The 72,089-nt window shown below is 40.4% G+C and overlaps 4 protein-coding genes across 4 annotated transcripts in view; 3 read left to right on the top strand and 1 right to left on the bottom strand.

Annotated features, from left to right (window-relative positions):
• rnf38 (ring finger protein 38) overlaps positions 1–20,739 on the bottom strand; it is a 25,053-nt gene extending 4,314 nt beyond the window's left edge. Inside the window, exons 1-6 of the mRNA XM_085410704.1 lie at positions 20,605–20,739; positions 18,955–19,658; positions 7,372–7,433; positions 885–1,087; positions 399–771; positions 63–227 (exon numbers count right to left, since the gene is read on the bottom strand). Of these exons, the coding sequence (XP_085266830.1) occupies positions 63–227; positions 399–771; positions 885–1,087; positions 7,372–7,433; positions 18,955–19,570 (1,419 nt within the window). The 5' untranslated portion in view covers positions 19,571–19,658; positions 20,605–20,739. The remainder of the gene's footprint in view (positions 1–62; positions 228–398; positions 772–884; positions 1,088–7,371; positions 7,434–18,954; positions 19,659–20,604) is intronic.
• Positions 20,740–29,294: 8,555 nt separating this feature from the next.
• On the top strand, positions 29,295–31,580 carry LOC146668702 (cysteine-rich protein 1). Its single transcript, XM_085408730.1, has 4 exons — positions 29,295–29,986; positions 30,856–30,950; positions 31,063–31,117; positions 31,216–31,580. Exons 1-4 carry the CDS (start codon positions 29,944–29,946, stop codon positions 31,224–31,226), a joined length of 204 nt encoding a protein of 67 aa, XP_085264856.1. The 5' UTR covers positions 29,295–29,943; the 3' UTR covers positions 31,227–31,580.
• A 1,963-nt stretch (positions 31,581–33,543) lies between these two features.
• Positions 33,544–45,911, top strand: pi4k2b (phosphatidylinositol 4-kinase type 2 beta). The gene is made up of 11 exons (XM_085410703.1): positions 33,544–34,065; positions 38,499–38,650; positions 39,151–39,231; positions 39,410–39,529; positions 39,719–39,850; positions 40,732–40,885; positions 41,139–41,206; positions 42,444–42,546; positions 43,508–43,641; positions 43,743–43,802; positions 45,344–45,911. Exons 1-11 carry the CDS (start codon positions 33,711–33,713, stop codon positions 45,515–45,517), a joined length of 1,533 nt encoding a protein of 510 aa, XP_085266829.1. The 5' UTR covers positions 33,544–33,710; the 3' UTR covers positions 45,518–45,911.
• A 3,340-nt stretch (positions 45,912–49,251) lies between these two features.
• Positions 49,252–59,569, top strand: LOC146668700 (serine protease HTRA3-like). Its single transcript, XM_085408729.1, has 10 exons — positions 49,252–49,844; positions 54,679–54,784; positions 55,200–55,422; positions 55,831–56,028; positions 56,167–56,199; positions 57,774–57,891; positions 58,014–58,061; positions 58,335–58,392; positions 58,818–58,913; positions 59,174–59,569. Exons 1-10 carry the CDS (start codon positions 49,418–49,420, stop codon positions 59,340–59,342), a joined length of 1,476 nt encoding a protein of 491 aa, XP_085264855.1. The 5' UTR covers positions 49,252–49,417; the 3' UTR covers positions 59,343–59,569.
• The last annotated feature ends 12,520 nt before the right edge of the window (positions 59,570–72,089 follow it).

Raw genomic sequence — 72,089 nt, 5'->3', positions numbered from 1 at the left:
TTCAAATCAACAAAGAAACCCACACACTCCTACTAACTTTTACACTGTTTTATGCCTCTCACCGGGTGGTAGTGTTGTCCAGTGCTGAAGACCACGCTGCAGGCAGGGACCTGTTGTTGTGAGGAGCAGGTAGGTGGAAGATGCTGACTGCTACACAAAGGCGCTGTGAGACCGTGAGTAGGGACTGGGGTCACCGTGTAGGAGACAGGTACAGTGCCCTGCTGCAGCTGATGAGAAATCACACCAAAGTTGAAGTACAGCCTCTCTCTCTCTCTCTCTCACACACACACACACACACACACACACACACACACACACACACACACACACACACACACACACACACACACGCAGCTTTCTATCATTTTCCACAGAAAATAAAATATTTGCAGACTGACCTGTTCATGCAAATCCATTACCATGGCTCCTTGTTGCTGTTGCGTTGAATGATGCTGTTGCTGATGATGGTGGTGGTGATGGTGGTGAGTGGCCGGGTGCAGTAGTCGCGATGATAGGCTGGGGGGATGGAAAGCTCGAGGTTCCTCTGAACCTACTCCTCCACCCCCAGACGTAGGAGGCTGACTGTAGGCGCTGGGAGTGTGTGTTGGGTATGTCTGCGGAGTGGATGGATGGGGGTTGTGGTGGTAGTTTTCATCCTGGAGCTCGGATGGTGACAGACGAGATATGGGGCCTTGGGTGGGGGGGTGGTGATGAGGAGGCAGGTGGCGAGAGGGTCTGGAGAGACGGCCACGCTGACGTCTTGCTGGTGGACTAAAAAAGGGATAAATAACAGTTTTATATCACAGACCCTGAGGTAAGTTGTAATAGTGGAAGTGTAAAAATAAATAAATAAATAAATAAAAATCTGGAAACTGCCACCTTACCTGCGTCTGTGCCGGGCTGGAGTGAGGCATCTCTCTTGGTGGTAATGTGAGTGAGGATGAGACTGTCTCCGACTTTGGGGTCCTGATTCCCAGGGGCGGATGGGAGGAGAAGGGGTGGATGGTGGGGGTGCAGATGAGGTTAGCTGTTCCAAGACGGACTGACTGGACAGCCTCTGGCGCTTTGGACTGGGGCTTTCCTCACTCTGTAGAGGGAGGGGTGAAACACGGAGGAGGAAAGGGGAGAGGGGAGAAGAGGAGAGAGGGAATGGATATTGTGGTCAGTGACCCATGGAACTCATATCAAATAAATCAATTTCACCATGCTTTTCAGTCCCTCTAGCCTACAATCCATACCATCACATTAGACATTATGTTCCTTTGTTACTAACGGTACTTCCTGTATATTCCATGCGAGCTTACATACTTTGCATGCGTGCATCTGTGAAAGAAAGCATATTACACCACCAGCTCTCGAAGGCCCTGAGGGTTGAAAGTCACTTCCTCTTGGCGCGAGGAAATGCAAACAAAACAAGCACTCACAAGCCCATGTGCGAATTACGAGAACACTCCCTAAATTGGATAGCTTGACAAATTCTTTCTTGCGAAGTCAAAAAAAGTCAACGATACATACACAAAAACAGAGACATAGCTCAGTTTATTAGTCATCCAGGTTTAGACTGACTAATAAGTTATACACCGCTTCAATCCTACCAACTCATCTGTGAGTCACTTCACTTACTGTCAAACAGTGACTCGCACGCTTAGCACTTGGTGAGGCAAGAACACACACATATCCATGTGTCAGTTCTTAGTCACTCTTTTACGAGGACCTTTGCTGTGCTCTGAAGAACACATGGATTCTTTAAGAAACACCACACACACACACACACACACACACACACACACACACACACACACACACACACTTCCCCATAGTTACCCTCTCAATGCTCCCCCCCTTTCTACTTATTTGATCCCTGCTTCCAGCTCCCCTCTTCGTGGGAGAGACACGTTGTTAAAGTGTGATAAAAATGACTCAGCGGCTGTGACTTTTTAGCACACATACACACAGACACACACATACACAGCTCAGCAACCTTGAGAGCAGTGTGATAGCTAACAGGAAACAGCTGGAGAGCAGACTGCAGAAACTCACACACACGCACACAGTTATGGAAACGCCTGCAGACATGCGCAAATTCACATTCACACATGGGCAGCTGCCACCGTTTGAGTTCTACAGCCTATAAAGAACAATAGCTTCTGAAGTTCTTTAGAGGCAAACTCTGCTGTTCAAGAAAGAAAAAAAATGTTCAAAATGTATTCTGACTGCAGGCCCAAACAGAGTATACACTAATGGCTTGCCCATAATATTGAATGTGACCTGGGCTTGACAAGTTTATGGGAAAGGCAAACAATAACTACTACCAGGCAACAAGAATAACAAAAGAGTCATCTCCATACATCTCCATATGTTTAACAGAAATGGTGATGCAGGCCGCAGTTTTGAACTTAAATAGTTTGACCATAAATACAAATACCTTTAAAAAACAACAGTTTATTGGTCAGCTCCCTTTCATTAATCAGAATGTTGGTGATTCAACTCCTAGTCTGCATTAGGACTGCCACGATTAGTCAACTAGTCACGATTACGTGGACTATCAAAATCATCGAAGACTAATTTAATAGTCGACGCGTCGTTTGAAGCTTTGTAAGGTCCCAAAAGACGCAGGAATAAGTAGTAGGATTTAGGAGTGTAATAACAGACTGAAACAGAAGATGGCAGCACTGCATGTACAAGGATGCCAGCTGCCGTTAAACCCCGAAGAAGGAGAAGCGGTGTCCGGTATCGTAGCTGTGTCAGGAACCGCATCCTCTTGTGCCCGCATTTGTAGGCCGATTACGTTACAGCGACGCGACGAAGACTGTCCAAATTTGAAGACTCCGACAAATGAGCCCTTCATTTCCCCAGATTTGAAGGATGGGTCCGGGTGTATACTTCGTGGCCCAACCTATCCCAGAATTCATAGCACGGCCCAGCTTACTTTCCAACAATGGCGGCAGCTAGTTAGTTTTAATATTACTCTTGTTATACTTTCTGTGTCACAAAATAAACGTATGACATATTTTCAGGTGAGAATGTAGCTGTGTAAACTGCTCAGTTTATCAAGACACCACATATTTTCAAAAGCGCTCCAACGTTTTTGGAGACGTCTGTTACGATAGCTAGCCGGGGTTCAAGGTTCATCAGAGCCGGTGAGAACACCGGACTCCTGGCAAATCGTTTTCAAACCCACCGCCGTCTTTTGCTACTCAGGTTAAACATGATATATAAGTCACTTACATAACTTAAAAATGTTATTGTTTGGCTTTTTTCAGTATTGTATTTGTTCCTGAGTAAATCGGTTTGGCTGAGATTAAAGTTATAGTTTTTACACAGCTGAATAAACGTCAAGCAGACAACTGATTATCAGAAGTGTGAGATGCTCGAGAATATACTCCGGTGTCCTGTTATATTTTAGATAGCAAGGAGCAGACGGCTGAGTTTATTAAACTCCACCGAAACAATCGGCAAATTTCATTAAAATTTAATAAACTAACATCTTGTCTTTATGTGTGTTTGAATGCATCTTCTATAATCAATAAGACTAGAAAAGCACCATTTAAATGCCAGTAAATTTTTATGAAATAGTGTACAGGCGTGATTACTTTACTGTAATCACGCCTGGTAAAGTTAGTTCTTTACCATCCCTAGTTACAACAGTGTTTACAACAGTGTTTCTGCCTTTCATCACTGGAGGGCTGGTCTGTACAGTAAAAGCTGGTTAGCAGCTAGAAGCCAGGCTAGAGTAAACTTGTGCACACCGTCATGTTCAAATGCAGTCAATTGAAATCACATGTAGATGGTAACCTGTGTAATCTCCCCATTAAGCATATTTGTTATTTAGAATAGTCATTTCTTGAATATTACATAAACTGGTACCAATATATCAAAATTTTCTATTCTGCCCAGCCCCAACACTAACTATGGTTTCTTTAGTATTGCATGTACAATATTATATCAGCGGACTGGAAAGAAGGAAGGATATTTGATGAAAAAATATAGAAATAAAAAATAGAAATACAGAAATGAGTGTGACTTTGGTATTTGAATCTGTCCAATCAAAGGACTAGAGCAACGTGAGAGAATCAGGGCCCCAAATGAGTGAAAAAATGTGGATTTGGGTGTGCCTCTTCAATTTTTTATATGTCATGTGACTCACCATACACCTTATCATTTGGGTCCAAGATAAACAGAATACAAGCAAGTATGTTGTAACTTCTTTTGAAGCCATGTGATAGCTGAGCAAATCCTTTCCGCCTTATCCCCTGTTAAAATTCATTCAGAACTCTATTTTTAAGGGTTTTCTTCAACAGGTAAGGTGGAATGAACCAAACATTTTGAAAAATAAATACATGAATAAAATGGACAAGGCGCTTTGAGATGGCTTTTGCTTCAGTCTTGTTTTTGTATTACCGTACTACTCTGTAAGTCGTTTTCTAGAACACATCTCGTATTCGGTGCTGTAATGAATTCAGTTTATCTTCAAAGTACGAAATTTTCTTTCGTCAAACAGGCGAACTCGAAACAAACTAAACAAATAAAAATATGAGCCTTGACATGACGAGAAGACTAAGACTTCAGTCACACAAATATGTTTTCATTTTAAAACAAATCTCTGTACATACAAGCAGTGTTTTAGAGTTTTACAAATAGTCTCTTGTCTGTACTAACAAGGCTATGAAGGCATATTAATAAAATGACGACACACATGCATGCTGGGCATGATTGTGACACTGTAAACAAGACAAAAGGGATTTTGGCTTATAGAAAAAACTACAATGAACGAAAAGCAAAAGGTACAAGAAGAAAGGACCTGGACCAAAGATGAGGAGTCGCAAAGCAAATATGACAATCTATTAAAGCAGTACCATAAGCATCATAAATTGGTACAGGAAGAAATGGCAATGGGGGGAAAAAATGCCCACACAAGAAGGATGAAATGCCTAGCTATAATGTTTTGACCCAATTTAATTAGCAAACAAAGCTCAAACAGAAACGTAAGTCTTTTCTGCCTGCTGTCCAGGCTAAAACATAATCCCAGACTGTTTTTGAAACTAAAATCTGTGTTTTTAAATTCTTTTTTAGGATGGACACTTGGCATATATGAAGTACACATTAACAAATTAAACTTATTCCCACTGCTTTGCTTTTGAAACACATTTTTAATCACATTTAAAAGTCAGCAGATTCTTTCGGGAGACGCAACACAACATATGTTGAAGTTCAAGTTGGAATCGGAGTGAAACAGTGAGGATAGGTTATTTGTTACACAAGAAATGAAAAATAAGCTTTTCTCCATTTCATTTTATCAAAACCAGCAGAAGATACTACAATACACCCATTACGGCATTGGATGGAGGGCACTAGTGGTCCACCCCCACCCCACTTTGAGACACTAAGCTCCTCTCTTCCAACCCAACACCCCACAACCTCTCTACCAGCCTCGCCCCAACCCCAAAACCCTAGGGACATCTACTGTGCCCATTTTCATATCTAAGCCAGTCTCCTCTACTCCCCACCCTTCCGAATAACCTCCTACCATCCCCCCTTTCCTTCCATCAGATAATCTAAACCAATCTATGATCCTCTTCATGTGCCCCCTGCTTTTTCCCTGTCTGCCTGCCCTGTCCAAGACCCTTGCTTAAAACATGAGGCCAAAAAAGGTTCTTAGACAGGACATACACATCTTAACAAATGCAGACTATTGCCCATTACTATGAAAGTTTGATGGGCCTGTCTACCCACGTTAGAGGGAGGGGAGCACTGCCAGACAAAGGAGTGTGTGTGTGTGTGTGTGTGTGTGTGTGTGTGTGTGTGTGTGTGTGTGTGTGTGTGTGTGTGTGTGTGTGTGTGTCCTAAAGCAATGTGTTATAATGTGTCCTCATGTTCTAATTGAGTGCCCGAACTTGTGAACTTATACACAGACACACACATCTGGTCCAAAAACTAAAGCTAGAAAATATGAGAAGAAAACATTCTGACACAAACAAACTGACACACTGTGACAAACTGTGAATCCATCTATGGCTCACACACCCTCATATTCCTTCTCACAGCATCCACAGCATGTTCACAGACCAGAGTGGACAGACATCCTGAAGCAGAAGTGCAGACACACCCTTCCAAATTCTCTTTCACCATGTCTACATTTGGGGTATGCATGTATCCACTCTCACCCACATACACATAGCAACTCTGGCCAACAGCTGTTATGGCTTCACTGTCTTTGCTGAGAACCAAAATAAAAGAGAGGCCCAGAGACTGCATGAAAATACAAACCTAAAAAAAATACAATAGAGACCGGGTTTCTCTTTCCTGCCATGAGAGTCTGTTCACGAATTTGCACACTGAGCAAATATGGTCATTTGCTTTTACAGATTCATTAATATTTTGCAGACATGCTCCCACTAGCACTCAAACACTTCTCCCTCCCCCACTTATTTTCTTTCCATCAACAAGATTTCAAAGCCCATTTTGTTTCCTCTGCCACTGTTCCTCCCTTCCTTCCCCTCCTTTCGCTTCTCTCACTCCAACCAAGTTCCACAGCTGGAGGTGAAATCATTAGCAATACCCCCTCCCTGTTTTTGGCCTCGCCTCTCTCCCTCCCCTCTTTTCCTCCAAGCTTTCTGCAACACCTTCCTCAGCATCCTGTCTCGCCTCTCCTCCTTTTTTTTACCCGTTTTCCACTTCATCTGTTAGCTTTTAACACACAACTTCACTTGTGATGATGACTATCATTTACTCAAGTACACTTGTATACTGAAATATTATCAGTAGCACACACACAAACACACAAGGTTTTTGTTTTGTTTTTTTAAACTGGTAGCGCAAACATATAGTTTCTGAAACAAAAAGGATACACACCCTTAGCAGAAAAGGGAAACTGTTTTTAGTGAAAACACTGCAAATAACAGAAAGCGGCTAAATGCAATATCCAGTAATCAGATTAATCTGCTGTAAACAACTGGACATCAGCTGGTTATTCAAAAGCATGGTATGGTATGCTTCATTACACAAAAGTAAACAACAAATACATGAAACGATGACAGCCTAACTATTTGTAAAGAATAAACTTAAACAACAATCTGCAGTCCTCTCTCACAGATGTATAATGTGCATACAGTTATGTACCACCTCTTAACATACTTTGGCATTTATGAAATGTAAAGCAGAGGCACTGCTGTTTGAGTTTCTCAAGGAGGCAATTGGAGGCAAATGTCTACACAAGAAGCCTCATTGCCTGCTGCTGAATACTAAACACCATCAAGCACTTCTCAGAGCTAAAGCTTCATCTCTGGGAGAGGGGTCATTAAACCAGTACATTTTAAAAGTTTTTCCATTTTCCAGAAATTCTGTGAAAACTTTAATAAATGTCTTTCTTACCTTATCGCTCTCCTCTCCATACGCATGGTCTGGGTGGCAGTGGTAGGACCCGCCAGAGGCTCCTGTACAAAGAAGGAAAGAACATGTAAGGCTTGCTACAAACCTTTCGAAATGAGTAGTTTTTCCTTATTATACCACTTTCAAGTCCATTTGAAGGTCACAATTGATGCCCCTGCATGGTCACAACAAATGGAGGGCACTCAGACATCCTTACTAAGCCATCTCTACACTCCTACGACTCTTTTTCCCCACTCAGACCCTCTTGGATGCAAAAAAAAACTACAGCAAAAAGTCTTAAATTGCCCAGAAATCGCCATCATCTCCGCTTGGTAAGTTTAACAAAATTGTATTTGAACAAGCATTATCAGGCCAGGCTAAAAAGTTTCTCTATGTATTTCTCATCCAAAAATACAGAAGCAGCTCATTTACCTAAAAATACAACGCAAATAGGCATCAGTTTTTCTTATGTACACGGCCATGAAAGTTATTTTTTTTCTGTGGTGTACTGTGTATCATTTTACAATATAAACTACAACATAAAAGGAATACCTTTTGGCGTCATTGACATTATAGCCATCATTGTTTGGAGACCTCTATTATCTCCATTTAATCCCTTTGTTGTTATTATTCTAACCCAACTTAAGGCTTTATACACAGCAGCAAAAAACAATGACAACATGTTTGTTTGTGAGAACGCTTGCTGACCGTGTGTACGGCAAAAAAGTGACTGAAACACATATGGCATACTCTTGTCTCACATCAGAGGCAGTAGATGTAGGCACACATGCAAAAACACACACACACAAAATAAACACAGTAATCCTGGATTAGAGAAGCTTTCTGATGATACCGCCGCTTCCATCACAGCTAAGACTTTTACTCTTTTGTTTTTCAACAATCCTTTCATCTTTTTATTGTCTTTCCTATTTATTCTGGCTTTTATTTTTCCTTTGTCGTGGGGACGTCTCTCGTCTGAGACGTCCTCACCACAGATGGTGGCAGTGGTATACACACCAAGGGTAAGCACTCCCAAGGGCACTCCAGACAAGACTACCTTTTCAATAAAAATGAACGAATCAAAAGTAAAAAGAAAAAGATGCACAAAAAAAAATTACAAAGGTGTTTAAAAAGAGAATTTTTCACCTATCGGCTGTTTGTTTGTGGGATTTTTCCTGCTTACAGCCAGCCTCTTTGAAGAGAAGCTATGACTGACAACAAAGGGGGGAAGAGACAGAAAGAGGCAGAGTGAGGTTTTCACAACTGAATTCCTCAGTCCTTAAAAAGCATTTCCTTTCATACTTCAATCCCTAGAGCAGGACAAATAAATGGATTGAAAAGGTTGAAGTAAGTAAAGCTTATATTAGTGTAGTGAAAACCAGGCTAAAAGGCTATTTCCACTGAGATGATTTGGGACAGAATACTGGTGAAGTATATTCAGGGAGCTCGCCGGCTGCATAGCGGCTCGTCTCTGCAACACTCATTCACTGATCACAATAGGCAAAAATCCAGCTCCCTCCCTGAATGTGGTCTCACTTGCACATTGTCAGAATCCTGTAAATTGACTCAGAAACGAGTCATTCAGTTAGAGTCACTCTATAGAGCACAACACAGAAGCTACAGAGCAGGTTTAAAATGTTGCAGTAACATCGTGTTCACTGTTGGACTAACAGACTGTGCACAATCTTGGTTCTGCTGTTAGGGCACCGAGAAAAGCCAAATGGTGGGATTTGCAGTATGAATTACAATGTGCGAGGAAATGGCAAATTCTTCGACAATATCTAGGACGTTTTAGACAGTACAAAACGGATTTCATGGACACTGAACTACTGTACGAAGGACTTTGTCACATGAACCTTCATTGGCAAGCCACGGACTCTGCAAAGGATGTGACCTTCTTGAATCACCTTTTCCGTGTCTTCAGTCATTTTCGCAAATCCAATGAAGTCCCCAACTTTTCTTGGCATGTGAGGAAGCAGTGGGGTTGAACGTTAAACTGTCTTTGCCCCACCAAGTAAAAAGTCTATGACAAAGAAATGAGTAATATAATCAGCTGCTACTCAAGTAAGTCTCCCATTATAAATAAAGATATAGATAAAGTCCAATTTTACTGTTTTGGACTACAGTTGGTGATGGTTAGTCTTATTCTGCTGTGGAGACTTCAATGAGATTGTTGCAGCAGCACATGAACCAGTTCTTCACCTGGTTTGAGTGGCCCTCCCAGCTCACAGCAATTTTCCAGGGTAAAACAGCACCAGTCCAAGATAGCAGAGTTGGTAGTCAGTTGGTGACAATGAGCATCTTCGGAGAATAATAATATCTTGGACTAAAACAAAAGCAGTCTGGCCAATGAAGCAGTCAGTGTACAACTACAAGAGGCTAGGGTTAGCTGGAAAAACAGCTAACCTGGTTAAAAGCATAATGAACCAGTATTTGTGAAGTAACATTTACATACATGTGGGAAAACAGCAATAGGCTGCAAAGTTTTCTAAACTTAACTTTCAGGTGATTTTGTGTTTAAAAGTGAATTTTGCATAGCTATCTGAACAAGAGGAAGTCGGACACAGTAAGATATTTTGTTGCTAGAATAATAAGGTCAACACACTGCATCATGATGGAGAATTGGGTTTTTTTGACAATTAAATATCTGCCGTGTGAAGCAGATGATATGAAAAACTATGACTCATAATACTAAAGACACAAAGTACTGCTTTAGAGCACCACAATTCATCTCTTGTCTCTTTGAAAGTCACAAAACAAACTTTTGAAAAAACTTTAAAAAAATGAACTGAGTGTGCAGTAACCATTTCCTGCTGTGTGAAATTTAAAAAGGTCTTATCTAAATGAAGGAAAAATGATTGCAAGCAATGCCAGCTTAAGTAACTATGTGGAGAATGAATAGTTTGCAGGCCCCGCCTTCCCCGTGGCTGCAGAAAATTGCCATCGACTTTAGTTGTTTGTTTCACGAAACCAGCACAACAATGTTGGCAGGAGAGGGTGAAGGAGGAGAGAGAACGAGAGAGAGAGAGAAGTGTGGGTGACAAGAAGAGGGCAAAAGGGAGGTGCAGAAGAAGAGGACAGGGCTGGAAACATGCATGAAAAGGTGAGACCACTGAGGAGGAAAGGGAGACAGGAACAGACGGAGTGGAAGAAAAACGAGTGGAGGGAGAGAGAGAAAGAGAGAAGAGCCAGAGAGAGGGAACAGGGTGGGGGTTGTGGCTTCCCCTCTTGACTGCTATTGATTTTCTGTAAGCCTCAGAGTGCATCAGCTATTTCTATCCATTTCCTTCACCTCTCCCTCCCCTTCTCATCCCTCCCTCCCCCCCCTGCACTCAGCTCAGACACCCTCCTTACACATCCTCCTCCTCCTCACACTCTCCATCACTTCATCACCATCCCTCCCAGCCACCGATCTATTTCCCTATCTGCCGGCCTGTCTCCCTCCCATATATTCCTGAAGCTTTATCGCACGGCACCCACATTTCCTTTTCTTGCCCTATCGCACCATCTCTATCCATGATCTCCATCAGCCTCTCTCTTACCGTCTATCTTTATTCAACTACATCTTCCCGTTTCATGTCCAAATGGAAAAACACAGGAGAGAGTGGGTGAACAGAAATGATAGATGAAAGGATAGATGATAGATAAGCAAAAGGTTTACTTAACAAATCACCAGCTCAACAGTAACAACCAGCCACAGAAGGCTTGCTGCAGAACTTGTATGCATTTACATAGCATTCACAGAAAGTAAGCAAAACTGAACATATGTATATCACACACATACACACGCATATACACACCTCTCACATCACCCCGCCTCCTGAACACATGTCAGAGCACACTTCACACCCTAGCGCAAAGCAGTCAAGTAACAAGCTGATATCCAAGCTTAAAATAGGCGGGCATGTAACGCTTGCCCAACCATTACCTGCTTCACACGCGCTTCATGGCAAAAGAGTGTGTCACGTATAGAAATGGGACTGATTCTACCGTTCTCCCACTTCATTGTCCTCCTACATTTCCTTCCTCATTATCTTTCTCATTATCTTTTTTTGTGTGTTCTGCTGCAGTCCTTGAGGTTGCTCCTCCATCCTGCATTTCTTCTCAAGCCTGAAAATTTACATCCCACAGTCTGCAAGCGTGTGCAGGTGGTTGCACATAACATACTTGAGTGCGAACTTGTTGTGAATATGGGCAACAGTGAGTAACTCACACGTCTATGTTCTTTTTTGAAACCTCATCTCTGCATGCCTACATCAGAATATTATGTCGTGTATGTATAATAAATAGTGTTTGCTGAAGCATCTTTCAATGTTTTTGGATTTAAACTTTTGCCATGGTGAAGTTTGCATGCCTTTGTGTGTGTGTGTGTGTGTGTGTGTGTGTGTGTGTGTGTGTGTGTGTGTGTGTGTGTGTGTGTGTGTGTGTGTGTGTGTGTGTGTGTGTTTGTTTTACCAAAAGTCCAAAATAGCCACAAAAAAGCCCAAAACAGTTTAGAAGTTTAGAAGCATGTTTCTTTCAAATTAAGAGTCACTGAGTTCAAATATTAATGTAATCCATTCAAAAATCAACATTGTTTATTCATATTTATTACATACAGGTTAACACACAGATATTTTTTTGCATTGTTTAACTAAAGGGGAGGTTTCTCCATGCTCACCTTAAATAATAAGTGACTAATTTCATGGCAGCTACTTTCTAAACCAGTACATTGCTAGTAAACATAGTTCCAAGTCTGGTATTTTTGTGAGTATGCCTGTCCCAGTACTGTCTACGTGAGCTCAAATACAGGCTAAGTTTAAACATGAGCACAGTCCAAGAAATGGCCTATGGCTTCTTCCGACATGACAAAATGTTTAAAACTGGATGTGTAAATGTATAAAGTACATTCTTTATGACGAGGCTGGTATTGTTTTGACCTTCTGCATCTTTCAACATAATAGCAAAATGTGGATCTGCAGACACACAGAAACTTTACTGTGCTATGCCATTTGGGTATCTTAACACCCACTGAAGTATACTTTGCAACTGACTTTCATTTCATTATACTACAATACAGGTCAGACTCAAACCCGAGCCACTGAACTCCATGCGGCATGTGGTCGCCTGCTCACCTACTGAGCTAAAGTGGTGCTCCACTACTACACTTTTTTTCTTTTTTGTTAAATCCGTCTCCCTGAACTATTACATCCATTAATTTTCTTGCTCTTGCTTTTAAAGTTTTCTGCTAACCAACTAGCACCAATACTCCCTGTACTCATACCAGCTTGCCCCGTGTCCCTTGTTCTTCTAAACAGAGCCCGCACGACTCTGAGTACTGGTTCAGGAGCCATAATGTCGATATAACCACATCCACAGAACAGAGGACAGTACTACCGCCAGCAGGTTCAATCCAGTGGAGTTGAGAGTCCATTCGCAGGGTACGAGACTCACTGGAAATGAACCTGGTCACACCGCTCCAGTATGCTGCTCTTCTATTATGTATTTGTGACACAAAAAATTTCAAAATTTAAATATTTGCAGAGGAGTTTTATTTCATAATTGATTTAAGAAAGCGCATGCGTTAGAAATAGTGGTCTAAGAACTCAATAGCGTTGCGGCTGATATGAAGCTGGTCTCTAGCTCGACTGTGACGTCATCCTGTCTGTATGGCACATGTTTCTAACAGTCCCATTCCTGCTCCCAGCCCACCCAGGCAGCAAGTAAATAAGGCGTGTGCACTGACGCACCAAGTCAGTCGAGTTCATAAAAATACAAAATGCACACAGCGAACCGCTCTTTCACACTCGTTTTCTTTTCTCACTCTACCTTCTGTCTTCAGTCTTCCTCTCCACATTCCCCTCAGTGAAAGACAGAAGCCATCTGAGCAACAGCATTAGGACAAGGAAAGTAATGGGCAGAAAAGGAGAGTGCTAACTGTCTTAATTCTCTACTTTCCATCATAAATTTTGACACTAGTGCCACAAAGTGAGCTCTCAACTATTTGAACTACATTCTGAGGAGCCCATTGGAAATAGCTACTAATAAAATGTGCTTGCTCTCTGTCTTTGGGGCAACTAACACATCATTTATAAGCCAGGATCAAGAATGTACCCTGGCTCTCTACTTATTAGAGCTGGGATCTGCTCCAATCCCTAACTTAAGTGAAACTAAGCCTCCTGGACATCTTTTATCTCAAATGAAAAGAAAGAAAGTGTAATATTATTTCATAAGCTGGAAGGTATAAATCTCACAGCCCCCAAAAAACCTCCAACTAGATACTGAGTAAATAAATAAGTAAATGAAATTATCTTCACGTTCTGACCAATAAAACACCCTAAGTGCAATTAAAATATATATATATTTATACCAAAAACAAAACCCAATTTCCCATTTTTTTAAAGTTTTTTTTTCACCCCTGAGAGCTTGAGAGGTGGCAGGAAAGGCTATCAAAACAAACACAGACAGAAGCTTATAGTTCACTGAAATATCTTAATGACTCTTCTCTACCATCCCTACAGCGTGTTCCACCTCTCTGCTGCCCATCTGTATGCACAGTATGTTTAAACAGTTCCTGTTTGCCAAAATACAGCTCCATGAAGCGCTGAATTTTCAATGGATGTAGCCTTTTAGCCATATGTTGGCAAAATGATGAATGTTTGGAAAACACTCAGCATATGTGTGGACAGCAGAGAAGTGGATTATCCTGCACATGAGGTTTGGGGGTGGGAAGGGTTTTCTTACAGTTACACTTTACAAAACATCCAAAGCAAACTTACTACTTCAATCTACAACTATGCAGATTAAAATATTCAGTTCATGTAAATGAGCAGTCTTGGTTAAAGCAGTGAAAACAAAAGACAAACAGAGGTGGAAAGGGAGAAGGACACATTGAGGGGTAGTGTTGAAATGATCAACAAAGATAAGGATACTCAACTGTTGAGGCACAGAATTGCAACAGAAGCTATTTGAGATTAAAAAGAAATTTCCAAAGGCGAGAATAAGAAAATATAAATCATGAAGTTGTATTACACCCAAATTTCCCTTTGTAGGACAATTAAAGGATTATTCTATTCTGTATGAAGTTGGCTGGGTTTATACTTGTGCTAAGGGTTAATGGTGGCCCTATCATAGTACTTAAAAAGTACAACTTGACATAATATGCCATTTCCCAGCAGCTTACTGAGAAAGGGTTACATGAGCAGGAAAAGAATTTTACAAAAGAGGATATTTCTCGCAACAAAAGGGGAAACACAGGCTTGCAGCCATGATATAACAAAAAGGTACATCCAGAGGACCTATGCAATTAAACTGAAAGCAACAGAAGGCCAACATGCAAACACCAGGAGCAAAGTATGCCTCCCTCCCATCCTCCTCCTTAATTCACTCACCATCCATTCCTTTCTGACACATACCTTTACCCACATTCCCAAAGTTAGTGCTTGTCTTGACTTCAGTCAACTGTTCTGGCCTCTTCATGCCTCCAACACTTTTTCAGTATCCACACCTCCTCTCAGGTTGCACACAACTGCTTTGTGCAAGAAAGACATGCTTCCTGTCTATGCTTTGCTTATGGCCGCACCCCTGACGTGCTACGTTTCTTCAACAGCCCTCTTCCTTATATTTGTTCACATCTTCCTTTTGTTCTCACTGCCTGGTCTCAGCCTAATCATCTTCCCGTTCCTCATCCCCTGCCTGCAACTGACCTTCCTAAAACTCGTTCACTGTACTTGCTTAATGCAGTCCTATGACTACAAATTCCCACCACTGACTTGTTTTTTAACCAGCTATTGCAGTTTTTGCTCACTCATTGGCTTCCTTCTTCTCTCCTCATACTGACCTTTCTTCAGGAGTTAAGTGACCCTTTGGCATTCTCTCTTACACTTAGTCTCAGAAGCACCTTTTTTCCAAACCAGATCAGAGCCCTTTCCCTTAGATTCTGAGCTAATTTAAGGTCACTTTCCCCTATTCCAAGGATCCTCTCTTGCTGACCAAAGTGACTGCTTTGTTGTTTATTTGGAGTGACAGAGTAGCAGGGAACCCCTGCTACTTGGTCAATCCAAGTGAAAGAGTTTCTCTTCAAACTAGAGGGGGTTGCCTGGGCGACAAGACAAAGGAAAGCAAAAAAAACAGAGTGCATGTTTCCACTTCTGTTACAGACAGAAGGATGGAGAGGACAGGAGTGGAGTGGAGGGGTAGAGGTAGAGTGGCAGGATTGTCCGCCTCTCTGCTGCTTTGGGCAATCCATTAAAACGATCCCTCCATTAGACAAATGTGAAGGAGGAAGCCGAAGAAAATGGACCGGAGGGGTACAGAAAGGGTTGACTGATTCAGACGGGAGGGAGAAGTGAATGTGAGTAACAGGACAGACTGTGACAGAGGTGGGTCGCAATCAGGGTAAGATATCAGCTGCTACAAAGGATGTTTTTATCAACTCTGACCAATTGGCAGCAGTCTTAAACATTTTGAGAGCTTTTCTGTGCTTCTCTTTTGCAACCTCAAGTCTTAGTTTTGCAGACATCAGCTCTCTTAAGTCTGAAAACATAATGATTTCCTAAAAAGTCATGTGAACTTTATGACAGATAAAAAAAAAAGAGGAAAATACCCTTTGCACTGTGTACAATATGAAACAAGTATGAAAGAACAACACATAAAGAGGAAAATGGGAGCAAAATAATTACAACGGGGGACTAGGAGAGTAGAGGAGATGAGTGGAGAAAAGGGGAGAGGAGAGGAGAGTAGGGAGGGGACTGAAGAGTACAGGATATCATTATCTTTCATGTCCAACGCAGGTGACTAGCAGTGGAAGAATGGATTAAGTATCCCTCCTCTCTCCCAGCAAGCAAATCCCATTCTGAGAATGGAAAGAGGGTTTAATAAGAGGTGTGTAGTGGTGGGAAAGGTCCAGCTAGCCAGCTGCTTTACTCTTGTAGGAGTACGTTTAACTATAAAAGTACACCCCCACCCCACCCCCTGCTTCCTGCAGTTAACAATGTAAACAGCACTCAATTAAAAATACATAGAAATAAAACAATAACTTACATTATATTTAAACTGCAATATCTACTAAATGAAAGAAACTTTTATATGTGTGCATTTGTTCTACTGTTAGACTCATCATCTACCTACACAAATGCAGGAGAGAGTAAAGTACAAACACAAATGTGTACATCCACCTGTAGCCTTTCTGAGTATCTGTTCTTTTGTGGGTGTCAGGTTGTGTTGAAATTTGTCTGAACAACAAGTTGGTAAATTTATAGAATTTCTACCCAGGTCCTCCTCCTCTAAATCAAAATCAATTTGGATGGAAATACAATAAAGTCATTCCATTCATTGATTTGAGCTATCCATTTCACAGCGAAGCTACTATGATAGAGTACAGGCAGCAAGTCTCAGTGGGTCGATAAACTCTGAAGATAACTAGAAGCAGTTTGGTGAGACACTGTGACTTGGCAAACTAGTCTATATTTTTATTCTTATTCATATTAATTTGTCTTGGTTCTTCGTTCCTTCCTAAGAACAACATACAGAGACACAACTTTATTTCCTTGGAACTCAACACAAAGGCATACAAGTAACACACACACACTGCTTTGACAACCTAATGACTGAGTGTTCAAAAGAGGCCTCTCTTTGTTTATGTGGGTTCAGCTGTGTTCTTGCTCTCAGTCTTCCAAACAGGTAAATCCAGTCTCTCTAAAGACCTGCTCAGTTTTTTGTGTACACAGATATGCAAACACCTACTGTTTAAAATGTGACAGTTTTTTTGTTTTGTTTTTTTAAGTCATCATCATCTTCATCATTATTACTCTTATATATAACTCAAGCCATGGACTTCAATAGTTTCATTTCACTGTGTATCTCGATGGTGTACCCAAGTGAGGACATATTTCGAAGAGGTGAGCAGAAGTAAGTACCTCCACAAAAAAAAAAAAAAAAAAAAAAAAACTAGGCCGTCTGTCATATATGAGTTGCTTAGTGAGAGAAATGACTGCAGTCTTAGACATATCCCAAGAGGTAGAATCGGTATGAGTAATTTGTCTGCTGTAATGAGACCAAACCTAAACCCTGCTTTTCCCAGAGTCCTTACATTTTAATGTCAATGACTCAAATTAATTTGCAAAATAAAAACTTTATAAAGCAAAAGTTCCACTACATAACGTCTGTATAAAAAGGGGATTTTGTTTTAGAATGTTCCAATGTTTCTTTAAAATAATAATAATAATAATAATGATAACTAGTAAAATGTTTCCACAACACCCGTGGATACTACCAACTGCAGAAGCATTTTCAAACCTGTGAAGCCAGTTAGGTGTGCTATTAGCTTTAGTGAAAGGAAAACTTTCCCATAGCCTCAGTGAATGTGAAACTCTAGCTGTGCTGCTTCTATGTTATGAAGTTCACAACACTGCACTCACTGTGTTGTGTGAGAGTGCCCTCACATGTATTTAACACCCAACACCAGTCCACACATACTCTAACCAAGTTTGCTTTGCAATGGAGCAAAAACGTCACAGCAGAGGTTACCCAGGTACACAGCAAAATCTCCAGTGTTAAATTAACACTGGAATATTTCTAACATTTTGAGTTATTTTCCAGTGTTAGAAAATCAGCACTGCTCAGTGTTAGTCTTTGTTAATCTTCAAAACTGACTAGGTTACTTTTAAACATATAACACTGTCAAAAGTGTTAATTTAACACTCAACAGTGTTGTATTTAACACTCAGAGGTGTGGACCCATATAGACACTCTCCAGTGTTAATTTAACACTGGAGATTTTGCTGTGTAGCTGTGAATTAAAAAGAAAAGAACATTTGAAACGGAATACAACCTCAGACGGAAACCAAATATCTGTTAAAACAGAGGCCATGGCTAAGATTGTTTACCACTTTGCTCAGCTGATTCTCTGTCATAAGCACGTTTTTTGTATGTGTATGTGCATTTATAACAGTAAATGCTGACTAAATATTGATCTATTCAATATCATAATATATGAGTAATATATGAGGATATTTTAACTCTTGTTCACAACAAGTTGGGTTATCTAGCTACAATTGTCCCTCTAAGAAGCTTTGAAAAAGAACAGACCATACGTAGTTTAGTCAAAGGTTTTGCCTGTACACATTATAAGGCTTGTTACCTAGCTACATCAATATTTGTGTAATTGACTAAAAGTAGACATGCCACAGTGCCTAAAGAAATGCAGTCTGGTTAACTAACTATGCACAGCAGTTCAACTGGCTTGAGGCTACCCCAGTCCAGAGCACAGGCTGCTGTTTTTCATTTGCCTACTGTATGTGCTAACTGTGTATCACATCCACACTATAGCTAAGTGGCAAGAACATAAAACACCCCATCTAATTAAAATACATCAAATGTGTTCACACATGCACAGACACTACAGTCATGCCAAGCCCAGGGCAGTCCCCTCCCTCTCTCTGTTAGCTTCTAAAGAAAGGTATTAGAACACCTCCGCTTATGTCCCTTCAACTCGCATACAGTGTGAAATTAAAAGTCTGAGTGGAGGTGTGACTCGCCTTTCCTTCTTGTTCTAAATCTACACAACCACATACACGTCCATTGACGATGACAAGTGGAGACGTTTACCTGCTGCTGGGATGCGGTGCGCTCCGGGAACAGAAGACAGCCTCTGAATGCCGGGAGAGGCGTTACTTCCTGGGGCTCGCTGCTGGTTCTCCGAGTGGATACTGTGAGTTCCAAGTGGTGCGCAAGCGGCACCGTTCTGCTGCTGTGGATGTAGTTGCTGCTGCTGCTGCTGCTGCTGATGGTGGTGGAGATGGTGGTGGTGGTGGTGGTTAGATACCATAACTGCGCTGCCGGTCATTCCATTGCCATTTCCAACACCGCACGACTGATAATATCCAGACCGTGAGCGAGATCGAGTCCTTGGAGGTTCCATGGTCATTTGGTGGGGGTGAAGGGGGTGGAAAAGAAAAGAGGAGGACGCTTCTGGGGACTGCGGCGGAGAGCCGTTGGTAGATCCGGGCTGTACAAAGCCCCTCGCGCCGCTCTGGCTGTAACTATAGCCCCCGAGTCCTCTGCCCCCCTCCGCGCCCCCGTACTCTATTCGCTCCGCAGACTCTGTCGCCCCCGCCTCGTCGAATAAATCAGCCCCTTTAGGGACAGGCTCCGGGGTGGAGGGCAGCCGGGGGCAAACTCGAGGCTCCTGAGTCGTTGGCTGTCCAGCGGCTGCGATTGGCATTTCCTTTCGGGGGATTTCCTTCGTTTCTTTTCCTTTTTTGTTCCCTGCGTTTTCCTCTCGTTCCCCTCACCGAAGCAGCTTTTACACACTGTTAAAATGACAAATTAAATGAGTTAGGAAGAGTTAAATCGAGTTGTGAGGTACTCTGTTAACACTGTACATCACAACATTCACCAAGCTGGACTACCTACACAAACAAGTCAAAGCCATCAGTTTCTTTTGACATGCACGTGTGTTGTAATTTTGAGTTAACTGGTAGTTTGGTACTAGAACTTTGCTATTTCATAAACTGGTTCATCAGCTTACATTGTGAATATTTAAGTTTTCACTCGATTATACTGTTTGGGAATTAAAAATAATAATAATCTACAAGAATGTGACAGGGATACGATTCCTCTCCCGGCTCACCAGCAGCTTTAACTTCACAACAGCAACGACCACGGCTCGCTAGCTGACGGGAAGCTAGCGTTTGGGGGCGATGCTAACATTAGTGCGCATAGCACGCTGTGGTAAAGGCGTTATGATGCTTCTTCTAACTATATAACTACAGTGTTACCACACCAGCTCGCTTTCTCGGAATCCCAATTATCCTCGAACCGACTTTAAAACAACTTTCGCCACTTTAACCCACATTTAAACTTGTTTAGCCAGCCTGCGTAATGTCGTTCGCTAGCTTGGCAAGCCATACCAACCCCTCCTCCTCTACCGACCAACACAGAGAAAAATCCCATAGCTAGCCACCCACGCCTCGAAGCGCTTTAAAATATTTGGTTAATAGTAAGAAAACAAAACGGTGTTGTGTATAAACTTATTCGTGTGATTTCGCTGCGTTGGGATGAGCCGGTAGAGCTTTCCCGGTTGTATGGAAGCAAACAGCAAAGCGCAGACAGAAACATTAAAAGTGGCCGGTCTAAAATTACAAAGAAAGAACCACGGCTAAAATTAACAGGATCTTAAGGAATGACCCCGCCTCTGTGTCTAACGCTGAAACCGGGTCTATTTCCCCTGCTCTGAGTATTTTTTTAACAACTTACCTTCAACGCGCTCTCCCCGACTGTACTCCCAACTCGGATCTGTCGATAATATTGCGAGCCCTGTCTGTGAGAGTGTATGAACGCGAGTGTGTGAGCCCAGTGTTCGCTCGGTGTCAGCGTGAAATGTGACAGACCGTCAACGCTCAAGTCGGATTTCACCAGACCGGATCAATCGACGACAGAAAACAGAGTGCATTTGTAGTTGCTTCCCCCAGACACAATGCTGGTTAAGTCACCGATGGCAAAAAAACACAGACAAATGACTAAAACTGTTAATGTTAGTTTGTTTTTATAAATACAATTTTAAAATCCGGACTTTACCGGTGAAACGAACCAGTTTAAGCTCGGCAATCTATTAGTAGGGCTGTTAAATCAGAAGCCGTGGATAGCAGAGAGGCAGACTAAAAGGGGCTTTAAATTATTTATTTACAAATACCAAGCCTACCCATTGCAGCTGTTTCCTTTGGAGTCGAAAGTTCGCTTTAAAATTAAGTATTTGCTGTGTTTGCAGAAGTTACTTGAGCTACAAAATTACAGTAGCGAGAAAAAAATAACTAGAACGTTATTAAATAGTGACAAACATAGAAAAATGGCGGGGGGAGGGCAGATTATTCAGCCGTAATCTAAAATAAATTAGGCCACTAGGATAAATGAAGTGCCTGTGTTTATCAGATCTGGGCCAAAGTTTTCACGTTTAAAAAGGGGTTTTGCATGTTTTCTCATAAGCTGGAGAAAAATGTGATTGAATGTTAAAACAAACAAACAAACAAACAAACAAACAAACAAACAAACAAACAAACAAACAAACAGCTGCAGAAGCTTGAGACCATTATACCTTTTTTTGAAAAATGTTCAATGGTGCCGTGTCAAAGGTCAAGAACATGCCCTGTTTGAAATATTTATGAAAACTACTGTTACTGTGTGTGTGTTGGGGAGGGGGGGGGGGGGGGTATGGGAGCAAGAAGAATGATATGTGAGAGGAAAACTGTACGTGGTTTCTGATTGTCCTCTCATTCTCAGACACACACACACACACACACACACACACACACACACACACACACACACACACACACACACATCTAACGCCATCTGAGTCTATCTTGCCTCCTATACCCTATTCCCTTGGTCTTGTTCTCTCATTTCACACATACTGAAGCCCAACCCATCAACAACAGGCCTAATACACACATACGCCCAACAGACACACACATATTCTCTCCTCATTACACTCCCTTTTCCTACTTTGATGATATGCAAATATCCCTCCTACCCTCCTTCCTCTCACTCCTCCCTTCCTCCCTCTGTGTCTCCCACAAGCAGCAAGCTTACACACACACACACACACACACACACACACACACACACACACACACACACACACACACACACACACACACACACACACACACATCACACGCAGGCTAATGCGCTGTGGCAGCGTCCACAGACAGGCGGGGAGGATCAATTTTTCACCCAGTGTGCTACCGATATTCATAAGATAAGGCCACAGTAGACAGAGAAGAGAAAGAGAGGGAGGGAGAAAGGTGGGGGAAAGAAGGGAAACAGAAGAGATGGGGATAATGAAAATGGCGAGTTGGTGTAATGACGGGGAGGGAGTATAGAAGAAAGGAAGGGTGTCCAGGAATAAGGGTGAGTGAGAAGAAAAGTGAAAGGAATGGAGAAGACGAGGACCATGGAGGTACTACGGAGGGTGAGAACGGGTGAGAAAGTGGAGAGGGTGGGGAAGTCTCATGGGTGTGTGGGAGGGTGGAGGCAGGATGAGTAAGTGGGTTAGGGGTGGTATGAAAGGGGGATGGGGTGTAGAGAGGGCTCTGGGGGATGGGATTGGAAATGGATAGGGTGGTAAGGGAAACCGAGGGATGGTGTGTGTGTCGGTGTGTGTGTCTGTGTGTGTGTGTGTGTGTGTGGGGGGGGGGGGGGGGGGGGGGGGGGTATTTTGCTGACGTGCTCTCTTATTGGCTTGTTCAAAACCTGGGGGAGGGGCAGCCACAAACCATACTCTCACCAGCTGTAGGGAAGAGCAGAGAAACAAAGAGAGAGAGCGAGAGAAGGATGGAGGGGGGCAGATAGGTTTTAATGTTGATATTCTGGTCTAATTAGATTCCTGTCTGAGTGGCGGAATGAATGGTGCTGATCATATAGGAACAGAGCAGAGCAGAAGAGGAAGCAGGCTTTGTTTGAGTTGGCGAATTCTGTTTTTTGTACACACAAGGGGCTCTTGATCTATAATTGAGACGCAGAGAGGAGCAAATTGTCTACACTGCCTCTTTTGGATACATCCAAACTCTCTTGCAGTCATGTTGAAAAAAGACCAAATGTCTTCTGTAGAGCAACTAAATTTTAGATGACGCGTCATTGCATTTATCATATCAGTGTTACCTAAGCATTATGCAATCAGCTTTTGAAGGTTAGACGTGACAACGACGATATTTAAAACGACCTGTGTATGAGAAACTCCCCAACCTTAGACATAAATTTCACTACAAAAGTACGCATTTGCCCGTCTACAGTGTAACATAAAGATACTTGACTGTTTTTAAACATGTCCATAAAATTAAAAGAAGATTAAACAGAAAGCTTTAAACAGCACGGAGAAAGAAATACCATTCCAGCACACACAAGAAGGCAGATTGAGTGCCATGTGTTTGTGGAGCCCAGCTGAACCCCGCCTGCTAAACCAGTCCGCTGGCTGTGACAGACTGTCAGGCAGGGAGAGAGGGTGGTGTGTGTGCGTCTGTGTGTGTCTGTGTGCATGTGTTTGAAGAGAACAAGACAAGAAAGAGGGGAGAAAATGAGACAAAAAGACAGACTGACCAGTATAGACAAACATGAAGGAAAGAGACGTAAGAGAGGAGGTATATTGACATACAAATAGAAAGAGAGAGGGGTACATATTGTAGTACATATGATGAGAATGGGAGACAGAGAGAGCAGAGTAGAGGAGGCCAGGCTTTCTGTGGCTTAGCCAGACTGGAGCGGTGGGACTTGGCTGGCTGTGGACCCTTGGCTTCACTATTAAAGCAAGAGGGAAAAAAATCACAGTCAAAAAATGAAAAGGGCAACAAGCTATGCCAAGAATGCACAGGCAAGAAGCAACACATTAGGTTCGTTCCTTCTGCCTGCCTTACTGTTTCCTAAAGCAGATCTAAACAATAGGTGGGACCAGCCTTGAGAACCAAGCACTGTGCAGTCAGAACCCTACTTAGTGACTGAGAGCTCATGGCAGCTTTTCCCTTTGGGGTATATAGGTACTCTATTCTATCTATTTCTAACAGTTTTCCTCTTTTTTGTGCTAATAGGTAGCCAGTCATCTTAGGCCACCTGCTCTGACTGGATCCACAGTCTTTATTTGTCAGCCAGGTGATATTTTTATGTGAAATGTTTAGAGCAAAGACGAACATGTTTGTCATGGTTCCAACATTAAATAGAAAAGAAATATCTAAAATATCTTCTGCATCATTGTAGAGGACATTTTCCTAAATGAAATCTGGCCTATTTTGTAACTTTGAAAAGCATCCAGTTTCCACTATAATTTAAACTGAATTCTGTAATCGTGAACAAAGCTTGGTTTCACAGTGCTGGCTCAGAAGCTGGACACAGTGGGTTTTTTTGTTTTGTTTTTTTACTACCGCTACTACAAAAGTTTCAAATGCTGGATGATTCATCAAACTGTCATGTTGTTGTAACAATACAAGACTAGAAGTTTAGGCATGCTAAAAGTTCTGTTAACCTGACACTACCCAGCAAACATGCCCACTCCAGGCCTGTGTGGGCCCCTGAGGGCAGACCTAAATGGCCCACAGTGGGTGCCTGTATGTGCCTCATTGGCATGGAGGGGCCAGTGAGGAATTTTTGTGCAAGCCTACAATAGGTTACCCACAGAAAACCTTTATGGGGACCTAAAAGGTAAAAACTTCTGTGGCCCCACACTGGTCTTCATTGTGGAAGTCCACAGTAGGCTTGCCCATAACCAATACTGGTGTCCCAAAGGCAAAACTGCCATGGGCCCCATGTGGGCACACTCAGTTTGGGCCTGTGTGGGATAAGTGTGGGTTTGCCCTGTCCACAAAGCCCTACAGTTCACCCACAGCTACTCACTGTGGGCCAACATGGGTATGTTTGCTGGGTAAATGTAATGTTTTATGGTAGTGGAAAACATTCTAAGCAGAGAGTACAGCACAGTCTGCTGGGAATGGGGATGGGGGGGGGGGGGGGGGGGGGGTGTCAGGTATTTAGTTATGAACCAAATTTAGGTGCACATTAGAAAATTTTCTGAATTATTATTATTATTATTATGGGACCAGAGGAAAAATCTGACCATTCACCCTGAGATGGATATAAATATCTGCACCAAAATTTGTCTAAATCCATCGACCAGTTGTATTATTTTAGCTAGGCTATGATGGGACTAGAGAAAAAGCCAGCAAAGATATGTAAAGAAAAATAATAAAATAGAATAGAATAGCCCTTTATTGTCATTGTACGTGTACAACAAAATTGTAGTTGTACATGTAATCACAAACAAAATCATAAGCCATTCAACATTTATTGGGATATCTTAGGTTTATTTAAACAAAACGAGGAGGATCAATCAACTGACTGACCAACTTGTCGCTTACAAAGAAGAACATCATAAAAATCTGTTCACTCCAGTTTGTTAAACAGCTCTTGAAGTTTGCTATCACAACAGTTTTTGCTGTCTTGTGCATCATGTTCAGTTTTTGGTGAGTGTGTGTGTGTTAGTACTCAGTCTGTTGCATGTGCGGGGATGGCATTTTGGAAGCGACATTAGACATTTGGGGGACTGGTATTGTTTATAAGCCCTATGGAGAATTGAAAGCCTAAGCAATACTGGCATCTGTTTAATTTACTGTTCATGCACACACACACACACACACACACACACACACACACACACACACACACACACACACACACAGAGGTTGTCACGAGCCCATGAATTCAGAGGACATTATAATGACTTTCTTTAACCTTAACCACAACTACTACTTTCCTATCCTCAACTCACTTTATACTCACCTTAAAACTACATTATGGAGATTTTAAACGTGCACACATTATGGTACCATAATATAAGTCAGTCGCTGATGTACACACAACAAAGACTCATATACAAAAAAGAAAAACAACAGAATGAAAACTGACTGACCCAGCCACTCACATCTACTAATCATGTAGTAATAGTTGCCATTCCATAATCATATCACTGCATAGAGGCTTGAAGGGACTTATGGGCTTTGCCAGATTATGAGTGAAAAACAAGGACTTTTCCATCCACTGGTACCCTTAGTAGAGGATTATAGCCTTTAGATTGTTTGACTCCATGAAGACTGTCACAGAGGAGGATATTTGTGAAAAACACACCCCAGGAATGGCTTACCACACCACAGTGCAAGCAACCAAAATATCCATCTGACTGTTCCAAATGCACACCAGAAAGGCTTGTAACAGCAAAGGGTGAGAGACTTAGTTTTGGCTTGGTTACAAAGGCGTGAGCTGTTTCCCTTTCTTTAACAATCTAGTGATTATCAAAGAGGCAAAGAAAATTCATCTTGAAAACTGATATTTATACATCAACAATGAAAAGAGGCAAGTTCAAAAACAAAAAGGCATTCTCTGCACCTCAAAGAGTTACCACCAACTAAATCACCATGTGGTCCTTTGGTTATCTTCATTTGTCAAATGTTTGAAATGCTGCTTGATTTTCTTTGCCATATGTCTTGTACTGTGAGGCTGACTATGTGTATGCAGTTGAGATGCAACCCTAAAGCCATGTCATATTCTGGGCTTTGAGGAGAAAGAAGGATGCCAAGAGCTGAAACGTGATGACTAGTGGGTGTGTGAGAGTGAGTGGGGAAAAAGGAATCCTTCCAAAGGCTCTTTTTGGCTGTGTATATGTGTGACTGTACGTTCATGTGTACGCACATGTGATCAAGAGTGCATTTATGTGTGGGAAGAAGGAATCCTTCCAGCCGTTTTCTTTCCTGAGCCTCTTCCTGTGTCCCCTCCACCCCTCTGCATACAATTCTCAAAGCTGGCGTCGGAGGGTTTGGCCTATACAAGATCCAACCCACCAGAGGACACAGAGGAGAGAAGCCAGTGTTTCTCTACCTCTCTCTCTGTGTCTTCCCAAGCTCTGTCTCTTTCCACCACTCACTGAATGTTACTGTAAATCCTTCACTTCATACACACCATATTCCCACATCTCTCCATCCAGTGTGTTGGTGTATCTCATATGACTTGGCAGAAGTGAACCATGCATATGTGCTTGCCAGTACGGGAATGTGTCTGTTAAGAGTTTTGGCAGTTTTCTCAGCATAGCCTCACCAAGAGATCCACTGGGAAATGTGGTTTTAACGCCTCCTCTCTTCTTTCCACTTCTTTCCTTTCTTTTCCTTAGTTCACAATTACATTACTTCTGTTTCTCCATGCTCCACTTCTGTTTTCTTCCTAATTCTATCCCCTTTCCTTCAGTATTCAATTTTCTGCAATTTCAACCTGTGGAAATCTTTTGCTTCTTCTTGCTTTAATGACAACGGTCTCTCTTTCTTTCTGCATATTCAAAATCTGCTCTCTATTAAAAGCACATCATCATTTGCATCAAAAAACACTGCATGCATACAGGCCTCTAATTCAGGATGTAGCTCTCCAAGCGCTGTCCACACACAATGAATGCTGATGGAGAGACATGATAGGTTATCCTGTAGGGAAAGCTGGTCAGATGAAATACCTACTTGGTATTCCATCCCTCTGCAAAGCATGACACACAGGAGAGGGATGCCGGTAAATATGCAAATGATGAAATACATATATTCCATGGTTTTCAGAAGTTCATCAGCTGCAGTAATGATTTGCAGATGTTTTCGGCACGTCTAAAGGCTGAAAAAGAAACACTTACTGTAAAACATTGACTATGTATTGAAAATACATATGAATGCATGTGTCTATATACTATTTACTCTTGCATTATATTCCAAATATAGGACTTTTTTAATCCACAACATTTTTCTATCATCTAAATTGTGAATGTAGGGTAGAAAAGATGTGTTTTTGTCAAAATTATTGCAGAAGAACAACCGCAAACATATCTTACAATGCAACTTAACAGTGAACAGTTGTTGACTGTTAAGTTGAATGTGATATTTGGCCCTTTTAGCAGCTGCACATGTATGTATTATTGAACGGGGAGTAGGAGTGCGCTGCACAAAACACCCTTATTTCTGACTTTGCACCTGCACTTTTTAATTTTCAATTTAAAGATATCACTGGAGAGAATTTGTCACATTTCAGTTACTCACTCTAGAGCTACAAAAAGCATCACTAAACTTTTTCATATGTAGCAGCACCCCCTAAGACCTTAAATAGATTTTCATGTGTATGCTGGTGGAATTCCCCTTAAGGATTAGAAACAACTAGTCAGTTTTATGGCATAATGCTCCCCGTGTCTGAAACATTTAGCTTTTAATTATTCCTAATTAACTTTTACTTAAGTAAAAAGTACATGGAGTTATTTTGCTCTGAAGTACTCTTAATTAACTAAACCATCTGAATAAGTCTTCCATCACCATAGTTTCCTGGATACTCCTTGATTCAGTTCAAGATTGAAGATTCAAGAGCTTTATTGTCAATACAACAGTATACACAGTATACAACGTAGCGAAATGCTGTTTCACCCCAAGCCCCTCATGGTGCATTTATAAGTATATAAAAGATATATCTCCAAGAGATATAAAACTAAGAATTACAAATAAATAACATGCTAAATTTTGGTAAAATTAAGGGATAAAAAGGTACTAATTACTAACTATACAATACTATACAATACTATAGTAGTAACTATACAATGCTATAATGATAACTATAAACAAAGACAGTCCAGAGACAACACAAAGTGTATTGTGCAGTAGGTATTGAATACCAGGTTGAAGTTATTGTCATGATATTGTAGACAAGACAGGGCGAAGACATGTGCAAGATGGAAAATGTGCAAATATAATATAATTTAGATATGTGTTCAGCAACTATGAGACTGAGTGTAAAAATAAGCATATTGTTCCCAGGTCCAGTTTGTAGTGGATTAGCGGAAGTTTTTGTTGTTTTTGAGTCTTTTGGTGAGTATTGTAAGGTGTTTGTAGAGGTGTATGTGTATATCAGTCCTTTGGTGGTAGTGAGTGGACTGCTTGGGGGAAGAAGCTCTTGCAGAGTCTGGTCTTTGGTCCTTGATGCTGCTAAACATCTATTTCAGCCATGTATAAGCCCAGACAGTGATAGCAATCGAACCACACAGACATTTGCCTGTCTTCCACAGTGACTTCAGTGGCCTTGTTCTGCACTCAACAAAGTTCATCACAGTTCATCGTCTTTGTCCCCGCTGAGCTGTAGTTGGCTACTGTCTCCAACCTTGTCTCGCTCATCTCTCCTCACCCCTGTCCCTCCCGAGGTCTGCTTCCATCACCTATCCCTAGGGGATAACTGCCTACGCTGCCCAGCCCCATCTGTCCCTCCACTAGACCAGCCTCACCCTGACTCTCCCTCCTAACTTTGGCTGCAGCCTCTTTATGTGATGTCACTGAGCAGAAGGATGGCCTTTTTGGTGAGTGCATGTGTGTGTGTAAATGGGTGTATGGTGTCTGTGTGAGTCAGTGAGCGGGAGGTGTGTGTGAGTATTTGACACACACACAGAGGGAGAGAGAGAGAGAGAGAAAGAAGACAGACAGAAAGAAAGAAGAAAAGAAAGGCACAAGTGTCAAGTTTCCCTTTTCAGTTCAGGAGCTCAAATCCTTGTTTTTAATCTAGAAAAGAGGGTGAAAAGAGCACGAAAAGGGAGAAGGTAGCTGGGAATTTGAGCTGGTGACAGATGTTTTTTGTTCCTTCTTTCTTTCTCTCTTTACAGTGTTATAGATGAGTGCGCAAAACATTATATGAAGATATGAAAAGTTCACTGTAAAATAATGTGATTTAAAATATGTAAAATGATCAAATTATACACACACACACACACACACACACACACACACACACACACACATATATATGAAAGAGACAAACTACCTGTCTCTAGTTTTTCCACTGATGACACCATTTACTGCTCAAATCTCAAAGTTTACTCTCTTCCTGTGACGTCTCACCACATCCTGGTTTTGACTGCACAAGATGCTGAGATGTCTACAGTTTAACGGTTTTCCTGTCACTTTTCAGTTCACACCCGTATTCACGCGATTTCGCTCATAGGACACTGTGGACTAAAAAGGTGCACACATAAACGCATATACTGATAAATAATTAGATACTATCATGGTAGGCTACTGTCCAATTTGCGGGAAGCCTGTCTACTTTGGTAAGTCTGACCTGTTTAATTTTTAAACTCGATGCAATTGTCTTCCTCTTTCTGTCTGGCACTTGCTTTACACGCTCTTTATCTGTCTGTCTACCATCTCTGTGGCAGATCAGTTTGGCATTGTCATAAAACTTGAAATCTGAAATAAAGCACAAATAATGAACAGGTGAAACCAGGTGTAATAAAATTAATAAAGGGCATTTTTTGGAGTTAACATAAGATTGAGGTTCACCTTGTGTTTTGTTTTCTTTCTGCAAAGTCTTATTATCTACATTAGACAAAGTGCAATGATATCAATATGTTCCTTAAATGCAAAATTGTTATCTATTTTCTTTTTAGAGGACAAAAAAAGGCATTTCACTCTTTCTTTTTAAGGCTTTTGGCTTTATTTGAACCACACATGCACACAAATGCACACACTCGTATCCATGATAACAACAGGATGTGGGTCTAGCCAAACGAGCATGCACTGCTCTTTGGGTTTCCTCCCTACCTCCCCTCTCTTTTAAACAAGTCCTTTTCCACATTCAGGCCTAGCCATTAGATCCACAAAATGACTCAAACCACCAGTTAGATTCCTCTTTGGTTGTTATTTTTGCTGTTAGTTTTTCTCGCCTGTTCATGCACCAGCTAAGTTCAAATTCTCTGATGTGACCTGCCCTACTTTTAGTTCAACATCACAGTCTCTGGCCTACTTGCACTGATGAGGCTAATAGTCTGTAACTTCTGAACCAGACACATGAAATCCAGACATTGTGTTATCAGAAATTGTATGAGATGCAAAATCCTTTTGACTTTTTAATTAAATATTAATAAAAATATCCGATCCTGCCTCTCATTAAGCTAGTCCATCTCTTCCTTTGGTGCAGGTGAGAAGAAGAGGTCCTTAGGGAGAGACTACCATCCTCTGTGTCTGAAGTGTCAGAAGTGTAACAGACAGCTCACCCCTGGACAACATGCTGAGGTATATAAGGACAACAACTGAGTCAATTAAGTATTCAAGGAAAGTAATATGAATGCAGTTTACTGAATGAGTAGGATGATGCTATAAATATGTGTTACTCGTTGTGTTTCAGTATGATGAGAAGCCATACTGTACACACTGCTATCTGAAGATGTTTGGACCGAGAGGTATACTGCCATCTCAATATGAAAACACAAACACGCACAACTGGCCAACCACACGCTATTTCTGAATGCCTTTTCTCTGTGTAAATCTTTCTTAACAGGTAACAGGTAACTGACGTCGGTGTGGCACAGTATATCCCCTCAACAAAAGCCAGGATGAGGCAAAAATGAACAAATGCTGACATTTAAAAGATCCGGTTTATATAAGGCAAAAGATAAAGGAGTGAATAAATAATAATGAAGGACCGGAATATACTGTAAACCTTATAGGACAGAGTGAGCTCTCTTTGTTCCCTTTTGACGAATTAAAATATTTATAAATGTGGTAGAACTAGGCAATGCTATGTATATGTGACTGTTCACTTTTGTAATGTAAATTAATTTGGATGTAGAAAAGTGTGAGTCAGTGCAAATAAATACATTTTTTGAATGTTGCAGCATCAAATTCTGGTAGATGTCTAAGTTTTTAAGACTTTGCAATCAGGGGCTTACACTTTTAGATTTCTGGGCATGCGGCATGATTGTGTTCCCTCACAAACTAATAAAAACTCTAATCACCAACAATACAGATGCATGTAAAAAATTAGTTGGGCTAGAGGGTTCTCCCTCTCTCCCCCATCAAGCCGCCAGGGGAAAGGAGCAGGAATGGATAAGAGTGGTTGCTGTTGGCAGGGTAAACTAGATCTTCTGCCAGCAGAATCTACTGGAATGGGTGCTACAGTGAGGCAAACATGGGGCTCTCTCTGTCACACACACACACACACACACACACGTGCACGTGCAAGCAGTGTGTCTGCAGTGTGCCTTCACTGCTGCAGGAGCTTGTCACCCAGTGGTGGGTGAAGTGCACAGTTTCGATGCACACGCTCTCGCTCAGTGAAAAAACAAAACAAAACAGAGATGTGGTTGATGCGTTTTCCTGTTGAGTGTCATGTGTCACTCCAGTGACATTTCAGGTGTTTGCTCTTGAAGGTGAGATGGATATTGAAATAAAGGGTGAAGAGGCTGAAAAAGAAATAGTATCGAGAGAGGAGATGGACAAAGGGAGAGAGGGTTTATTATGACATCTAGCAAAGAGTAAGCAGAGATATACCTGTCTAGCCTTCAGTGTGCCTTTAAAACTGTCCATCTCCTTCTCCTTTTTCCAGATCCATATTCTATCCCAAGCACACCAAGCCTCTCTCACCTTCCATGTCTCCTTCACCCTCTAACCCCCTACCTTGATAGATCACATGACTGCTGTGTTACCAGCTGGCTGACTGTTCATTTGCAAGTGTTTCAGCTACACTCCCTTATTAGAGAGACGGGTGGTGGTGGAAGGGCAGAATTATAGGTGGAAGGGGGGCAGAGGGATGAGTGGGTGCTATGCAGACCACTGGGTGATTGAGGGGCACTGACAGAACTGAAAGAAAAGAGAGGGAGCTTGAATTTATAGGCGAGACAGGAAGAGAGAGAGGGGAAAGTAAAACAGAGGGATGAAAAATTACCATATTAAGCCTTGCTAAGTTAATGCAGAGGTTATTCAATTTGCATTAATTCACCTTGGGTCGAAACTGGAAAATTGAGCTAAATAAAAAATGTCATTATCTTACCATGAGGTGGCAGCGGGAAAGGCCCATGTGTGGATCCAATATTAACTTCAGAGGCATTCTAAACCAGTAACTATGCTTGCCACACTTCAAACAATGACACTTGATGACGACTTGAAAATAGTATTTAAGTATTTTACAGTAACTTTTAAAAAATGTATAAAGACTAGACAATTTTTGCTTGTGAGGCGATGCGTTGCAACCATTTTCATTTGTGTAATATTGTTGACATCTAGTGGCCGTGAATAAAACTGCTGGACTGCGTCGAGTCAGTTGAAAAGCCTGTACAGTAACCACGACAGTAACCACCAGAGTATTTTTGTATTAATAGCTTAGAAAATGCATTTTAATAAAACAAAAGAAATACTAACGTAGCCCTATCATGTGCCAATAATTCTAACTCAGTTCATGAATTTGAAATTCTTCAAGCACCGGAGAAGAAGACAGAAAGGACAAAACTATGAATATATTTGTTTTGCAAATAAATAAATAAATGCCAGGTCAGAAAAGGATATCTTGATAGCAGGTCTACTTAACATAGCTAATCTCTAATAAATAGCGTAGGAAGGTACGTGTTTATAGACCGACATGTTCTACAGCCTAATTTGTATTTTTTTTGTTTCTGTTTCTGACTTTGCAAATTGACAACTACGTTAGTCACACGGTAATAACAGAAGTAATGATGTAAAGCTCTCGAGTGTACTTGTCAACCGGGAATTTGAAACACGGGGGCTCGCTCACGTCTTTGAATTTCTTCTGCTTTTCCAAGCTGTACTTGAAGGCAACTCATAGCCAGCAGCGTCGTTTTGTGTGGCGCATGCGCATCTAGCTAACTAGGAAGCAGAGGAGACGGTCTCCATGGATTATGTGGACATATCGTTGAGTGAAAGCAGTAGCTGTTTGATTTGGATACATGCCGTGTTCTTACAATGAAAAGCTGACAGCTCGAAACGAAGTTGAGTCAATACGATATATATTTAACTGTATGTATTAGGGCCTGAGTCAGAATGATGTCAGAATGCGACCTGACAGAGACAGAGACCGGCGAGCCAGTGCTGGACACGGGGGAAAGAGCGGTGCCAGTGCTGGAGTCTAACTTTCACTCCATAGACCCTCCAAAGGTGTTATTTGACAGGAACCGGATAGGTCTGACAACTGGGGCGAACCCCGGTGGTGCCATACGTATTTCGGACTCTTGTGAAAGCGTGTTGACCGAACTAGAGACAGAGGGCTCCGGCGAAGAGGCGCTGCTGTTACCGTGCTTAGCAGGAAGCTCGTCGTCTCCGAGAGGTGTAAAAGAAAAGCGAAGCAGGCGGTACAGGCACAGCTCGTCTTCGGATAAAGATGCTTTAGCCTCCCCGGGTAAGTGTTTCAAATCACGGCCTTTGAAATGGTTGTATATGAAACTAATAAATAGACAGCCACACTCAGATACTCATAGGGGTTATGTCTTTTCTGACATTTTGTTATTTGATGCATATGGCTCTGGAAAAATTCTGCCTACTCAGGCTGATTACGGTTGTGATAACAGGTAATGCAACGTGGTCAAATAGATATGTTATGTAAGCTCTCTGAAGTGAGCATTTCACGCGGCTTTTTAATGTTTGGGTCTCTCTTAAGGTCTGTTGAGGCTGTTGGAGAACCAACACTTTGGTTATTATTAGAATTTTTAAAAAAGCACAAACTTGGTGTCACATTACATAAAAAAGTACCCGGTTTCTCCACAGCACTTGGTGAACTGAAGGCTTGGTGTGCAGTCTGTATCGTGTCTGTATTTTCTGCTCAATTTGTCATCACCCATATTTTAGTCTGACAATCAAGACAGAATCAAGGCTACAAATATGATGACAAAAAAGTTTTTAAAACAACAACAACAAACAAACAGTTTATAATACTTCCAGGATAATAAATAAGTCTGCCTCATCCATTGAACTCTTGCCCACCTGGTTGACATCATTGCCTCCTTCATCCAAATTATCTTTGTTCCTCAAGCTAGGAGGTTTTTGAACATTCTGGTCTGTTGTAAGATGTTTGTTGTGATAAAATTATTTGAGGCTATGCTGTGAACTAGATTGTCCAGCAGGAACAACTAAAGTTTCTGTCAGATTTGTTTTGGATGATGAGAAGGGGGGTGGGGGATGCAGGGAAAGACCAAGAAAAAGGTGACCTAGTCGCTATGGAAGCGGCATAATCTGACTTAAATGCTCACTGGATTTAACAACACTCCCCCTCATACCGCCCACCTTTTGTTTTTTCCTTTTTTCCCTCTGCAAAACAAATTCTGAGCATTTGTATTCATTTCTGTTATTCAGCCTCTCCCAACAGAGATCTATTGTTCAGATCCATGTCCTATTATGGCCAGAAATCTAGGCCACAGGTAGAGTCTGAGCCTTAAATGGCAAGTGTTGGCATCCCATTACTTGTGGCCTTTGTAGAACAATAATCTTCTCCTCTAAAATTACAAAACTGTTTTACAGATTATTGTTAGAATACTGACTAAGAGCCGTTTCTCTTGCACTTTGTGCCATTTAAAAATATCATGTAAATTAATTGTGAATTGTAGCTCTTAAATTCTGCTTTACGTGTCATGGGAAATATTAACCAAATAGCAATAGTGCTTTTTTTTTTTTTTAACAAAGTAATTGGTAAAAATTTGCATGCGTCCATAAATGTATTCTATTTTTCATCACGTATGCCATCTTTTGCTGCCTTCTTTGTCACCAGTCCAAAGAGCCTAGAAACAGCACGCAGGGTTTATTTATAGTTATAGTCTTTATGTAAAGTTCATTTTGATAAACTTGAGTAAGTTGAAGCATTTTATCATGTAACTGTCAAAACTCGAGGGAAACAGTTTTAGCGTTTAAGACAAATTGTATCAATTTTATGCGCTTGCTGTAACTTAAATATATAGTTATAGAACACTTTTCACAGTCCAGTGTTGTGCCATGTCACACACTTTGTGCTCTGCATGTCTATTGGAGGTCTCTGAAGTTATAAGTGAGGTACACTCCTGCTGTGTGTGCCCCATTAGTTGACCAGGACATCTGAGAGGCTGATATTAAATATGCATAATGCCCCTGTGCTAGCAGACACACTTTGTAGTCCAGTACAGTGTTTGAAGATGATGAAGACGGAAATTGAGAGAAAGGAAGTACTATATGCGCATATACTATTACTTTGGCTTTCTACAGGTTGAAGCTAATGGGAAGTGGAAGACATACAAGGCCCATTACTGCCATCTGCAGCAATACACCACAGTGATCTTATCACAGACTATAAGCACCAGGGTTGCGCACAGGAAGCGTAGATCTGTCATCATACAAGATGATAGATTGAGCACACTTTGACCTGTTGTTGGGAATTAAATGAAGATAAAATATTGCATCACACAGAACTGGATTACAAACTCCTTACAGTAAATCAGAGATTTACTGTTTTAGAGCACAATCTAAAACTATGTTAAGATTTTTATACTAAAGTCAAAATGGAGCTATTTTTAAGTCATTACTTTTGGACAGCTTTTCCAGAGATCAGAGTTACCTTTATGGCCAGACATCTTGTCCCAGTGTGGTCCACATCCACAAAAACCACTCAGAGCTTAGCCTTCAGAGATTGTGCACGTACAGCATGATCAGAAATTTATGGGAGTATTTACCCAATAAAATTGCTTAATATTTGCAGCACAGTTTAAATTCTTTTTAAAGTAGGATGTTTGCTTTGCAGGTACCAAATGGAGCATGAAACACAGGTGCAGCCTAGCTTAAACCTCTGTTTCAAATAATTCAGTTTTAGTTATATAGCACCAAATCACAACAACAGTTGTCTCAAGTTGTTTTATTTTGCAAGGTAAAGACTACAGTAATGCGGAGAAAACCCCAAGAATCCGATGACCCGCAGAGTGGTATATAAACGCAGAGTGAAACTTTGCAGCATTTATTGAGAAGATACAAGGAAAAGATCAGTCTGTCTAAATTCTTCTTATTATTGAATTATTGAGTTATCTTACAGCCACAACATGATAAACACCTACCTAATCAGAATACTTTATTAGTAATGCTTTTTGGTAATCTCAGTCTCTAACTGAACGTGCTCCTGTGACTGACCAGCATGTCATGGAGTGGGTGGGAGGAATTATCCAACATTGTCTTCATCTTAATGTTGGATAGCTCCCCACTGTATCACCAAAATACCTTTGACGCATCAAAGTAATGCATAGTATGCTACCGGAACATTAACAGATAATTGGCTGCAGGGTGCGAGTACTGTGCTGTAATGAGGAGGTCTTGGTTAGTCACTTTACTTTCTGAACCTCCCCATCCATCCATTCGCTTATCCTTTTCAGGGTCGCGGGGGGCGCTGGAGCCTATCCCAGCTGTCATAGGGCGAGAGGCGGGGTACACCCTGGACAGGTCGCCAGTCTGTCGCAGGGCCAACACACAGGGACAGACAACCATTCGCGCTCACATTCACTCGCACATTCACACCTAATGGCAATTTGGATTTTCCAATTAACCTATCCTCTCAAGCTGTATGTCTTTGGATGGTGGGAGGAAGCCGGAGTACCCGGAGAGAACCCACGCAAACACAGAAAGACCCCGGCCTGATGTTGGAATTGAACTCAGGACCTTCTTGCTGTGCGGCAACAGTGCTAACCACCGTGCCACCGTGCTTGCTTCTGAACCTCCCCGTTAAGTTAAATTGAGTTTGACTTTTAACATATGATTCTGGGTACTTTTCATGTATTTGTTCAGGAGTAATTGGGCCATACTAGGTCAGACTAGGTTTGACAAGTATTCACTGTTTTAAACAATCCAGATTAATTATGTAACGTTTGCTTATCACTCTTTCTTTTCTTCCTCGTGTTAATTAGGTTCTCTTGGGCCCTACAGTTAAACTAGCTTTGAAGCTATCTTTGTTACTCCTTATCGGTCACCCTTGGCATGTTGACTGTCCTGTCCCTGTTTTTATAGCACCTACCACATGTCTGTGACTTTATCTCTCCTTGCATCCCACTGTGACTTTAGTGCGACTGATACAGAGCATGGGTCTCTGTCAGCTGATCGTTCTGCCCTGTGCAAGGAGGAGAACTTATGATCTGCCATGTCATGTGTTTGGACCTTTATCAAAATAATAATTGGCACTATTCACCAGAGAGCAGTGATTTCAAGAGAATGACGTTTGATCTGCAAGGCAGTAGAAAATGCCAGATTTTAACAAGTGGCGGAATCACTGGTTTAGACCAATTTTTTTTTAAGTTTAGTTGGTAAATTCTCTGTGATAGTGTACACACAGTCAAAATATGGGCATGCGATTTGGAATTCCTCTTAAATGTGTGTTTGTGTATTCCTTTGTGGGTGATTCCTGTGATAGACTTGGCCACCTGTTTTATCCCACCCTTTGCACAGTGTGCAATGGGAACACTTCCAGTTTCCCACTGCCTAGAACAGAATAATCAGGAGGTGAGATGGGTGAGGTAACGGACAGTTTACAGTAGTCTCTGTGAGGGAGATTGCAATTATTATTTTTTACCACTGATTTTTCAGCATGTATAATGTAAATAACTCATTCATGATCATTTCAAAGGTATCTGATGGTCCTAAACACCAAAACATAACACCCATGCAGAGAAACCTCTTGATGTTTACTTAATGCCATATTTTGCAATGGACATGTAATTGTAAATGCAATCTTATTGTTCTGGTTCTTAAGAAAATACATTTGTTTAATTGTAGCAAGTTCTGGTTGTATACAATGTAAAAATAAATCAAAGTAATCTTGAGTTATTCCCCTTCTAGGTACCAACAGTGGAGATTTCAACCATTTCCCTGACGACCCCGAGTTTGCCGATATTATCCAAAGGGCAGAGCAAGCCATTGAGAGTGGCGTCTTTCCAGAGAGGATTTCCCAGGGCTCAAGTGGGAGTTACTTTGTCAAAGACCCAAAAGGGGTACGTTTGGTACAAATGACACAGATTCATGACAAGCGAAGGAAGGTTCATGGGCTAAACTTGGAGGAAGAATATAAATCAGTAGCTTAGCAACATTTCCAAACATTTATCTTTTCTTTTTTCAAAACATTAATTGCTTTAATCATAAGAGTTTGTAAATTAGGAAGAAGGAATATGGAAATCCACAGGATTATGATTCTTGTTTAATTATTCAAAAAGCAATGGTTCAGCTGATAACAGCAGATCACTGGCATCTACAGGTAATTACTGGGAAGATGGTGAGCCCAAGATGTCAGACGCATTCCTCACGCTTTACATTTGTTGCTTATAGTTACACTATTAGTCTTTGGCTTTTTGTGTTTGTAAGGAGCTTGAAGCAACACTAATATGCGTGGTAAAATTAGTTCTCACTCTTTCTGTTTTCTGACCTGGGCTGTATGTCAGATTGCAAGTTTAGAAAAAAAACAAATGTATCACTCTGTTTTGTTTTTTATTTACAGAAAATCATTGGTGTTTTTAAACCAAAGTCAGAGGAACCTTATGGTCATCTGAATCCAAAATGGACCAAATACTTTCACAAGGTACTTTCTGTCACATGTATCACCTTTTTTAAACATCTGAAAAGTTATTAAGATATATATTGTCATTCATTTTACTTTAATGGCTGCACACAGTGAGTAAGATTAAAAAAAAAAAAAAAGTAGGGTAATATTAACACCTCATCTGTAAAACTTCCCCCATGTCTGTCTCTGTTGTTAGCTTTGCTGTCCATGTTGTTTTGGCCGAGGGTGCTTGTTACCTAACCAGGGTTATCTGTCAGAGGCTGCTGCTTCACTGGTTGACACCAAACTCTGTCTTGGTGTGGTGCCAAAAACCAAGGTGTGTGCTTTTTTTTTTTTTTTTTTTTTTTCTCTGTAGAGTTTTTGAATTAATAACATGTAATCTCCAAAACCCAGTATAAGTAAACACTTGAATTAATCTGGATTTGATTAGGGTCTCTGTGCTCTTCTTTCTGTTCAGCAGTGGTCACAGTTTCAAAGTAAACCAGTGTTATCTAAATTTTATCAGGTGGTGTATTTGGCCAGTGAGACATTCCACTACAACGCCATAGACAGAGCAAAGTCCAGGGGGAAGAAGTACGCCCTAGAGAAAGTCCCCAAAGTGGGGCGACGCTTCCACAGAGTGGGCCTCCCACCCAAGGTACCAAAGACTTTTAAACCGTCACAGTCTAACGTCACCATTTGTTTACTATAAGCAATTCATGAGGAGCTTGGAATCTTGACCTTTCTCTTGTTCATTCCTGTGTCGTTTCCTCCTCTTGCTTCCTTGCTTTCTCTTTGTATTTGTGCAAAAACACAGCCACATGCAGGAAAACCTATACTCATACTGGTTAAAACAAATTCTAATCTTCTTGTTTCAATATTTGTTAATAGGTTCTTTGTCAGATTTGTTCTATTCATATGTACACTGACTGCTTCTCTATAACATACAAGAGTTGTTGCATCAGTGAGTGGAGGGCTGAGAATAGCCACTGATGGTAGAGAACGGTAAAAGGAATCATGCCACACTATTTTTGTGTTGAAGAAGAACAATGTGTTTAGATAAAAGGCCATCAGAACCATAAATGTTGTTTCTGTTTTAAGCCATGTTCTTTTTCAGGAGCTGTAATACTTACTGGATATATTTATCTCTTGTATTGTGAACTGTAATCGTATATCAGTTTTGTCTTTTAATCAAAAACATGTATAACAGGTATTTCATTCCTGGCTGTTTATTACGTGAGACAGTCTTGTGGGTGATCTAAAGATATGTGGATGTTAAGATGATGTGAAAACATAGCTGAAGTGTCTTCGAGGAAGTAAATATGAGGAAACTGACTGCATATTTTCAACTGTCAGGCACAGCTGACATTTCAGCCTTTCGACATTACAGCTTCACTTGTAATATCACTGCACACCACATCATTTCCATTTAAACTGTCTACATACTGTTCTCAGAGCAGTGAACATTGCTATACAGTGTTTTGTTTTAATGGGTATGTTAGTTGCATTCATGCCATATGCGCCTCTGTGTGTTACCAGGTGGGCTCATTTCAGCTGTTTGTGGAGGGTTATCGTGAAGCCGACTACTGGCTGCGACGCTTTGAGGCAGAACCACTGCCAGAGAATATCAGGAAGCAGCTGCAGTCGCAGTTTGAGCGGCTGGTGGTGCTGGACTATGTTATCAGAAACACAGGTAGGCGTGCACGTGTTAACATTTCGATAAATGGTTTAAATTGAAGTGATCAGTCATTGTAGTCTCATTACAGTGTTGGCAGCTTTATTTCGATTTAGTTATACACTGGTTATGATAAAAATTCCTTTGATCTTCATATTTATTTTAAGTTAGTATATGCTTGCGCACAACAGCTGTTTGCTATCTTTGACATCGCTCTGTCTTCCCTCTCATTTCTGCGTATCAAAACTTGTTTGTTTGTTTTCCTTGTTAGATCGAGGGAATGACAACTGGTTGATCAAGTACGAGACACCAGGAGAAGGAGAGGGAGAAGAACAAAAGGTGAGGTAATTTACCACATGACAGAGGTGTGTTCAGACTGTTCACCAAGCACGCATTCACCTCGCTTAACTCTGTTGAAACACATGAACACTTATAGTCAAAGGAGCTTGCAAAAGAAAAGCGTCTGGACTTCTTTAAGTTGCTTGAAGACATTTCACCTCTCATCCGAGAAGCTTCCTCAGTTCTAAGGTCAAATGGTGGAGAGTCCCAGATATAAACCTAGTGGGAGTAACCCCCCACAGAGGGACAAAAGGACCCCCTGATGATCCTCTAATCGCCTGAGCCAAGGTGTGAAAATGGGTGTGGGTCCCAGTCAGCCAGAGTTTCGGGTGAGTTCATTGTGAAACCTGGCCCCACCTTATCACAACACAGAAGAGCCACCTCCACAGGACAAGACTCAGCAGTCCATCTGCATCTTAAGGATAAAGGACACTCTTTCGAGGATGCCGATGTTCACATTTTGGACAGAGAGGACAGATGGTTTGAAAGAGGAGTGAAAGAAGCCATCTATGTCCACTGTGAGTGACCATCTTTGAACAGAGGCGGTGGTTTACGACACCAACTGTCTGCCATCTATAATCCAGTTTTGAGTTCCCTTCCCAGACGCCTTAACGCCCACTCACATCCTGGGCCATCTGATCTCAGGAATTCGCATGATAAGGTGGGGCCATGTTTCACAATGAACACACCCGAAACTCTGGCTGATTGGGACCCACACCCAGTTTCACACCTTGGCTCAGGCGATTAGAGGATCATCAGGGGGGTCCTTTTGTCCCTCTGTGGGGGGTTACTCCCACTAGGTTTATATCTGGGACTCTCCACCATTTGACCTTAGAACTGAAGAAGCTTCTCGGATGAGAGGTGAAACGTCTTCAAGCAACTTAAAGAAGTCCAGACGCTTTTCTTTTGCAAGTTCCTTTGACTACGATGACCTGGATGACTGAGAACCTTCACAGACATGAACACTTATATATTTTTAAACCAGAACACACCTTATGTTGGTTTTGCTTCTGTGTATGTGCAAACTAGACTCACAAATGCATGGAACAAACTTGATGTACGTCTTTGTTACCTATCATCAATCATTATTTTCGATTTGCCGATAAATGACAAAAGTTGTCATTTATGTGTGGCAGTAATCACCCCTCAATCAATAACCAACTTGGTCATCAGTCATTAATAATTTACTCACTTAATGAATTCGAGGTCTTTAATCTTTTTCTCCCTCATGCTGCAGGATGCAGAATGGACAGAGAACATTCAGGACTCCTGCATCAAGATTGCAGCAATTGACAACGGCCTGGCCTTCCCCTTTAAACACCCGGATGAATGGAGAGCCTGTATGTTTATCACTTATTTCACTTTTGCTCACCATCTCTGTCAGTGACAGTAATGAGAGGGCCCCTTTACATGTGCGATTTCATGTAAAGACTCATTAAAAAGACTCATTGCACTTGTAGGAAAGGGTATTGTCAACATAACCTTCTGAAAAACACAAAGTGAAAAGGCACTTTTATTTGAGTGTTTAAAGTATCTTTCTGTGCCACAGTGATTGATGGTTGACCCGGCTCTTTGTTCACGTGGGCTTTAGGAGATCTCTCTTGCAAAATGTGTCACAGCTAAAAGTCTTACTCTCATTACAAATCAGAACCAGGCACTGTGACTGCATGCAGTTTAGACTTGTGCTGTGTACTGAGTGATGCACAAATGCATTTATATTGCACCACAAGTTTCATTGTACTTGAAGACAAAACATTGAGATACCATGAAATTACTGGAGGGGACTGCATGTCTGAAAGGGGATTTATTTGCATACTTTTTGAGATGTATACTACTTTTAGACCCGCTGTCCAGATTAGACAATACAATTAGCTTATCTTAGTACCAAGGTTGTAAATAGGAGGAATTTACTAGCTTGGCTTTTTCCAGATGTAAAACTAACGTAAGAGCTTGTAAAATTGTACTAATCTGTGAACTTGATAAAGTGTTGCAATTAGTAAGTTGTAGATGTGATGGTATGATTTTTACCTTTGGACACTGCCACAGACAGTTCCTTTAATTTTCTGATAATCTCATTGCTATTGGATGATTTCAGTCCTTTTCTTCTTATGGTAGAATCTTGTCATCTGTGTTCTGGCAAGAATTAAAGAATTTTTTACAATAAAAAAAAAAACTGTAAAGAAAAATTAGGCCACTAAACAATCCTACATGTGGCCTTATTATCAAATACAATGATAGTTATAGGTTCAGTGACAGTGAAAGGCTATACAGACGGAAACATTTGTGTTGTCCCCCTAACAGATCCATTCCACTGGGCATGGCTTCCTCAGGCCAAGGTACCCTTCTCCCAGGAGACCAGAGACCTTGTGCTGTCCCGCCTCTCTGACATGAACTTTGTTCAGGATCTCTGTGAGGACCTCTATGAGATGTTCAAGGTATGAGATGTTCTCATAAGCTTTCCTTTTTAATCTGTTTCTAGATTTTTGAATTCTTAATTGCAGGATATCAGCTAATATCAGTCGTTTTCTGTTTTCAGACAGATAAAGGCTTTGACAAAACCATGTTTGAGAGACAAATGTCCGTCATGAGAGGACAGGTGAGCTTTTGTAATTTATTTTTTATTTTTAATGAGTACTTTAATGTTCCTCTAGTCATTTTTTTTAACTTTGTACTGTTCTGTCCTCTATTTTATTTTTTTTTCTGCCTGTTCCTTTTATATCCTACCTTGTTCTCCTTTCTCCTCTCATGGCCTACTTTCTGTCACTTTGTATGCTCTGTAACGTCTTCACCACACATTTTACCCTAATTTTGCATCTGCAGCCACTGTCCTGTCTCACCTTTCAGTCTTTCTATTCTTCTCTCAGCAAGCAGTTAATAATAAAAACATGTTATATTAGTGAACAATACTGTGCAGGATTTGAGTCATTCTCAATTCTTTGTATTTTTGTTCTCCTTCCCTATTGGAATTCTTTAATATGGTTTAAAGTGCTTAAAGTCATGTCCTTAAGAAAAATGAATAAATCCAACAAAGGCATAACACAGGACCCAAGGACCTGAGATAAACATCTGACCCGTCAATTGATCCATCTACTGTTGTAAAGATGCCCTTCTTAAAGAAGGGAAAGAGGGTGAAAAGGCAGAGTTATGCCAAGTTACACAAGAACTGGACTTTTGTACAACAACCTGTTGTGAACAACGGGTCTTGTGAATTTTGAATGTAAATTTAACATTTTAAGTTCTAGTCAGTGTCGTTGGAGTGTTATGGAGGACATCAGTAGAGAGGTACAACAGTGAATGTGTGCAGCATCTGTTAAATGTGGTAGAGGCTCTGTCATAGTTTGGTGCTGAATTTCCGTCAGTGGTGTGGGGGATCTTGTCAGAATTGATGGAATTATAAACGCAGAAAAGTACTGTGCAGTACCATCTGGAAAGCGCCTTGATTGGCAGTAGCTTATTTGCAGCATTACATTGACCTCAAACACACTGCCAGTGCAGTGAAAGCACACCTGGGTAGAAAACGCATAATAGAATGCTATCAGTTATGGATTGGTATCCTCAGAGCCTGGACCTCAATATTATTGAAGTAGTGTGAGACAGAGGCAGGAAACAAATGGATGAAAATCAGGTAACGTCCAGATTAGAGCTTCAATGTTAAGAAGCCTGGAGAATTATTCCTGAAAACTACTAAAATAGAGCCTGTTTTGAAGAATAAAGGTGCTTGTACTAAATTTGCAAGCTTGTCAGAATTTCACCATTTCTGTGTTTGCTTCATGTGCTATTTCCACACATGTTTGCACATTTCACTGATCACTGCACTTATTTCCCATTTTCCAAGCAAAATATAACAAAATGAGGGATGGCTCAAGACTTTGTCCTGTAGTGCAGTTGTTTTGTAATTTATTTATTTATTTTAACTTTTAGTTAATTATTTAACTTTTGTCAGATATTAAAATGACCTGGCTGTGGAGAAAGTAGCTAATAATAACTGCAGTTTTTATGTATTACTGTCCTTTATCAAAGCCATGTCACATGCATAATATGTAAGCACAGACTGTTTCATATTTCCAATAAGTTGTTTGCATATTCTCTAAAAACTTCGAGTTGCTTTTGCACAACTAATGCACCGTCTTTTCCCAGGTGTTGAACCTGACCCAGGCGTTGAAGGACGGGAAGAGCCCCCTCCAACTGGTTCAGATGCCTCGGGTGGTAGTGGAGCGCAGCCGCTCAGGTGGCCAAGGTCGTGTGGTCACTTTGGGGAATGCGTTTACACAAACCTTCCACTGCAAGCGGCCATTCTTTTCCTCCTGGTAGTCAGAGAAGGATGACGAGGGGAGCAGAGGAGAAGCATCTGCTTTTTGTCCACACATCACTCCTGACGTAAAGAAAGTGAGAGAGAAGCTTACACTGGAAACTGTTCATATTTGTCCTCGGCAGGAAGGAAGTGAAGAAGGATACGGTGATGATGGAAAATAAGATGAGAAATATTTTGTGAGGAAATTGACTTGAGGCCAATTCCTCATTTGAGGAGAGTGCAGGGAACCGTGGGAGCTGGAGAGATTAGCATACCGCCGTCTCCTAGAGAGACCTTGGGGCTGTTTGTGGTTACTATGGCAACTTGATTAGATAATCAGCTTTTTCACAGAGGTGGGCTTTGTTTATTGTTAGGAAGCTGAAAGTTGTTTTTTTTTCTTTTTTTTTTTTCAAATCACTCAAGCTACCTACTGAAGGTCTCTCGATAATATAGTGCGTTGATGGCCAAAGAGCAAGCACCTAAATACCACAAGCTAACAGCACAGTGGTCCTGGTAGTGTTTGGGAATCTTAAAGAAGTTTCTCTTGGTCGACATTATTCCTCATCTGGGATAAAGTCCAAAATATTTGCTTTGCCTTATAGGATTACTTAGTGAAATATAGATGTGCACTTACACTGCTGGAAGTGTTTGACCAGTTCCACCCAGCTGGGCCAAAACACACTTTACCCAGCTTTAAAACCACGTGTTAAACAAAGACAGTGTCTTCAATTCTCAGTGCTGCCAAAGTCTTTGTTGAAGGAATATTGAAGAGCTTCAAGACAAGAAAATTGTTGAAACTTGAATTTGTAGGAAGTGGAGGACTGCGAATAAACACTTCGCTTGAATGTAATCTGTTTACCGTTTATACACAGAATTTTGCTCCTAAACATTTCAGTACAAGAGAATTCTGTAAGAAATAGACTTCTCATTACTATGAATGTATTTGTTGTTTGACTTGTATTTAATTGCTGGTAAGCAGCTTTCTCTTGAATCTTCTGGCATGGGGGGGGGTCGCAACTCTCCTTGCTTTTTATATTGTACTCTGTGAAGAGGAAAAACTAAATTGAGGAGACTTGCTTGATGCCATTCTGTTTTCTTATGTATGCATCTTGAAGTTTTTATTCCAACTCTGCAACTATATGGGATAAGTTGTATATTTAACAGATTAAAAAAAACAATAAAATTTGGCAAAATCAAGTATTTTGTAGTTGTCACTAGTACATGTTCTAGTTTATAGGAAAAGGCTAATTTGAAGGCATAAAGAATGAAGTGCACCAAGCTGGAGTTCAGCAGTGACAAAGGTATGTTCAGCAGAGCTCTATCTGCAGGATGACAGTTCTCATGCACCTGATTAATGCCTATTGACTTTAAGATTAAAGATGTCAACAGTAATTCCCACCCAACCTGCTAAAGCCCAAAGATATCCAGGTAATAAGGATGAAAACAAAAACAACAGATCTTCACACGCGAAATATTGAAATCAGTGAATTTTTAGCTTGAGAAATTATTAAAAAGGTTATCAGCAATTAAAGGTTTTCTGAGAGAAACTTTGCCGATTGCAAAGGTACAAGATCTAAACCAGAGCCATGGAAAATGTTTAATAGTGTGAAAGTGACAAAGGGAGTGGTTTAAGATTACAAGCTAATGGGGCCTTTTGTAAAGCAAAAAAACAAAAAGGTGCCCGGGTTCATCTGACCAATCGAGAATGTCAGTGATGTCATTCAAAGGACAAACAGAATATTTCCTACAGGTTTTGCCTTGAAATTGTGGCGTGTGTTCTTTGTATAGCAGAGGTTTTCAAACCAATATACACCAAGGTGGTGGTAGATGTGAAGCACAGCTGAATAAGGTCACCACACATTCTCGCTAAGAAGCGACACACATCTGGAGAGGAAATAAAATGTGAAAAGAGCTGTTGCAATACTACCAGGATGTCTCGTCATCTTAGCAGTAGTGTGACACGGAGCCTTGCACAACAGTGCCCTCATGTGGAAAGTTTTCTTTATAACCTCAGGTTAATGGGTTCAAGTCACCACAAAAAAAATAGGCAGTCTTCTAAAATAGAGTACCAGGTCTTTTAAAACACTATAATAACCAAACGTATGATTCTGTACTCTGCTTGTGTGTGTATATATAGCTGTGGTCAAAGGTTTACATACACTCTTCATGGGCATGAATGTCCTGGTAATTTGGGGCTTTTTTAAACGGCTCTTTATCCACGGTGGAATGATTGTACAGCATACACCTTTACTGACTTCAAAAGTCAAGTTTGAGTTTATTTTTTATTTTTATCTGATCCATACTGGGTCAAATATATACACACAACCCACTAATATTTGGTTAAATGTTCCTTAGCAAGTCGCTCTTGGTTGCAATCAACAAACTTCTGACATAATTTTGGCTGGATATTTGGTCGGTTTCCTGGAATAGACTTGGTGTTTAAGCATAATCCATACATTTTCAATTGGCTTTAAGTTGAAGCTTTGGGAGGGCCATCCCAGAAGCTTGATGTTCACCTGTTTTATCCATTCTAAAACTAGTTTGATGTCTGTTCAGGGTTATTTTTCTGCTGGAACACTCAACTCTGTCCAAGTTAGATTTCTCTAAGTGTTGATTTGAGGTGAAGCTGAAAAATTTGAAGAATTCCCCCCGGAGCATGATGCTGCCACCATCATGTTTGAGGGTTGGTACAGTGTCTTAGGTTTGTAAGCCCCACCTTTACCCCTACAAACATGCCTCTTGTCATAGTGACCAAACAGCCCAATCTTTGTTTCATCTGAACATAAAACTTTCCTCTAGAAGGCATTAGGCTCATGCCTGTGGTGGGAAAGTGAAAATATCAGTGATGACGTGTCGATTTTGAAGCAGGGGCTTTTTTTTCTGGGTTGGCAGTCTCTCAGTCCATGGGGATGTAAAACTTGCTTTACTGTGGACAGTGATGTTGGAGTTTCAACAGTTTCCAGTTCACGCTTTAACCTTGACGGTTCCTGGGCTGTTCCAGAACATCCTAACCAGTTTATTCTCATCCCAGGATGACAGTTTGGATCTTCTTCCAGATCCTGGCAATGCGGTGACACGTCTCACTAACTCATACATAGATACAGTAACTTGAGCTAATGGTTTTGTAATCTGCAGTTTTTTCGTAATGGCCCTGAAAGACCTTCCTAAGTTGTGTAAATCTACAATTCCGCTTCTTAAATTGTCACTGAATTTCTTGGGCTTTCCTGTTGTTCGAAGTATTGCTCAATCCAGTGAGTACTGGCAAAGGAAAAACAACCAAGTAATCAATCATGAACACTAATGAAAATTTAACAGGACTTTCATTTGTCAAGTAAAAGTATAATGTAGAACCTTCAGCACTGCTTATTAAAATATTTAAATAAATGTACGTCTATATCTGAGCCTGTATCTACACTTTGTGACTTTGCAAGAACTGGAGAAAATGCAAAATTAAAAAAAATAAAGTGCACCCAGTTCTTGGTTTTTTGAAGATAAAGACCGTTTCAAAGGAATCAGAAGCCCAAACTACCAGGACATTCATGCCCATGATGAGTGTATGTAAATTTCTGACGTGTACAAGCTTCCCTGCAGTTATGTCTGTTATGAGCTTTTGTTTCCACTAGATGGCGCGCAGTATCTGTTTTATTTTAGTTGCCTGCCGTCGGAAGTGCACTTCAAGGCGATGAGTTTACACCACTTTTGAGAACGACTAAAGTCACAAGGCTGTAAAAATATGCAGACATAGACGGCTTGGCTTGTAGTCCTTTTTAGCCAGAAGAGCCACGGGAGATTGTACTTAGATTACTTTTTAGTTCTTAAAGAAGCAACCCCAATGTTTTCAATGTAGTAATTTAATATGATTTTGTGAGGGCATATATATATCTATATCATATTTATTTAAGCTTTCTGGCACTATTGACATGATGCAGCTCTTTATATTTGTGGCTGCGTTTTTCTTTGCGCACGAAATCACCGAAGCCGTTCGCTCTGACAAGTGCACCTCCCGGTGCGATGTGAGCTCGTGCCCGAGCCCCAGCTGTCCCGGTGGCTACGTTCCGGACAGATGTAACTGCTGCCTGGTGTGTTCCCCGCGTGAAGGAGACCCCTGCGGCCGCAAAGACGACCTGCCCTGCGGGGATGGATTGGAGTGCAAGTTATTCGCTGCGGGGAAGCGGCGAGGCTCCAAAGGGGTCTGTCGGTGTAAGATGGACCATGAAGTGTGTGGGAGCGACGGGAAAACGTATGGAAATGTGTGTAAGATGAGAGCAGCCAGTCGGAAAACTCTACTCAAGGGGAGACCCGCGGTCAGCCAAGCGCACAAAGGACCCTGTTCGCCTTTAGGAGCAGGTAGGGTTGCTTTAAGGTCGCCACAAACCTAGAATGTACAGGGTAGAATAGTGTTTTTTCCCGGATTTGGTATATATGTGTATATGTATGTAGGGGAGACCGGGGATAGTTGTAACGTGGGTCAGTTGTAACACTTCCAATTTCTCCAATCAGGGCTAAGTTTCAAATGATGTGACTCATCCTGTGCATGCCCAATTCAGTTCTGCTATCACATGTGAAAAATCAGCACATTTTGTCAAACACAGACAATTTAACATGAAAAAAAGTAATTTGTATACCAAAAAGTAAGTTTTTCTACTTTATTTCAATGTTTAATAGCATTATCTGCTTTGCAGTTAAACTCATCAAACTTAAATTATGTTATTTGTATGTCTATGGGGATATATTCTGTGTAAGTCTTTAGTGCTAATGTTTTAGCCGTTGGCTGTAATGTTAGCTAGTTCATGGCTATAGGAGTCTGGGTCAGTTGTAACAGCAACAGTCTGGGTTAGTTGTAACAATAATGCAGATGTTACAACTTACCGCACTATTACTTTAACTTATATTAAACAAGTTGGGGCAACGACATCAGCAGAGAGAGGTTCACTGGTCGCTTTTGTATATGCGGTTAATGCCATTGGCAACACAATTCTTCCACTGTTTGTGTTCCCACACATACATTATGCAGACCACTGTGTCAGAGATGGACCAGTAGGAAGTACTGGTAGTGGAAATAAGTCAGGATGGGTGCAAGAAACAGATTTCCTCATCTTTCTGAAGCACTTTGCAAACCACACTTGGTGTGGTTTGCAAAGCCATGGTAAGCCATGGTAAAAAGTAATGGAATTGCGATGCTGGTGCACAACTACATTTTTTCAGCTTCATTGTTATGTTCAAAATTGGTGCAAGAGCTGTAGTTTATAATGCCCACTGTGCCAATGAGGCCAAACTCAAGGAAGACCAACCAAAATTAATGAAATATTCAGTTGCAGAAAATTCCATAATTTGTCTTTTTTGGGGGGTTGGAATATGTTCAAAAGCTAGATTTCTGCATTCTGTCACACACACACACAGCTATATAAATGGCTCTAAGTGCATTCATGTGTTGAATAAACAAAGATTACATGTTAATATTTTGTCAGTACCCTTATTTCATTGTGTTACATTTTACCCCAGGATATGTTACAACTAGATTAGATTAGATTACATTAGATTAGATTAGATAGAACTTTATTAATCCCTCGGGTGGGTTCCTCTGGGAAATTCGATTTCCAAAAAAAGCACAGCACCGACAGAAGTTACAGAGTTACAGAATATTATATATATATATATATATATATATATATATATAAAAAACACCCAGCACGCCCCTGCGGGCGGTTTATCCTTCAAGCTCGGGTCCTCTACCAGAGGCCTGGGAGCTTGAGGGTCCTGCGCAGTATCTTAGCTGTTCCCAGGACTGCGCTCTTCTGGACAGAGATCTCCGATGTTGTTCCCGGGATCTGCTGGAGCCACTCGCCTAGCTTGGGAGTCACCGCACCTAGTGCTCCGATTACCACGGGGACCACCGTTACCTTCACCCTCCACATCCTCTCGAGCTCTTCTCTGAGCCCTTGGTATTTCTCCAGCTTCTCGTGTTCCTTCTTCCTGATATTGCTGTCATTGGGAACCGCTACATCGATCACTACGGCCGTCTTCTTCTGTTTGTCTACCACCACTATGTCCGGTTGGTTAGCCACCACCATTTTGTCCGTCTGTATCTGGAAGTCCCACAGGATCTTAGCTCGGTCATTCTCCACCACCCTTGGGGGCTTCTCCCATTTTGACCTCGGGACTTCCAGGTTATACTCGGCACAGATGTTCCTGTACACTATGCCGGCCACTTGGTTATGGCGTTCCATGTATGCCTTGCCTGCTAGCATCTTGCACCCTGCTGTTATGTGCTGGATTGTCTCTGGGGCATCTTTACACAGCCTGCACCTGGGGTCTTGCCTGGTGTGATAGACCCCAGCCTCTATGGATCTTGTACTCAGAGCTTGTTCTTGTGCTGCCATGATTAGTGCCTCTGTGCTGTCTTTCAGTCCAGCTTTGTCCAGCCACTGGTAGGATTTCTGGATATCAGCCACCTCCTCTATCTGCCGGTGGTACATACCGTGCAGGGGCCTGTCCTTCCATGATGGTTCCTCGTCTCCCTCCTCATTCTTAGGTTTCTGCTGCCTGAGGTATTCACTGAGCACTCGGTCAGTTGCTCAGTGAATATATATATATATATATATATATATATATATATATATATATATATATATATATATATATATATACACACACACACACACACACACACACACACACACACATATATAAATACAGAGACAATATAAATAAAATATACGAAGGGGATAAATAGAATAAATAGGAATAAAAAATAAAAATACAAGTGAATTGCACATTTCAAGTATTGAGTCTATTGCACTGTTGACTATTTACAAAAGTATTGCACAAGGTATTGCACAGTGAGGTGAAGAGGCACTACAGCTTAGTTGTTCCCCCCTCCTTTGTCCTCCTGTTTCCCCTCCCTCTCCCCTCCAGAGAGGAGTTAAACAGTCTGATGGCGTGTGGGACAAAGGAGTTTTTAAGTCTGTTAGTTCTTGTCTTTGGGAGAAGCAACCTGTCACTGAACAGACTCTTCTGGTTGTTAATGGCCGTGTGCAGAGGATGCCTGGCATTGTTCATAATGTCCATCAGTTTCTTTAGTGTCCTTTTCTCTGCCACTGTCACCAGAGTGTCCAGCTTCATGCCGACCACAGAGCCAGCCCTCCTGATCAGTTTCTCCAGCCTGGATGAGTCCTTCTTTGCTGTGCTGCTCCCCCAGCACACCACAGCATAGAAAAGTACTCCAGCAACCACTGACTGGTAAAACATCCTCAGGAGCTTCCTGCAGATGTTAAAAGACCTCAGCCTCCTGAGGAAGTACAGTCGGCTTTGGGCTTTTTTATACAGGTGCTCTGTGTTGCTAACTAACCCAGACTATGGGGTTAACTGTAACATTTCACTCTTTGTGTTTGAGACCATACCATGCAATGGGTAATTGTGCTGCAGAGAAAATAGCTGCACTATTTAATAGCAGAGACATGTAAATACTTTGCATTACATTTTGAATCCACTACCTTAAAAGAGCTTCAATTTACAGACAGAAATGTCAAAAATGTTACAACTATCCCCGGTCTCCCCTATATATGGGTATATATACACATATATGTGTATATGTGTATATTTGTGTACACATATTTGTGTACGTATATTTGTGTACGCATATTTGTGTGCGCATATTTGTGTACGCATATTTGTGTACGCATATTTGTGTGCGCATACGTGTGCGCATTCGTGTGCGCATACGTGTGTATAAAATATCTAGATTAGGGGCACTGAGGCAAGGTTGGTTTTTTATTTTTTGTTTACTGAAACATATTCAAATTATAGTTATATAATGGACATAATGTGTAGGCTCTCAGCTTTCGTTTGAGGATATCACATTCAGGTTGGATGAGGGTTTTAGGAGTTTCGGCTCCTTAACATATGCCACCCTCTTTTTAACGGGACCAAAAGTAATTGGAAAATTGATTCAAAGGAAGGTGTGGGCAATTCCTTCATTATGTCATTATTAGTTAAGCAGATAAAAGTCCTGGAATTGATTTGAGGTGTGCTGCCTGCATTGGGAAGATTTTTCTTTGAACAGACAACATGCAATCAAAGGAGCGCTCCATGCAGGTGAGACAAGCCATCTGTAAGCTGTGAAAACAGAAAAAAAACATCAGAGAAATTGCTACAATATTAGAAGTGGCAAAACCTACACTGCTGAACTCAGCAATGCAAAAAGACCTGGATGTCCAGAGAAGACAGCAGTGGTGGATGATCGCAGAATCATTTTCATGGTGAAGAGAAACCCCTTCACAACAGCTAGCCGAGTGAGCAAGACTCTCCAGGAGGAAGTTGTAATCATAAACCTCAAGAATAAAAAGGTTGGACAAGCTAAAAAAAAAAAAAAATTCTAAAAAAGCCAGCAAAGGTCTGGAAGAACAGTCTTTCAACAGATGAAACCAAGATCAACCTCTACCAGAAAGATGGCAAGAAAAAAGTATGGCGAAGCAAACCACATCATCTGTAAAACATGGCGGAGGCAGTGTGATGGCTTGAGCGTGCATGGCTGCCAGTGGCGGACAGGGACACTAATGTTTATTGAAGATGTATCTGCTCAAATCCAGCTAAACTGAGTCACATTGATTGGCCGGTGTTTCATAATAAAAATAAACAATGAACCAAAACATACAGCCAAAGCAAACCAGGAGTTTATTAAAGCAAAGAAGTGCAATATCCTTGTGTTGCCAAATCAGTCACCTGATCTTAACCCAACTGAGCATGCATTTCACTTGTTCACGATTAAACTGTGGACAGAAAGGTCCACAACAGTAACTGAAAGCTGCTGCAGTGAAGGCCTGGCAGAGCATTAAAAAGGAGGAAACCCAGCATCTGGTGATGTCCATGAGTTCAAGACTTCAGGCTGTCATTGCTAGCAAAGGGTTTTCAACCAAGTATGGGAAATTAACATTTTATTTTCAGTAATTTAATTTGTCCAATTACTTTTGAGTCCCCTGGGATGAAGGGATTGTGTTACAAAAATGCTTTAGTTTCTCACATTTTTATGCATCTTTTTTGTTCAACCCACTAAATTAAAGCTGAAAGTATGAGTTGTTTCAAAAGTTGACTCTGTCCAAATATTTATGGACCTAACTGTAGCTATAGATAGATTGATTGCTGTCTGTATTAATGTTTTGGTGGGGTTTTCTTGTCAGTATAGGTCGTACCCTGATTCGTCTCAGCAGCCCTCGATACAAGTTCAACTTCATTGCTGATGTCGTGGAGAAAATAGCCCCTGCTGTCGTCCACATTGAGCTGTTCTTAAGGTTTGGATTGTGTATGTGTATAAAAATAACAAAAATTGCTTATTTATATTGTTTTATAGCATAATGGCTTGATTTGTCTGCTTTGATCTCAAGTAAGAAAAAACGAGTGCAACCTGTTTCCTCAACAGGCTGTTTTAGGGATATTGGGCTGTTTGCCTGCTATTATAAGTAGCATAAAATTACATTCAAATTTAAGCTTAAAATTAAAATAAAATTCAAATCATGCATAAAATTAAGCATACAATTTAGTCCAAAGCACATCACATTAAGGCATAAAACTCTCCAAGCTGCCAAAATTACTTCTATATAGGGCAACCAGAATGTGAAATATATGCAAGAAAAGCACATTTTAATTATTATTGTTATTATTAATCATGTTCGCTTTAATAATTTTTCATTTACCCTCTGTTTCCAGGCATCCTCTTTTAGGTCGCCACATGCGGCTCTCCAGTGGCTCTGGGTTCATCGTGTCCCACTCAGGTGTGATTGTGACCAACGCTCATGTGGTAACCACAGCTGCCTTGGTGACAGGCAGGCCACAGCTGCGTGTTCAGCTCCACGACGGAGATGCATATGAAGCCGTGGTGAAAGACATAGACAGGAAGGCAGACATTGCTACAATCAAGGTCAATCCACAGGTAAGGGCACAAGCCCTGACATGCTATCATCATAAGCTTCTCTACCCTCTTCTCCTTTTCAAATATAAACACATGAATCTTTAGATTTTTTTACATCCATAAATCTTAAATGAGCCCACATAAACCACACAGCCCACATCCTGACACATTTCTTTGTCAACATCTGACAGTTTTCTGCTAGACATTAATAAGACTTTCATAAACACTAGCTCCGTGAGTCACAGACAGAGCGCTGATGTGTGTAATCTCACACCCCTGTCTGAAATACCTGGAGAGTTTTGTAAGCTTTCAACTATTCCTCTTCCTCTAAATGTCTTTTCTTCTTTTCATCTGTGTTGCTCTGACATACTCGCGTTTTCGCCTGTGTGCTGGTATTTTTTGAGTGGGTTTTTTTTGTGCTTGTTGTAGCAGAAGAAACTTCGCGTGCTGTCTCTGGGCAGTTCGGCTGATCTGAGGCCAGGAGAGTTTGTGGTTGCCATTGGCAGCCCTTTCGCCCTGCAGAACACTGTCACCACCGGCATCGTCAGCACTACACAAAGAGATGGCAAAGAGCTGGGCATAAAGGACTCAGACATGGACTACATCCAAACTGATGCTATTATTAACGTGAAACATTTTTAAATATCTCCATCTATACACATTGATTGCATTATTGAACTACATAATTGTCTTTTAATATTCCCATATGTGTAAGAATTACTGTTGTGCTTGTTTCTATTTTATATCTTCCATACTTGTGTCAAGTACGGCAATTCGGGAGGACCTCTTGTTAACTTGGTAAGTGGTGTTCTCTAAGGTACAGTAGATGATCCATTTGATTTTGGAGTGTTTTCAGTTTGGCCTCAAACAAAGAACGGAGTTTTCACCAACGCAGCATAAACAGTTATGAGTCACCAAATTGTCATATGAGCCTGAATATCACAAACGTATTATTCGCCAAAGCACAGAGGGAGCTTAAGTGTGATATACACTACAGACATTATACCTGATTTTGTTGTATGTATTGCAGCACATTTAAAGAAACTATTAACTGTCACAAATAGCTTTGTAGATGTGTGCATAACAAGGCACAGAATGCAAACAAAATGTGAGCTTTACCAGCTGAACAGTACTCCAAGAAGCACAAAGTTAAGAGTCACGAAAACCCAAAGAATCTAGAAAGAAGAACAAAGAACCAGGTTAATTCCAAAGAAAATAAACTGGACAGCATGAAAGGGAAGTGGAGGAGCACACACAGGAAATTCCAAAGATCAACAGTAAAAAGGGACGACAGGATTATAATTACGGAAAAATTATTATTGATGAAAACAGTAGGGAGAGGAGCACAGGAAGCAAAACTGACGCAAGACACAAAAGAAAGCAAACCTTCAAAGTAAAACACTAACAATTAACAAACGAACACACATGGAAACTCTTGCTAATATCAAAACACAAGATATCATAAAAAAATAAAACTCACGCTCTACGAGAACAAGAAATGAAAACAGGAAATCCAGATGTTCAACAAACACAAAATCAGAATCAAAACACTTTACTAATCCCTAAGAAAATTATGTGGTCACAGTTGCTCCAAAATAACAAAAAGAGTAACTATCTAAACTAGTGAAATAATACAGTGTATTGCAAGGCTGAAAAATATAGCAAACGAGCACTAATAAATAGAAACGGCTCTATTTCATAAATATAATTCAGTATATTACACATATTAAATATATATGGTTGAAAAAAAAATCTAAACTTCAAACATTAGAAAAATAAAACATGACTAAGACTCAAAAATACTAAGAAATCAGAATGCAGAACCAAAGCACAAAAACCTGCGATATGATACAGTCTTTGCTTGTTTTATAAACCCTCTTGTGTCCCATGAACTATGAACTCAAAATGGCTCAAAATTGATTTACAGATTTGTTCAAGCATATTTTCTTGTGGCCAGTGATTAACGGCTATAGCTGTTACTCCAATTCTGGAGTTCTACTAATATTAATTATAAAAAAGCTCAAAGTAGAAACGTGCAGTTTATTTTTATTGACTGCAGTAACACTGGGACACAATCGTGACACATCATGCGTCACATGCTTTAAAGTGTTCTGTGTAATGACACATTTATAACGCCATAAACGAGTGCACGTTTAAAAAGGCACATGCATTGTGTTTTTATCAATATATCATAGCAACTGTAGTTGTGCCACATGCTCGGCTCTACATACCAACTGATGCAGTTTTTTTTTCTGGAAATCTTGACATATTTTTCTCAGTTCTTACTGGCTGATATTTATGTCAGCATCAAGTCCTTTTTGGCAGCCATCATGTTGTGTTTGTCTTTCAACATGTGTTTGTGTTTCCTTCAGGATGGTGAGGTGATTGGAATCAACACTCTTAAAGTGACAGCAGGAATTTCCTTCGCTATACCGGCAGACCGCATCAGCCGCTTTCTCTCAGAGTCACAGATTAAACACAAGAAAGATGGTGACTTTTTTTTGTGAAGTTTATCATCTTATTATCTAAAATATCTTTAAATGACTATTTCCCCCCAGTATATGTCTCTAATTTTCATTACCTACTACTCTGACTGGTTTTTGTTGTGACAGAAAAGAGACAGCAGAAAAGAAAAATGGACAAACCACAGTCTGATGCAGGTGAGAGACAAGACGTTTTTGTGCAAATATTATAACTATTTACATATATGGCAAAACATGCAGTTAAGAGTGTAGACTAAAAGTTAATAGATCTTTAATAACAAATGAAATCCTCAGGATTTGGACTATAATTTTAATGGCTACATTTATATTTTAATATGTGTTTAATAAAATAGTTATTAACTGTCTCCTCAGCTCATCTTTCCCCGTCAGCCCAACTTAGCCTTTGCATGAGGCTGTGTTTAAATTATGGTTATATTGTTGTGCTTTCAGACGCGTCCCTAGTTAAGAGACATTTTTTAGGCATCTGGATGGTCACCATCACCAAAGCGTAAGTTGTTACAAAGTCACACACATATTAGACTGTAAGGAGAAAATAAATTTTGCACTAATGTTCTTTAATACACTTCCTACTACAGATAAAGGTGGCATACCCAAATAATACTAAGAGCAACATTTGTTTTGTGAATAAATCATTTAACAAACAAACCGACAAATTCTGTGTTATTCTATGGGAAACATAAGTTGGCTTCAGGAGCTGGTATTGCTGCTTGTCTACTTTGTCTGTAGCCAAACAACTTTACCTTTGATTTGTCAGCAGGAGCTGTTTCATAGAAAATCAAATGTTTGCATGTCTGAGTATGTCCGAAAAGGGAATTAGTTTTATGTGATGCACTTCCTTTTTTTACATAATTGAAATGATAATGTGTAAAAATGTGTTAATAGCATTAATATTGTGTCCTACGTGTGCCACAGTCTTGTAGAAGAGTTGCGACTTCATAACCCAGACTTCCCCGACATCAGTAGTGGAGTTTTGGTGCGGCAGGTCATACCTAACACTCCAGCAGAAAAGTATGCTCACACACACCTGCAAAAAGTACACACACACACACACACACACACACACACACACACACACACACACACACACACACACACACACACACACACACACACACATTTCAAATGATATCACCCTGTTTCATACTTCCAGAAAGTGATTGCAGATTTATGGACAATGATGTCATTATAAGTCTGAATCTTCTTTTTCTCTTTCTGGCACACTTGTAGTAAACGGTTGACTCAAGCTTCTTTTCTTTTCCATGTCTTAGAGGAGGGATTAGGGAAGGTGACGTTATAGTGAAGTTGAATGCAAAGCCAGTCAGGACCACTGAAGACATCCATGAGGTGTTGCAGAGCGACCAGCCACTCCTACTTGAGATTCGCAGAGGGAACGATGACTTACTCTTCAATATCCACCCACAGCTTTTGGTACATTGAAAACTGGGAGAATTGATATCTTTTAGTTGTGAAGAGGCAGGACTCAATATGTCCAGTACTGATTTCTTATTAAAACAAGAGAACGGAAAAGAGCAGTTCCTTTCCCAACTAGCCTGATGATGTATGCTTTGGTAGAGTTTGAAATACTGTAGTTTAACACAGACTTCAAAATACAGCTCAGTAGAATCCATTGCACTGTATATTTAAGGCGCTTTAGAATAAAAGCTTAGAAGAAGGATCTGTGCAGTTGTGTGTTTTTCTGTCTAGTCTGTTCAGCAGCTGCTTTCCAGAAGGCAGCTTCCATTCCTTTGTTTATGTCTTCTCATCCCTCCTCCATCCTCTCTCTTGGAAAGACTTTCTCCTAATTTAAACAAACCTAAGTCAGCACCTCCACATACGGAACACAGGCACTATGAGTAAAATCCTGTTACAGGGAACAGCTGGTTGTATTCTTTCCTGTTTTGGAAATGAAAAATCTTCAGTCATAACATAACCTGAATCTTAAAGTCGCACACCCTGAAGTAGCCTGAAAGTACTTATACAAAAGCCAAATTAAATCAAGATGGCAGAAAAATATCTTTCAGTAGCTTGACATTTTGCACATACTACATATATGCTTATACTTTTGAATAGTGTTGTTTTGGTTTATTTATCATTCTAAAAGCCTTCCTCCATGCTGAAATGACCTCAGAAATGACCTTGTAACCCACTTGAACTCCCTGTAAGTCCACACATCATAAACTGAGCCCAGACAGAAAACCCTTCCTGTTTATTTAAACATAGACTCTGTCTGGTTACTGTTGGCTGGAACAAGCAGAGGCCAAGGAAGCAAAGACAAACTGGAAGAACAAAAAGGAAAGACTGGCTGCTGGGCTCACAAACAGGAAAAACAGGGAGGAAATGTAGCTAATAAGTGACTCCTGCTGTGAACAAATAACTACCATTTCAGCCGGTCCTCGCAGACTGATTTTAATATGGTTCTCTGTGCTGCACTCAGCGTGTGACTTGATGGAGCAGTTGTTGGAGTGTGGGTGGTGTTTTCTAGTCTTGCCAAGACAGATTGTTATAGCTGAGCGCCAGACTACTTCAGTAAGGCAGACAGAGGACACAGCTGTGTCCACACTAAAACAATATATCTAAGCCCACACTAAATATAAACTTTCACTCAACAACAAAGGCCATGTGTTTTTACAGTAAAGCCAGAGTTTTACAGATATCTCTGCATGCATATAAAGCACAACATATACTCTTCTGTACACTGTTTGTACTTTAGATTAGTGCATTCCCTATGCAACCCAGTCAGTGTGTTGCCATCTAGAGGCCAAATATAGTTTAGTTTGAAATAAACACAATTTATGATTCCCAAAGAATCCACTAGATGGCAGGTGGAGAATAAAGAATTTCCTCCCAACGTGGCAATTGCTCAAACGCTCATCTTAAAGGACTGCTGCACTATAGAAGTCTATATATAGCTCTGGTTTCTGATTGCATCCTTTTGCACTTAAAGCAGAAGAGACAGTTAAACATTTCAACAGCATGTAAGACTGTCAGAGAGACAATCGTGCAGGTGGAACTACACAGATGGAACTATTTTATTTATTGATTTTTTTTATATATATATAAGGTTTTCATAATATACAACCTGGATATCTCTAGGTAGTATGTTACCTCTCGCCCTGTGACACTTTAAGAAAATGGAAGGTGTTGGGATTAAATAATTTACAGTGCCTCAGTAATGCTATGCTTTTTTATTAATAAGTGTTATAAAGTTATATAGTGTAGTATTAAGTGGACACGGCCCTGAAAAATAAAGGCATGAGACCATGTGTCCTTAGGGAGTAGAAAGCTGTAGACTCTCGCTCACGCTTGCTTGGGAAAATGTAGATAAGAGGGGACCATCTCTAGTGGAAAGTTACTGAGACACTGTTGTTTAGACTAGAATGAGCTTCTGTAATAAAACTGTTAGGGCCACACCACCATTTTGAGATCCGCGGCAACGTGTCATGAAGGACGCATGTCCCTTCTAGAAGTAATAAAGTGTTAAATGGTCTACTGAGCAGTGTTTTGTCTTCCATTGGATGCCTCTGAGGAATCAAAAGAACTCGGTGAAGTGTTGATATTTACAAAGGATAGATGGATTTCCATATTTGTGCTTTTGTCTGTGGTCTTCTGTTTTCTATGACTCAGCCGTCATCAGCATTTGAATCACAGTCTGATGACACGTGTGCTGTAATGTTACCAAGGTGCTGTCAATCTAATCTGATATCTTGGTGTTGAAGTGAAATAAATAACAACCTCTCTTTTTTTTTCCAGCCATCTCACTGCTGCACATTTAACACGGGATATTTCACATCTTGGAGAAATTCTTAAATTTTCAAGGACTTTTTCAGGGATCTTCATCCTTGCCTCTTTTACTCTCTTTCTGCTCATTCCACACCAGGGTTTCATTCAAAGCCACCCACACTTTAGCTCCCATCTGTCAGTGTTCAGTTTATGGTAAGAGTCCAGGGTAAAGGCCCAGAGACAGAGACCTTAGACGTCCAGGAGAGGCAGCCAGGGGGAAAAATGGACCGTCAGCTCAATTACATGTTCACAGAAAAATGGTGATGATGCTTATGATGCTTTGTGAGTTAAGGGCTAACAGATATTCATATTAGGCTTTAATCATAACGTCCCTTATAATGTCAAACTGTGAGTCATCAGTGACCTCAGAACCTGATGGCATTTTGAGTCCCATCAGCAGCACTTAATGGAAGCTGAGCAACATCATCTCCTCAATGCTTGAAAACACACACAGGACCTTTATGTGCCACTTGGAATATCCAGGGATGAATTTATCTGTTCGTAGGGAATGTAACTGTTTAATTAATGATCTAATAATAAAAAGAAAAGAAAACCCTTCTGATTTTGGATTTGTGCATATCTGTGGGTTTTCGTCCAATCGAGGAAGTGAACTGGAGACGTCCGTAACACTAAACACTTGACAGTATTAGGTTTGACCTGTGTTACTGGCAACCTCTAGCAAGAGACTGCGTTTATAGTAAACTTTTATATTTAGAGGAAGTTTAAGGGTCAAGACCACAGATTGGAGCATTTGGCATAGACAGCTTGCACTGGCTTAAAAAAAAGAAACCCTGTTAAATTGTGGTGTTACAGAAGTACAGGCCCTAACTACACCCATCTGTCTCAAATCCTACTCTCTATGACTCATGGCTTACTGATCACTACTAACGTGGGCAATTTACTCTAAAAAGACAAAAAGACAAAGCTACCAGACTTTTACAGAGTGAATCTGTTAGTCTTTCAACCTACCTCCCACACAGGCACACAAACATCCTCAGCATGGATGATAACACAGCAATACACCACATTTTTCACACAGTGATGCTCCACAACTGGACAATTAGTGTTAGAAAAAAGTTAAATACACCCATGTGCTGTTGTGTTGAGCGTTTTGCTGAAAATAGACTTCTTGTTTCCTCTTCTGCAAACATATTAAGTTGGTTTATCACACAGTGAAGTGCAAAGCTATTCTTGGAATGACGTGCACTTCAGGACACTTCAGATTATATTTCCCAGAGGTCGGTTTTCTAAAATTTAATGAGAGCTTAAATTCCAAGCATTCCTCTCAAAGTATGGCCTGTTTTTATTGAAATCTTTTTTGGAAATAGTCCACAGTCACTTCAGAGTTGGCTTTTTCAGAGTGACAGGAGATGAGTTCTCACTTGTTTTTCTCTTTGTCTTGCTACACATACGTCCTATCAACCCATTTTAACAGTGGTTCCACGTGGGTTTAGTAAATGACAGATGTGCTGCTTTTGATTATACTAAAGGGGAAAGAGTGAATACACATTTACTTTCATTATTTCATGCATTTAACATATGCACATATGCCAGAGCTGCTGATGCCCTCCCTGTAACTCTTCTTTCTTTGACTTCTAGTTTGTTTTTCAGAAGGAAAATTAGTCACCAGTGTCTATTTTTCAGATGCATAGCCCTTAGGCACTAACTGCAGAGCTTATAAAACCCTTGGAAACTGTGTAGGAGACACGGTGCCCTTTTCTGGAAGACCTCTCATTTAATATTTCTGGTTGTGAATGTGCTTGGCATTCCTACTGTTTGATATTGCAGTATTTATAAATATTCACTAAGCTTAAAACTTATGCAAGAATTGTTTTAATATCAGACACTCATGATAGCGGATCTGATATTGTCTGTATTTTGAACTCCCACTGTCAACATTTCAAGTTATCAACAGCTCCCAAAACTGGTATGTGAAAGGTTAGCTTGTAGTAAGGAGTTACATATGGACAGTAAAAGAACCAAGTATGCAGCATCTTATCTGCTCTATAACATTTTATGGTCTTTCCTGCTCATTGTTCTGGTTTTCAGACTGCGGCCACTATTTTTAGTTTGCTTTATCCTCTGTCATCAGTTACCCACACATGTTCTGTGTTGGGAAGGTTACTTTTAAAATGTATTCAACTACAGATTACAGAATACATGCCCCCAAACGTAATTCGTGATGCATTCTGTTGAGTTACTCAATGAGAGTAATGTATTCTGAATACTTTGGATTACTTAATATATTATCAAGCTTTTTACAACTACATGAATGTACTATTGTGTGATTTATTACTATTACTGAAGGCTACAAATACCAACTAGATTTTTTTTTTTTTTTTTGTGTCCCTTTAGGATCTTTAGCCATCAGAATTGTTGTCTTAAGGCCAAGAAAGATGCCAAGCGGATTTATTTTACCAAGTGGATCATCATGGTCTTGCCATATTGGTCCATTTGATTGACCTTTATTATAATTATGAATTTATTTTATTTTCAGTTGCTACAAACGGGACAGACATGACTGGGGGATAGGACAGGGAGAAAGAATGAAAGAAAGAGAGGGAGAGAAAGAAAACCAAAGGGGAGAAGAGACGGTGAGAAGGGGGGGAAGAAAGAAAAAACAAAACAAACAAACACCTGGATCACCTGTATGGAGAAAAAAAACAGAAGAGAAAGCAAACAACAAAGAGCAACATAATAAAAAAACCCCAAAAAAACAGCACCATCACAAAAAATTAGCTAGCAGTAGATAACAGTAGATACTAAATAATAAACGATATTGTGCAGCACGCAAGATAGACAGCGCACAATGTGCTTTGAGGCAGCCGCCAAGAAAGGTGTAGTCCACGTCTGTGAACACCCGTGTGTACACCTGTGTGCATACCTGTGTGGATCAGCATGCTTGTATTCCAAAAGGTTTACATGGTTACTAGATTTTTAAATCTTAATATAAAATGAGTAACAGTAGGGTGAACATAAGGTAAGGCTGCACTTTTTAAACTATTTCTGTATCAGTAATATGTTTCTTTCTGTCTGCTTTCAGGACTGCACGTGATTATTTGCAGCTAGCAGGTTGTTAATGCTATCCATCAAGTCTAACAGTTTGCACATATATGAACTAACCTCAGCTAACGCCAGCTAACAATGTTAGCTCGGTGCCGAGTGGCCTTCAGTAATAGTAATAAATCACAAATCGTACATCGAAGATACTGTGTGAAGTGGCAATAAACCAGGTAGCTACAACAACTAAAACAAGATAGTTGCAGCAGGCTAATATTAGGTTTGTTTGTTTTTTTGTTGTTTTTTTTTTTAAAAAAGAACTTACTTCCAGATGTTGGAGGTGGAGTCTTTTGACGCTGAGAGCAGATTGGTTGCTGGCAAACAGAGTTTGCGTTGCACTGTCAGATTTCTCCCAACCCTTTCTTCTTTAAATATTTATTCATTCATTCATTTATTTATTTAGTTTCACACATGGTACAGCAGTAATTCATTTCCTATACACAACCTTCCTTTCAATTAAAGTATAAAGTGGTGTCGGAATTTCTAAGTAGGAAATGCATTCCTGCCCGTGCGTTGCTGGTTTTGATGTCCTGGCTCCGGGTCCATTGTGTAACTGACACTACCAACATTAACAGGACACTAACATTAGAGCCTCTCATTGCATGTTTTATTTGGGTTTCCACCAGTGTGGAATTTCCAAAATTAGAGAGGGGATAGAGAGGGGATAGCCTAACATATGAAACGGGAAAACGCTACCGTGTAATCTATTTATTTCAACAAAGTAACTTTGTTCTAATTATCACCTATTTAACCAGTAGCTGTAACAGAATACAGTTACTTATATTTTGTATTTTAAATACATAACACCGGTACATGTATTCCCAACAGTAAATGCAGACTGTGTCGGTAGTTGCTTGATTTTATAAACATGTAACAATGGGACTGAAAACACCTGACAAAGAGGTGTGACTCAGTGCCTTTTTCCATGTAGCGTTCAGGTTTAGGTGATAATTATTATCAAAACCAACACTTATAGCATTGTTACAGTGTTTTCACTTTATAATTCACTGTTATTTTTTTTAAAGAAAGAAAAATAACATAGACACTTCAGTGTTGCCATTACTGTGAAGCTGCCTCTTTTATAATATCTATATTTCCACACATGAATGTGTTAAAAGCTACACATTGTGCTTTTTCTGCTTCATTTTCATGCTATGCTAGGCTAACCCGCTTTCTGGGTGTGGCTGAATATTTGTGACTACGATGCGTTTTTTTCTACAATGTTGAATTGTCTCTTTAAGGCTACTACAAGTTACAATTTCACTTCATGCTTGTAAGAAAAAATATTTTAAAAGAAATATAGAAGGAAATATTTGCCTATGTTTAATAGACTTTGCTCACAAACAGACTGCCGCACACACAAACACTGAGTTACGCTCATTTGTAACCCAACCATACTATTACTTGACTTTGTCTCATTGTACCCTAATTGAAACCAAAAATTCATCCTAAAATCAAAAGAAATTGTCCCAGTATGAAGGCTGGTCTCCAAAATGTGACCGTGTAGCACACTGAGGTCCCCACAACATAAGCAATACAAGTACGCATAAACAAAACAGCCACAGTAAAGTGAGCGTTTTGTCAGCACTCCAGTGAGAGCTAAATCCTCTGAGCTCTTTTTATGTCTCTCAACTCCTGTTTTCTGGCAGACTGCTGACTCATGCATCTCCCCGTCTCGTTCTCTTTTTGTGTGTTTATCTGTCTTTCTTTGTTTCTTTGTAAATCTAGTCGGTGGACTTTTCCCTTGTCTCCTCTTGCACAAGCATTTCTCTGGATTTTGAATAATTCAGCTACATTTCCACATCTTGCATCCTCTGTGTGGGTGTGAGTGTGCGCTTTCATACTGGCAATGTATGTGGTGGTTAATGCCATGTGGTATCTTTATGTGTGTAATCAGTCGTTGTGTTCCTGCGTCATGCTGTAGCTGGATAGTTGGTTAAATCGCTTAATGAGAGTAATGCCTGCTGTGTTTGGGCACAGAGTTCAGTGGGTAAAGTTGGTGTACATACCTAAGGCAACATTTTACTGCTGTTTGAAAATAAAATCCTCTAAACTGAATGTTTAGCTTTTAGCATGGTCATTCTGTTATAGGTGTTTATCATCTGTGAAGCATCACTGATGTTGTTGACAAGATGCACAGTAATGAAGTAAATTTTTGGATGCAGCATCTAGAAATCCCCTTTCCAAATAAGAAACATCTGGAGTGTATCTTTGTGAAAATAAACTACTAGTCAGCCAAGGAAAACGGGAACTATAATCTTGCATAACTGCAAAGAAGAGAAACATATGCTCTCTAATGGTCTGGGATTCAAATAGAGTTTTCATAGCTAACCCTTGGCAGAGTGTTAGCAGAGAGAAATCAGAAAATGTGCTCAGTGTACACTCAACAAGAGGACACAAATTGACTTTATCTCTGCCATGGGCCTGACACGTTTAGTTTTCTGGAAGCCAAAACAGCACTGTTTGACTTTATCACAACCTAAACCTACAGGGTGATGCCAAGTCGAAAGACCCATCAAGTTGTCAGTTTTCCTGTCAGAGTTTTTTGGTGCCTGGCAAGAAATGCAAACACTGTGCAGATGGCAATGATTGAAAGCAATTAAAATCTTTCCTCAATGACACTTTCGAGGAACTAAGTCTGTAAATATAAGCATACAAACAGTTTTTGTACACACATTAAAATTATACAGAATTCTAACATGACTTGGGATGACTCAAGATACCCCAAAAATAATCTAATGACATAAAGGCAGTGAGTCAAAGTGCCAGTAGAGAGAAAATATATACAATTAGGGCTTTGAAAAACGGCACAACTTTTGTTTTGCCTCTCTAAACCACCACAGTAGATTCTTCTTTTAAATGTTTTCTAGCAATGACTAATCTGGTCTTTTCTTGCGTGTAACCAGACGTATCCACCGTGTTGTGAATTTGCAGCTCATGTTCTTGACTGTGACAGCGATATGCTTTTCTCCTTGACGGTGTTTTTGACTTGTCAAGATGTTGTGAAGCTGTTTTTCTTAATCCCGGAAAGAATTCACTATCAGCTACTGTAGTTGTCTTCTGTGGTCTTTCAGACCTTTTGGCATTACTGAATTTATCAGTGCATTCCTTCTTTTTAAGAAAGTAACATATTGTTGATTTGACCACTCCTAAAGTTTTTGTTATTGTCTTGGTCCCCGTGTCTTCCTGGCTGACCTAGTTTTGGGCCATATGTTTGCATTGTTATTGTTTTCTCTCTCTCTCTCTCCTTCCTCTCCTCTGTCTGCCTGAGCAGAGCTCATGTTGGGCTCCGGCCCTTGGCCCACGCACCTGGCATAATCAACCTGCCGCTGACCTGTGTGATTGCCGAGCCACTATTTAAAACAGTGGCTCAGTGCGCTTCTTAGCTGGATCATTGAGTAACCTTAGTAATCGTTGTTTCTGCAACCCTACAGTGGTTTCTGATTGTGCTCTATTTATGAATAGATTCCCAGACCTGTTCCTGTTTCCTGTCCTGTCCCCGAGTCTGGCAGTGTGGCGTGGAGTTTATTGGAGCGTAAGTGCCCGAAGAAGAGTTTGGAACAAAGTGTGGAGAGTGTGGGAGTGGAGTGTGTTTTGTGGACTCCTTTCCTTTCCTTCCCTGGACTTCCTGACCCGTCGCACTGTATATGTCTTCACCTGGTGTTTCTGTATAAATAAACTATTGACTTTTTTATTCTGAACGAGCTATGCTCCAGAGAAAAAAGGTTAAAAATACTTAATCAACTTAAAAACCTACAGGCAGACTGTTTTATTACAAGAGACTCATGGGCCTGTAACAGGTTTGAATGATGTTTCCTAATGTGTTTTCAGCCTGTTATAATTCTTGACAAAGGGGAGTAGCAATTTTAATACATAAAAATATTAATTTCACAATACTCGACACAGTTATAGATCCAGAGGGCGGATTCCTAATCGTTAAACTATCTATACTTAACGAAAAGCTATGTATTGTGAGTATAAATGGTCCAAATGTTGATGACCCCTCATTCTTCCACTGATTTTTTAGTGCACTCTCTGAACACTTAGATTGCACAATCGTTCTTGGGGGTGACTTCAACCTGGGGCTAAATGGAAAAATTGATAGGCTCAATGCAGCAGGAACTCAGTGCAATTGGCAGTCCACAAATATAATCAAGCAGTATATGAGCGACTTTGGTCTTTGCGATGCTTGGCACTCCCTTCACCCCTGCAGTAAGGAATATACAACAGACTTAAACTTAATTATGATAGCGCAAAACATGAACAAAAATTGAGGAAGGCAAGGACTAAACTGGGAGAAAAACTAGAAACAAGTAAAAAAAGAAAGCAGACGCCTAAGATGTGAGGAATGCCGCAAATGACACACAGATGATTCAGCAACAAACAGAGGAAGACAAAGGGCTTAAATACACAGAGGGATAATCAGGGAATGAGACACAGGAGGAGAGCACAGCTGGGAGCAATCACACACAACGACACCGATAAGAAGCAAAACTGAAAACACTAACATGGGACATGAGACCGTCAAAGCAAAACAGGAAACAGTAGACAGCCACAGAAACACGGACTTGACGCTGAAACAAGGAGAAGCACAGACATGAAAACATAACTTGACTAGACGTGACACAAGGAACACACGGGAGGCACAGAGACAGAAACCTAAAGACCAGTCGCAACTGGTCGCAGCAGATGTCCGCCCCTCTCAGAACCAACCAGGGAGTTTTTCCTTCTCGCTGTCGCCAAAGTGCTTGCTCATAGGAGGTTATTTGATTGTTGGGTTTTTCTCTGTATGTGTTATTGTAGGGTCTACCTTACAATATAAAATGCCTTGAGGCGACTGTTGTTGTGATTTGGCGCTATATAAATCAAATCGAATTGAATTGAATTATAAATAAGCAGAAAACAATAGTGAGAATAAAAACCATGAGAAACAACAAATCCAAGAATATAAATTGATCAAAAAACACTGAGTCCCAGACCCAGTACTGTGACATGATGGCCCCTTTCACTTGCATTGACATCTTTTTGCACCTCATATCGATATTTCTAGTGAACTGCTCTAAAATGCTAATTCAACACTCAAAATCGACTCCAGATTGATCTTTAATCTCTTTAATTTTTTTTACAATACAATACAATGATGAATGATCATGTTGGTCATTTGTCATTACTTTTGAGCCACTGAACATGGGGAACCATACATAGAAGGACTGCAATTCAATAGTTTTTTAAAACCTTCTGAATTAAAGCTGAAAACTTGCATTGCAATCACCTCACAACTTTATTTATTATTTACTGTAATGATATACAGAGTCATATGAAAATTTAGCCTGTTATTAGTTTTATTTCATTTATCTCTATTTGTAAACAGTGGCTTTCAGATTGAATGGGGATGCTTGGCTTGAATATGTGCTTGCTGCACCAGAAGCCTTTAAAATTGCCTTTGGCCCCCTGAGGCTGCATCACTATATTAGCTGATGTGTTGCCAGATTGCACATTTATTTAACTGTGCTACTGACTTGTTGTTTATTGTAGACTGTACTATTTTTTTGCTCTTAATTATGATGCTACAACACAACAGTTTTCCTTGTAGAATCAATACAGTATCAATCTGTCTATCATCTATCTGTTGGGTGAAATCTAAAAACAACAAATAAATAAATATCTGCATCATTTTTACACTTATGTATGAATACATAGATCATAGATTTCACCTGAGTCTGTATGCTCTGACCTGGATACACATCATTAGAAGTAGTTTCACTCCTGTCCCCTCCTTTCATTAACAAGTGTAAAAAGAGTGACACCTTTAACAGTATCGTAGAGTCACTGTTAACATGTGACTCAGAGTGAAATAAATAGGAAGGTAGAAGAAGGAAGGAACAGGAAGACTGACAGAGAACCTTGGAGAAACTGATGGCCTGTGTGTATCTGGACATGTGAGTGTCTGAGTGAGTTAGTGTTTGTGATTGTTCTGTAGCTCAAAGGGTCACGACCTGTTCATTCACCCAGAATCTCACACTCCAGAAACAGTCACCCTGACATTTGGTTACAGTCTTTGTCTTCTTGGCAGCCCATCTCTTTTTCTCCTCTCATGACCATCAGCATCATTGCTGAAAAGTTATCACAAAGCAGGGGCATGCTACCAACACCACCACAGAGCGCCTTCCTCTTAGTCTTTCTAATGTAGAACTGATTTTAATAGAGCAGACAGATCAGGGTCATAGCTGTCAAAAAGGAGCAATCTTCTTCTCTCTGTCACTAGCAGCCTATAGTACTACACCAAACATAGTGGAATAAGCATGTATAAAAACCAATGGGTTTCATTTTAAAATAGGCCAAGTACACCTACAAGGATCCATATATCAGAATGATGGAACCTAACATAAGATATAAGAGACTGTCCTTAAACCACTGTCACGGCATCACAATGAAATTTACTCGTACTCAAACAAAAAAGCGAAAACTCTTAAATAATATAAATACAAACTCTCAAACACTTGAATAAAAAATATTAAAAGGAATACATACCTCATATATACAAAAGACTTGTGTGCAGTAGTAATAATGAAGGCTACATTAACAGATGGATGCATGGACAGAAACTAAAAATATTGTCATATTTTATGGGGAATTAATAAAGATGAAGTTAAGGTGAAGAGAGAGCTCTGTATTATGTTGTTGACTGTGGGAACTGTGATGTTACGTAATGGCGCAGATACTCACAGCATCTCTCTCTCTCTCTCTCTCTCTCTCTCTCTCTCTCTCTCTCTCTCTCTATATATATATATATATATATATATATATATATATATATATATATATATATATATATATATATATATATATATATATACATATATATATATATATATATATATATATATATATATATATATATATATATATATATATATATATATATATATATATATGTATATATATATATATATATATATATATATATATATATATATATATATATATATATATACATAGCAGCCAGAGGCAGTGGCTCAAGGTTGAGTGGGATGCCTGCCAGTGGGACTTCTTAAGTGCTTCCCCATCACTATTCTGATACTGGCATAACAGCTTCGCCATCCACAGAAGCCCAGTGAGAATATGAGATCACTTAGAGGGTTGTTTCTGAAGGTAATTTCTCCTTCTTTCTCTTCTGCTATTTCTCCCGATATTTCTTCCTTCTTCTTAGCAACTGAGAGGTGCTGGTTTTTCTTCACAGCAGTTTAGCCATTCGATTACACACTCAATAACAATAATACCACTGAAAGCAGCATGACAAAACACCAAAAGAAGAAAAAGTACATCACTGGGGCTATTGCAGCA

The sequence above is a fragment of the Rhamphochromis longiceps genome, linkage group LG6 (assembly GCF_057381845.1).
Source record: "Rhamphochromis longiceps isolate RC_006_pf linkage group LG6, R_longiceps_female_GT1.1, whole genome shotgun sequence".
Taxonomy (NCBI): domain Eukaryota; kingdom Metazoa; phylum Chordata; class Actinopteri; order Cichliformes; family Cichlidae; genus Rhamphochromis; species Rhamphochromis longiceps.
Note: the sequence above shows the minus strand (reverse complement) of the source record. Positions and strands in the feature narration are given on the sequence as shown.

Excerpts from the sequence above, each read along its gene's own strand:
- pi4k2b (XM_085410703.1), top strand. The coding sequence starts at position 33,711 with ATGATGTCAGAATGCGACCTGACAGAGACAGAGACCGGCGAGCCAGTG. Across the intron at positions 39,232-39,409 it reads GGACCAAATACTTTCACAAG|CTTTGCTGTCCATGTTGTTT; the intron begins GTACTTTCTGTC and ends CTCTGTTGTTAG. Across the intron at positions 39,851-40,731 it reads GAGTGGGCCTCCCACCCAAG|GTGGGCTCATTTCAGCTGTT; the intron begins GTACCAAAGACT and ends GTGTGTTACCAG.
- LOC146668700 (XM_085408729.1), top strand. The coding sequence starts at position 49,418 with ATGATGCAGCTCTTTATATTTGTGGCTGCGTTTTTCTTTGCGCACGAA. Across the intron at positions 56,200-57,773 it reads GAGGACCTCTTGTTAACTTG|GATGGTGAGGTGATTGGAAT; the intron begins GTAAGTGGTGTT and ends TGTTTCCTTCAG. Across the intron at positions 58,914-59,173 it reads CCTAACACTCCAGCAGAAAA|AGGAGGGATTAGGGAAGGTG; the intron begins GTATGCTCACAC and ends TCCATGTCTTAG.
- LOC146668702 (XM_085408730.1), top strand. The coding sequence starts at position 29,944 with ATGGTAGGCTACTGTCCAATTTGCGGGAAGCCTGTCTACTTTG. Across the intron at positions 29,987-30,855 it reads CGGGAAGCCTGTCTACTTTG|GTGAGAAGAAGAGGTCCTTA; the intron begins GTAAGTCTGACC and ends CCTTTGGTGCAG. Across the intron at positions 30,951-31,062 it reads CCCCTGGACAACATGCTGAG|TATGATGAGAAGCCATACTG; the intron begins GTATATAAGGAC and ends GTTGTGTTTCAG.